Source organism: Schistocerca piceifrons, chromosome 4, assembly GCF_021461385.2.
Source record: "Schistocerca piceifrons isolate TAMUIC-IGC-003096 chromosome 4, iqSchPice1.1, whole genome shotgun sequence".
Taxonomy (NCBI): domain Eukaryota; kingdom Metazoa; phylum Arthropoda; class Insecta; order Orthoptera; family Acrididae; genus Schistocerca; species Schistocerca piceifrons.
In genome coordinates, this window is record NC_060141.1 from 336,550,619 (window position 1) to 336,622,707 (window position 72,089).

The following is a 72,089-nucleotide window of genomic DNA, read 5'->3' on the forward strand; positions in this document are numbered from 1 at the left end:
AACGGTCAGCTGGCCAGCGGCGCCCAAGACGACGGCTCAAAAGCTCCGGGGGGGCTCCCGTGCTCGGCGACTGAAATATGGACGAGTGTCGGCAACGCCCACCCACGACGGCCGCCGCGCTGTCGCTAATGACGCACACGTCGCGGTCAGTGTACACAGCTGGGCGTCGCTCTCTCTGTCTCCTAACGACGGGCGACACACCTAGACGGACGGCCGCGACGCTGCCGGCCTCGTTCCGACTGGAGCATCCGTTAATTGTTTTAATAAAGGAAACGAGTGGCTGTCGGAGCGTGTTTGTCCCCGGCGGTGGTCATTTCCCGTCCTGCCGGCATATAATCACGGCAGAGATTAATTACCAGCCCGAGCAACGGCTCGGCAGCAAATTGCGGCGGCAGCCGGCGCCGTCCCATCCCGTCGCGTAACGCGGTGAGTCCAGGGGAGGGCAATTAAAAGCGCTACGGCGCCGTTTAAATTTCGATCGCCCCGCGACGTGGGAGACGCTTCGGTAATTAAATGTAAACGGTTTAGAAGCAGGACGTGCTGTCGTTTAATAACGTTCATTTGAAAGAATTCCTTCGCCTCGGCTCTCGTATTTTTGCGGCCACTTATCCGGTCTAGTACTCTCATTACACAAAATTCCCGTAGATGCTGTACGTCTAATGAATACGTTCTCCTGTTTATGACACCCAATTACCGGAAAAAAACGGGTTTCAACCGCTCTTCACAGAGGCACCGTCGTACAGCAGCCTGAGATATGTTCCTGGTTACCTGTAAAAGCTCCAAGTGTAATTATGAAGTTCCCCTCTTTATGACACCACTTCGTTTCGTGCTGTGGAAAAAGAAAGAATTAATCAGACTTCCTTGCCTTTCGCTACCTGGTGGTAATAGCCAAGTGGCAAGCCGAGGCCCCTGTTCCTACTGCAAGGCGTCTGTCTTCGAGGTGGAGCAAAGTGGAAGGAATGGTGGATAATTTTAAACTTCAGTTTGGTGTATGGGTCATTACAGATGGAGAACTAAAACATCTGGACGTGGAAGAGGGAAAAAACCTGTCGCATGTCTTTTTCAGAGAAACAATGCACTATACTCACGAAAGGAAGGAACGTTAGGGTTTAACGTTATAGCGACGGCGAGGTCATTAGAAAAGGAGAAGAAGCCTTCAGAAGTGAAGGACAGGGAGGAAAAAGGGCAGTTTTCTTCTCCAAGGGATCATCCCGGCATGTCCGTAAAGAGATTTAGGGGAACCACGAGAAATGTAAAACTGTTTGGTCACACGAGTATTTCAACCACTGTGCTCCCGAATGAGAGTCCGCTGTATCTTCAAAGTGTCACACCACTTGCTGTTTGTAAAAGGGGCAACCAAATGAAAACGAGACGGCTGGAGAAAAGTAATTAAACAGTTAACTATATCAAAAGTAATTCCCATATATGTTAATATACACTGAGGTGACAAAAACCATGAAATACAAGGGTGAGGCAACTGAAAACCTTAACATTGTAATAACAAATCGAAATTTCGCGCCGTTATCCTGTAAGTTGGTGAGCGTGCTACAAACAGCGTGCAGAACGGCCTGTAGGTGGCAGCGTAGTGCCGATGCACACATACCGTCGCAGTATCAGTATAAAGATGGCCGCCCCACTTGCGACTTGCACCAGGGAAGAACAACATTCGGTTATTCGGTTTTTGCGTAGTGAAGGTGTGAAACATACTGAAATTCATAGACGAATGAAGGTTCAGTACGGTGATGCATGTTTGTCACAGCAGCGAGTCTACGACTGGAGTAGGAAGTTCGCAAATGGTGTGACTTCAGTGGATGATGCTCCTTGTCCAGGTCAGGCACAATGAGTTCTGACTCCACAGAACATTGCAGCAGTTGAAGCCGTAGTGAAGGAAATCCGCCGAGTGACACTGAATGACATTGCAGCATGTTTACAGATTAGTCATGGGGTAAGCACACCACATTGTGCATGATGTGCTCTAGTTTCACAAAGTGTCTGCAAGATGGGTGCCACGGCAGCTGACTCCTGAAATGAGAGAACGACGTGTTGATGCTTGTGAAGGACTTCTTCGGCGCTTTGAACTAGAAGATGATGGCTTCCTTGCAAAAATCGTTACTGGGGACGAAACCTGGGTTCACTTCCACCAACCGGAAACGAAAAGAGCGAGCAGGGAATGGCACCATTCCTCATCACCAAAGCTAAAGCAGTTTCGACCAGAATCATCAGCAGGGAAGGTTATGCTGACTCTTTTGAGACGAAAAAGGCGTCATGCCTAAAGGGACCACTGTCACCTGTGCATCATACACAGATCTCCTAAAAAATCATCTGCGGCCTGCAATCAAATCAACGCGACGTGGATTGCTGTCCTCATCCACCATACTCACCAGACCTTGCCCCAAGTGATTTCCATACGTTTGGACCACTCACAGACCCAGTGGGAGGAAAGAAGTTGCGTTCTGATGAAGGGGTTGCGCGGACTATCAAAAGTTTTTTTTTCTAAAGGAATTTATGCACTTTGTAAGCGCTGTTGAAAAGTGATACAGCTTTGTATCACTTCTGCTCAATAAATAATATTTAAAAAATATTTAAGGTTTTCAGAAATGGCTCTGAGCACTATGGGACTTAACTGCTGAGGTCATCAGTCCCCTAGAACTTAGAACTACTTAAACCTAACTAACCTAAGGACATCACACACATTCATGCCCGAGGCAGGATTCGAGCCTGAGACAGTAGCGGTCGGGCGGCTCCAGACTCTAGCGCATAGAACCGCTCGGCCACTCCGGCCGGCTTTAAGGTTTTCATTTGAGTCGCCCTCGCACCTCGTAATATTGTTTCGGACCTTCATTTGACTGGCATAGTACATCAACTGGAAATACTGAGCCAAGGTGTCTCTATAGCGGTCTATATCTGCGAAAGTGTTCTCGATGCAGTGTTCTCTGACTTATCGATTATATCCTATATGTGTTCGATCGGATTCATTTTGGGAGGCCAAATCTTTGCTCGAATTTTTCCTAATGTTCTTAGAACCAAACGCAAACAGTTGTGGCCCAATGACATGACATCGCTGTTTGGGAACACGTAGTCCATGAATGGCAGCAAATTGTTTCCAAATAGCCGAGCATAATCATTTGCAGTCGATGATCGGTTTATTTGGAGTAGAAGGCCCAGGCCATTCCATATAAACAGAGTCCACACTATTGTGGAGTCAGTATCAGCTTGCTCAGTGCCTTGTTGACGACATGGGTTCACGGCTTCGTGGTGTCGGTGCCTCAGTCAAGCTCTATCATCAACTCTTACCAACTGTTATTGGGACTTACCTGACCAGACAGCGGTTTTCCAGTCGCCTAGGATCCAACCGATGTGGTCACGAACGCAGGAGAGGCGCTACAGGTGACATAGTCCTGTTGGCAAAGGCACTCACGTCGGTCGTTTCCTGCGTTAGCCCATTAACACCAAATTTCTCCTCACTGTCCTAACGGATACGTTCACCGTACGTCCATCACTGTTTGGTGTTGTTATTTCACACAGTGTTGCTTGTCTGTTAGCAGTAGCAGTTCTGCGTAAATGCCGCTAATCTCGATCGTTACGTGACGGCTGTCGGCCACTGCGTCGTCCGTGATGAGAGGTAACGCCTGAAATGTGGTATTCTCGGTACACTCTTGGCACTGTAGGTATCCGAAATGGAGTATCCCACGCATCTAGCTCCAACTACGATGCCGCGTTCAAAGTCTGTTCATTCCCATTACTACCATTCCTAGATGAATAACCTAGGAACAAATGAAAGCCCCGACAATAGACTGCCCTTTTACATCTTGTGCACTCGCTACTACCGCCATCCATCTACAAGGTGACAATTATTGAACTATATGCAAAAAACGTAAAATAGTTACAAACTACGGCGCGCACACACTTTGTTCAACATGAAAACGCTACTTCAGATTTTCTGATTTAGGTTATGACACGTTCGATATGCTTGTCATCATTGGCGATGATGTGGCGCAGACGAATAGCGACATTCTGAATGACCCGCTGCAATGTCGGAACATCGATGCTGTCAATGACCTCCTGAATGGCTGTTTTCAGTTCAGCAATGGTTCCGGGGTTATAGCTGTACACCTTGTCTTTAATATAGCCCCACAAGAAGGCATGTGTTCAGATCCGGAGAATATGGCGGCCAATCGAGGCCACAATGCGGTCCCCAAAGTGCTCCTCTAGGACATGAAACAGTCTCCTGCTTCGAAGGGATCGAGCTCCGTCTTCCATGAACCACATTTGTACAAATCAGGGTCACTTTGGATAATGGGGATGAAATCATCTTCCAAAACCTTCACGTAGCATGCGGTAGTTACCGTGTCATCAAGGAATATCGTACCGATTATTCCGTGACTGAAAACTGCACACCACACAGCCACCCGTTGAGGGTGAAGAGACTTCTCGATCGCGAAATGCGGATTCTGTCCCCCAAATACACCAATTTTGCTTATTGACGAACCCACCCAAATTAAAGTGGACCTCTTCACCAAACCAAACCATATTCACATAAAAGTCCTGTTCTTCAATTCTGTGGACAACAGTATTGGGAAAACACAACCGCTGTTCAGTTGCCCTGGTGCTTAATGGCTGATGGGTTTGAATTTTGTATGGGAAGAGACGAAGGCCTTTAACAACAATTTGTCGCAGTGTCTACCGATTGATTCCCACCAGTCGTGCAGCTCGTCTATCGATTCCTGGGGCTGGTTTGAAAGACAGTGCGTGTGTTCTCGTTGTTTTCAGGCGTTTTCACCCTTTGTGGACGACCGACATTGCCAACACCGTCATCACGAACACTATCCTTTCTCTCAAACATGCAAATCAAATTTTTTACTGTTAGCACACGTGGAACGGTTGTCTTCAGTTTGAACTCGATCACAAACTTCGGAGATGGGGATGAAATGATGATGACAAGACAACAACCAGTCCCTGAGTGGAGAAAATATCCTGCCCCAGCCGGGAATCGAATCCGGGCCGCTTGGCGTGGCATTCCGCCGCGCTGACCACTTTTTCTTTTCTTTTTTTGGGTTAGTGGACCGATGGGGGCTCGGGGAGCAAATGGGCCTGGCCACAGTGTCCCCCTCTCACCACCGAGCCTGTGGTGCTTAGGGAAGTGGGAGAGACAGGAATCAGCAGAAGTGGAAGGCGTTGTTGTTATTTATTTATTTGCATTGTGTTTTTGTAATATTCACTATTATCATGAAATTATGTGGAACACATCGGCGATAGAGGAAAATATATATATATATATATATATATATATATATATATATATATATATATATATATATATATATAAATTCTGGGTAAGGAAAAAGAAAAGAAAAAGGAAAAGCAAAAAGAAATAAAATCCGCACAATTTGCGACGCGTTCTCCCATCCGCGGAGGTCAGAAGTTGAATCGAACCACTCAGCTAACGGCTCGGACGTCTGAGCCGCAGTTAGGCTATTACTGCTCACATAGCGCGCCTTCACAAGAGCTATACGCTCAGGCACGCTGTACCTTGACATTTCCACGTGCATATGGCCCACAACAACAAGGCGCGTGCGCATACGCATACTAATTGCCCATCACGCCCCGCGGCCAACAGTGTAGCGCAAACCGTTCAGAAGTTATGACGATTTTATTTCATATATTTGAATAATTGTCACCCTGTAGGCATATCGCTGTCATATAATTTTTGTCACCTCAGTGCATTTATGCCACTGTGAGACAAAACGGTCAGTGCTCTCATGGAAATATGTTTGCGGCTGCCTACGGTATAATCGCTTGGTGAGAGATCGAGGCAGTATTTAGGATGTAGGCCTGCCTGCATCTTGCCAAGGTTGTTTCGACTACGCTACAGAAGTTTCGGTGGGAAGCCTTTACATGCCCTCCGCATAGTCCCGTTCTCTTGCAACGTGATTTACATATTTTTGGAGTCCTGGAGAAAGACATTCGTATCCGTCGATTTACTTCGGACGAAGAGGTGCACGCCTGGGTATGATCATGTTTCCGTAGGCAACTACAAACATTTATCCATAAAGGAACTGATTGGCATCTTTCAGAGTGGGATAAATTTATTAACTAGTATGGTAATTGCTTTTGAAATAATGAACGGTTTAATTACTTTCTTCCATCTGCATCGTTTTTATTTGATTACCCCTTATAATATAGCTGCATCAGTGATATACGAAAATCTAGATAAATGTAAATGTATATCATGATAGTGACGAGTAAGAATTGCTGTTTGCAGTTTGCAGCCACATGTGAAGTTTAATTCCGTGAAATTACTTTTGATCAAAGCCGTCTCGAGTCTATCCAGGTAGCGTCCCCTGCTGAAGTTCCGAAACTGCACTCCACTTCCTCATGTAAAATTACCTTTCTGTACTTTTTTCTTGGGAGAATTAGCAATTTTGTAATTTTATACCTTATGTATTACCTACAAAAAGTTAATCTATTATTATTATAACGATAAAAGGCTAATGTCCATTGGTTTTAGTAAGATGATTAATAGAGAACAGCTTCATTTATTCCTCGTAAGTTATCAATATTACATAATTACTCATTAGAAATAACAGAAAAAAGGCTGTAATGCATAGCCGATAACATATCACTTTCCAGAAATTTTGTTAATGTTATTGTTTTATTTTACATTTCCTTGATTTGAACGAAGCAAATTAATTGAGTATGCCATTGATGTTCCCGTTTAGCAGCTATTCTGTCACTGAGACTGCAAAACTTTGTTGTATAATTAGATGGCATACGAGTTTAATTTGCCCAGATTGCGTTCACAAGATGATGCCACCAATGATATTATCATAGCCAGCCGCTGTGACCGAGCGGTTCTAGGGGCTTCAGTCCGGAACCGCGCGCCTACTACGGTCGCAAGTTCGAATCCTGCCTCGGGCTTGGATATGTGTGATGTCCTTAGCTAAGTGTAAGAAGTTGTAAGTCTAGGGGACTGATGACCTCCGATGTCAAGTCCCAGAGTGCTTAGATCCATTTGACATTGTCATAAACATTATCGTAACTATTTCGATGTTTCAACAAGCATCTCTCAACTCATACATTGTGAAAAAAGAAAAACCTATTTTCAACATAATCAAACCCTGCTATATTTGGTATCAAACCTGCTGTACATTTTTCAAGAAGAGGTACGGATCTATCACTGAAGACAAATGCAAACAGGAAATTAAAGTCTAATTAAATGGTGTGATACATAAGATCAGTTTCCCATTTCATTTATTCCTTTATCAAATACGCTGAAGCACTCTAGTTCTGACAGCCTCGCTCCGGCCGGCATAAATCGGCAAAAATTGGAAGCGTTTGCTCAAACATCTTACTCGCTTCAGCACCCATTAGCCGACCGTTGAGATACAACAATGTTCAGCGAAGCATCAGCAAGAACCAGTGTGGCCAAATCACCTTTTTTATACCTAATAACTCTGGTCTCTTTTTGACACCAACTAGCTGCACACGACGATTTACCTGAGGTCCGGAATTCTGGCTTTGTTCACAGCAATTTGGCTTTTTCCTGGCTTTCTTTTTTTTCTGAGGTTGGGAGAGGATTAAAGTCCATGTTGATTCAAGGATAATTATTTGCATCATAAAAACGTACTATCAGAGTGAATTCAAAGGCCAAACAAAGCAAAATAAAGCAGTGTTGACATGCATTCTGTGCTCGTCAGAATACGCATACACAAGAACAAAACATAACTTTAAAATGTAGGGCGTTCGGAAATTTCCGTTACAGACGTCTAGGACTTGTAGAGGGGACTGAGTAAATAATATTTTGAATAACATCCCTTGTCCTGCAACGTCAGCCAACGACGCTCTTAAGGTATGCATTTTAGATCCCATGTTTGTTCGACCTTTTTTCTTGTTTTCGTCCATACTTCCACCTCTTAAAGTAGTCTACCCTACAATCTTAGTAACAACAGTATCGGTACATGTATTCCACTGTCAGAGGCATCAGAACTGTTTTCCCTTGTAATTTTCGACTCGCCCTTTTCCGGTACAGAGACTCTTATCTCAGAATGATACATTTGTCCTTCTCCATCGTCCTTGAAAGTTTTTAACATCGTCGTGGAATCACCCTGTATATGCATATATTTACAGGCGCCGGTGCCTACACCTTTGAGGCCCTGTGGTGTCGCTGGTTGACGTTTCCGGGAATGGGTTCCTGTTCAAAATATTGCGTACTCATTCCCCTCTACAACTCCTAGAAGTTTGTAAGGGGATTTTTCGAACGCCCTGTGCAAACAGCTGGGAGCGTTGTGGAAAATGCTGTTGCAGCAGAGCTGACAGCAGCAAAGTATCGCAGCTTCACAGTAATGAAGGAAGCTGTTCTAAGCACAGCAGACTTTAATTTATGCAGAATGAATCAAAAGTTATACGCTGCCCAGCTGCAATAAAGAGTGTGCCAGCGACTGAATTTGGGAGAGGAACGGTGACCTCCTATTCAGTGCAATAGCTTGCTAAGGTGTCAACCTCAATAGAATGTACAGTTGATTAGGACGAAGCAATACCAATATGGGTTTCATGGATACAAATTAATGTTTAAATTAGCAAGTGAAGTGATGCACATTGTGTTATCGACAGCTACGATGCCACGGCGTGGGTGCAAGTTCTTAGGTTGGCACTACGACACCGACACCGACGATAGCGCCCTCTAGCCGGTGCTGTGCAGCTCTACGAGCTCCGCTCCAAATTCATCCCATTTGATTTCGGGGAGACGACCTAGCAACACTGTTTCTACTTCATAGGGGGCTAGCAATTACAGACTGTGTTACTTCAGGTGCTTCAATGATAGTTTGTCCAACTACTAGTTGCTGTTAGATTTGAAGGATGAACAGCTTCGCGCCTACGTGCTCATCTGTGCGCAAAGTTAAGTAAAAGAGTCATAACCTAATTGCAGTACCAAGCATTTCACCTTTACCTGCTCCTACTCACTTCCTGAATTCGGCCTACCCTTCAGTTTATAGGAGCAGACCCACGCGCCACCTTCCAAACGGGATACAAACCACATCACCCGTTTAAAACTTTTAAAAATGCAAGTCTGTTGTTTCCGTATTATCAAGGATATATAAATCAAATAATGTTATACATTAACGGTAACTGCATTACTGTAATGTCCAGTAGTTTCCAAAATTTGAAAAGAAATACAAATTCATAGCAGTCTGTTACACAGCGTAAGTACTGCAAAAATAAAACTGCACATACTATACCTTACATTATTTAAGCTTCTTTATGTATTCTTTTTATAGACACATTTAGCTTGCTTCCTTTTGGAGAGACGGCAACATCGTCAAGAACTCCGTAGTTGAACACGATGGAGTTGTTTAGGCAGCGGCTGTGTGAACCAATCGTACTATTGCCACATAAACAGCGTTCCTGCATTTGAAGCTGGCTGCCAAACGATTCTACTGCTGCCAGCACAGGCTGCGCGTATGGACCACGAACATAAGATACGATACATTAAGGCTCATACTGAAGGATATAGATAATCGTTTTTCTCTCGCTCTGTTTGCGAGTGAAACAGGAAAGGAAATGACAAGTAGTGGTACAGGGTATCCTTCACCACGCTCTGTACGGTGGATTGCGGAGTATCTAAGTAGATGTAGATGTATCGATAGACACCTGTTGGATAGTAAATGTTTCTTTGTGATGCTACTCGGATGAAACTGCACTTTGATACCTGCGTGCGTTTACAGTCACATGGAAAGGCTTTTTTCTCGAAGGTAGAAAATAGGAACTCGTCGGGCAGGAGAACGCACGCAGCACTTTCGGTTAATTCTTAAACCATCTAAACCATCTTTCCTTTTTGTTCTTTTTCTAGTCAGTTCTCGCACCCCTGCGGTATTGGTGGGGCCTATCTCTTCATTCATTTGGTGCGACCCTCCCGTTGGAAGCTCTTTCGCGCTACGTTGGATAGAAAACTAGGACGTATTTGCCGACATAAATCTACTGAGCTCACTGCTAAAAAAAGGACTAGAGACCAGTTATCAAACAGTTTACACTACATACCGGATTTAGACCGTTCTAAAGACCGTAGTTTCCAAGGATGAATTTCCGTGTTTAGGAACTTTCCAGAGACAACAAAACACGAATTCCGCTTACAGGCTACAGTTGACAAATGAAAACGATAACAGAAATGCGAATCCAGTACACGCTAAACTCCAGGAAACGACTCTCCCCCCCCCCCCCCTGCCCGTTTGCCAAGTTGCTTAATTTGCTGTTACAGAATGTCAGTCCAATTAAATCAGTACTAACACTCAGGGAGAAATTATAGGCAACAGAAGGAATAAATAACTAATAGAATGAAGAAAAATTACTGTAACCGTTAACTAGAAAATTTTCTACTGTCGATAACGACACAGAAATAACACTACATACACTGCCCCTTTAAAGTTCTTACATCTGTCACTAATCTTAGCCAGTAGTCAGCTCTTAGAAGCAAAGCGAACGGAAGAATCAGCCGGACGGAGAATACATCTTAGCATGGACGTAAACTTCAGAGGGAAACCGACTATTCTCATGAGTAACTGCTCTCTTAAAATGATATAAGAACTACGAAAAAAGCTTTACGACCTTTTGAGGAAGTTACACCATTAACTGTTCACGACCCATTAGTTTGCGCGACTGCTGGCGTAATAATCAAGGCCATAGAGGTCGACGAAGTATATGGTTACGATTCTTTAAGCTGGTAACGGTTTCGGAAGAAATATCTGCCAGCACACAAATAATGAAGGAGCGATTATGCGGATTCGTTTCCGCTCCATTTAGATGGTGTTGTCAGCATCAAGGTCGATGCAGGAGCTGGTAGACCCTCAACACATTCATAAAGAATCGTGCAGTTCTGCCTTTCTTCTGAAATTATATATAATCTTGAGTCTTTCTCGTAATCGTCTAGAAGTTTAGATGTGTATGTGCTCCCTCGATGTTGTTAGTTATGGTTCAAATGGCTCTGAGTACTATGGGACTTAACATCTGCGGTCATCAGTCCCATAGAACTTACAACTACTTAAACCTAACTATCCTAAGGACATCACACACATCCATGCATGAGGCAGTATTCCAACCTAGAGCGCCTAGAACCGCTCGGCCACCTCGGCCGGCGATGCTGTTAGTAATAAGAAAATTTCCAGCTATGTAACTACATCAATAACAATAACGCACAACATTTTGGTCATCTGTAACAGTTGATAGCCATTATATAATTAAGACATGGTCCAATAAAGATTTATTGAAGCATGCAAACTGTCTCATAAATGCTCAGATATGAAATCATTCTGGGTGTGAAATTAACATCTCATCCACGGGCCCAATACCAGTCATCTCAAATTACAATCGTTTATCATAGATGTTAACTATAATGCAACATAGCATTTCTCTTTCTCTATTCACTCTGATACTGTACGTTTAAAAGGTAAATCTAATTATTATAAATTAAGTATTAAATCATTCGGACCTTAAAGTGCTGCTCAATAGTCTGTTATTACCCCACTTAACTGGGTTTCGAAAACACTATTATTTCGAAATCATGTAATTAAACTGGAACCACCCCTCTTTGTCTGCCCAACAACATGAACACCCGTAGGATTTCATAAAATGTATAAGTCATCCAAGGAAAGTTCCTGAGACGTGACAGCTCTTTGAAAGGGCTACTTTATTCACGTATGATAACGTCTCATTACTTTCTTGAGTCACACGTTATGTTACTGATGAAACAATTGTTTTATCATTAGAATGGAAGAGCGTAAATTTTTATCGGCAGACAGTGTATGCTAAAAAGGAGAATGCGTCTGAGGGATGCAAAGCTTCGTAAAAATGGTCACAAAACGTTCTAAATGCTTCGTTGATGTGGGTAATGCATGATTTTTGGCAGGTTAAGTAATTTATTTGTGTTATAACGACGGTAAAAGTAATATTTGACGGAAGCTTCGGCCTTCAGTTGTAGCATATAGTAAGTCAACTCCTCAATCAAGGCCTAAGGAAAACCCTTAAAATACACATCCTTCCACATAATAATAAAGGCTTCGTGGCAATTCACTAGATAAGTAATTTGGTTGTGTTACATTTACAGCTGGCAACATGCAGCATACTGCAGATATGGAAACATCGTACTGCTGTGAAGTAGTTTCCTTTACAGCCGAGAAAACTGAAGTCAAAGTTATTCGTTTGTAGAATGTACCAGTGTAAAAGTATAGTTTCACTACAGTCAGGCAGCGAGGGATTTGTTGCCGTTGAGAAGGTCGGGTCGGATTACTTATTTGAAATTTATTTTCTTCGATTTCAGTGTCATAATGAAGAAATTCAAATCCAGGTTTTGGCTTAATTCAAAGTATCTATGCACACGATTCGTTCTGCTGTCTTTCATACATAAAGGTGTTTTGGACGTACAGTGACAGAAACTGACCTACTCCTGCAGACTGCAGTGTCTCCAACTCATTGTCTTCTTAAATAACATTGTGTTTCAGTTCAGTTTCGCAGCACGTAACGTGAATTTGTGACAGCACATATTCTTTGATTTGTTTAATAACGCCCACATAAATAATACCTTTTCTCGGTTTAGTATCTCTAACTAAATCTATTCCAGTATTCAATTTTTTGTATATGCCAAATTATTCTAACATTGTTTGTAATATGGGAATGCTCATAGTTCATGACATACTAGCTTCTATGAGACAGCTTTAGCAGACTTTTCCATCTTACTTATCTGTGTCTATATCTATACTCCGAAAGCCAAATTATGGTGTGTGGCGGGGGGAGGGTTCATTTGCATATGGTGGTCGAGAAAGATGATTGTCAGTAAAGCTCGGTAGAACATCTGATTTCTCTAATTTTCTCTTCGAGATCATTTCGCAAGAAGTTTGTGGAAGTAAGTAATATGTTGTACGACTCTTCATGGAACATAAGCTCCCGAAATTTTAACAGTAACCCTCTCCATGATACACAACTCCTCTCACGCCGCGTTTACCAACAAAGTTTGTTGAACATCTGCTTCGTGAAATCAGTAAAGGTCTTTAATTTAATTAATACAAAAATAATTAATGTCGTCAAATTATTATAATTATAATATTAATTACATTCCGAACATTCATCGTTGGAAAACTATGATGGCAGGAAAAATTTCTGCACTTATAATGCAAGCGAATGACGTTCATTAGCGACTTATTTTCTTGTTTATATCAACCACAGATTAGATTAGATTAGATTAATACTTGTTCCATAGATCATGAATACGACACTTCGTAATGATGTGGAACGTGTCAGGTTAATAAAAGATGCATGTACAGGATATTACATTACACAAAATATTGCATGAAACTTATGTTTAATTTATACCTAAAAATTCAGCCAATGAGTAGAAGGAGTTGTCATCTAAAAATTCTTTTAATTTATTTTTAAATGTTAGTTGGCTATCTGTCAGGCTTTTGATGCTATTTGGTAGGTGACCAAAGACTTTTGTGGCAGCATAATTTACCCCTTTCTCTGCCAAAGTCAGATTTAATCCTGCATAGTGAAGATCACCCTTTCTCCCAGTGTTATAGCTATGCACACTATTATTACTTTTGAGCTGGGTTGGATTATTAACAACAAATTTCATAAGTGAATATATATACTGTGAGGTTACTGTGAGGATCCTTAGCTCCTTAAATAGATGTCTGCAGGATAAACGTGGGTGGACTCCAGCAATTATTCTGATTACACGTTTTTGAGCAATGAATACTTTTCTACTCAACGATGAATTACCCCAGAATATGATACCATACGAAAGCAGTGAATGAAAGTAGGCATAAGAAGCTAATTTACTGAGATTCTTATCACCAAAATTTGCAATAACCCTAATAGAATACGTAGCTGAAATCAGATGTTTCAGCAGACCATGAATGTGTTGCTTCCAGTTTAACCTCTCATCAATGGACACACCTAAAAATTTTGAAAATTCTACCTTAGGTACAGAGTTCTGTTCAAAGTCTATATTTATTACTGGGGTTGTGCCATTTACAGTGCAGAATTGTATATACTGTGTTTTATCAAAATTGCTGAGAACCACTTAATAATTTTGTGAAAAACATCATTTACAATTACATCACTTAGTTCTTGGATTTTGGATGTTATTACTATACATGTATCATCAGCAAAAAGAACTAACTTTGCATCTTCATCGATGTGGAATGGTAAGTCATTAACATATATCAAGAACAGTAAAGGACCTAAGACCGAACCCTGTGGAACCCCGTACTTGATAGCCTCCCAGTTTGAGGAATCAGCTGTTGTTTTAACATTACACGAGCCACTTATTTCAACTTCCTGCATTCTTCCAGTTAAGTACGAATTAAACCATTTGTGCACTGCCCCCTCAAACCATAATAATTTTGCTTATTTAAAAAATTCCATGATTTACACAATCAAAGGCCTTTGAGAGATCACAAAAAATACCAATGGGTGATGTCCGGTTATTCAGAGCATTTAATATTTGATTAATTTCTGTTGAAAAGCCTTTCTGAAAACCAAACTGACATTTTTTTGGTACTTTATTTTTACAAATATGGGAGGCTACTCTTGAATACATTACTTTCTCAAAAATTTTTGATAGCGTTGTCAGAAGAGAGATTGGGTGGCAGTTTTTGACATCTGACGTATCCCCATTTTTATGCAATGGTTTTACAATGGCATATTTCATCCTATCGGGGAAGACACCCCGCTCCAAAGAGCTATTACATACGTGGCTGAGAATCCTACTTATCTATGAGGAACAAGCTTTAAGTACCTAGCTGGAAATGCCATCAATTCCGTAAGAGCTTTTACTTTTCAGTGAGTTTATTATTTTTCTGATTTCAGAGGGAGAGGTTGGTGGAATTACAGTTGTTTCAAACTGCACAGGTATGGCCTCTTCTATTAGTAGCCTTGCCTCTTCTAGTGAAGATCTAGATCCTATTTTCTCCACAACATTTAAAAAATGATTATTGAAAATATTTTCAATTTCTGATTGTTTATTAGTACACTTGTCATTCAGTTTTGTGGCACCAAAGTCTTCCTATGCTCTTGGTTGCCCTGTGTCCCTTTCAATAATATTCCGAATTGCTTTAATTTTATTATCAGAGTTACTGATCTCAGACATGATACAAACGCTTTTGGACTTTTTAATAACTTTTCTTAGTATCGCACAATAGTTTTTCTAACATTGAACAATTTCGGGGTTAGTACTCCCTCTTGCTGTTAGATACAGTTCTCTTTTATGGTTGCAAGATATTCTTATTCCTTTAGTTAGCCAAGGTTTTTTTATATGTTTTCTTGGAATTATGTTTAACTATTTTCTTGGGAAAACAACTTTCAAATACTCTTAAAAATGTATCGTGAAATAAGTTATATTTCAAGTTTGCATCGGGTTCCTTATACACTTCATCCCAGTCTAGCTGCTGTAGGCTTTTCCTAAAGTTTGCAATATTTATATTGTTAATTGAACGCAGTGCTTTGAAAGTCTGATTTGATATACTGCATGGAGCTATGTCATGTACTGTAACTAGCTGTGAACCATGATCTGAAAGACCATTCTCAACAGGATAAGCATTTATGTCCTTAAACTTATCTTGGTCTATAAAAAAGTTATCTATCAATGTACTGCTCTTCTTTGTTATCCGAGTAGGAAAATCAATGACAGAGCTCAAATTGAAAGAACTGAGTAATACTAAAAGGTCATTCTTCCTATTACACTCTTTCAGGGAATCAACATTGAAATCCCCACAAATGATAATGTGCTTACCCCTGTCTGACAGATAGCACAACAAAGCATCCATGTTTTCTGGAAATAGCTGGCAATTCCCTGAGGGGGACCTATACACTGTTACAATTATGAATGTGCCGTCATTTGGTTTAAGTTCAGTGGCACTTGCTTCCATATGTTGCTCTACACAAAAAAACTTATTTTCTAAATTTTTTACACTGTGGAAGCTTTTGACATATATGGCAACTCCTCCTCTCATCATATTATCTCTACTTACATGTGCAGCTAATTTGTACCCATTGATGCTAACCTTTTGCATATCAGTGACAATATGATGCTCAGACAGGCATAGTACATCAATTACATTCTCAGTTTCTGTATCTTCTAAACAAAGCAGAATCTCATCAATTTTATTCTTCAATCCCCCAATATTTTGATGAAATATACTAACATTATTTTTCACTTTACTTTTGTGAGCATCTTGAACTTTTTTAACATCTTTAGTACTTGCCTGGCTGAGTTTCCCACTGGACATTGATCTTACACTAAAAAAGAGTTTCCAGAATGAGATGTAGTTCCTCCCCCCTTTAAATTTCCTGCTATCAGCCTAGCCAGTATACCCTGCCCTTTCTTGTTGAGGTGTAGGCCATGTATAGTACAGTCCCACCTACAGAGTGAATCAACAGGAACCACACGAATGTGTGACCCTACACCAGATCCAAGTAGCCGTTCCAACTCCAAATTAACCCTTCTGACAGAAGAGCTCAAATGAGGTCGGTCGTGGTGCTCCAGAACCGACACAAACCCAACACTGGTATGACTCCATGTGAAACGTCCCCTTTGAACAATTATACAAGACTGTGCTTAAAGTGACACACAATATTTTTTAGCGCAAAGCAATCTGACTTTCAATAATCCCTACAAAAGAATGGCCCTGTCTAATATAACCTATACGTTTCCCAAATCACTTACCTCACAAAAATCTTGGTTACTCGAACTACTGTAACACAGCAAGCGCCACTACTGCCAGCTAAATAAAAGATTCAAACTACGGAAGGCACTAACTACTGACAGGCATAGTCAGCAAATGAAAGATTTTAATAGAGAACAAACAATGTATTTACCTTAATAGTCATAATATATATAGCAGTTCATGACAAATTACAAAACTCCGCCATCTCTCTCCCCACATCCACCACTGCTGGCGGCTCACCTCCAACTGTGCAATGCTATGCGCTGTTCACAGCCAGCTGCCTAATACTACAATGGCGAGTATTACAACAATGCAAAGCAGCCACAGCCTGCACACAGCACAGCCAGTGATTTTCATACAGAGGTGGCGTTACCAATAAAAAAAACCTAAACAGCCTACTTACATAGCCCCCATGCTTCCCAAAAAAAAATTTACAAATTGGTTTGGGCAGTGGCCAATACAGATTTGATAAAATTTTTCATAATTACAATAACAAAGAAATCAAATGCACACACTTATTGATACAATGTTGGTCAAAAGCTCAAATTTTCTCACAGTCCATAAAGACAGTCCTGATCGTTCATCACGGTAAAATAGTAGTGTTTTTCTCAAAGTCTGAGCAGTAGAAGAAAATGCACACGGAAGTAGTGGATTTCCATGCAGTCTTGAAGAAGTACTGTTGTCCTTCCAACGGAAAGACAGTGCTGACTCTCGACATGCAGACAAGTAATGGGTCACAACAGAGCAAACCCACAGCAGAGTCATTCGAAGTTTTGAAGAATATTGGTAGGTAGGTCATCACAGAGCAGACCCACTGTAGTCCTGGTAGAGATTACGGTATTGGTGGGCCACCAGAGGTGCAGACCCACTGCAGTCCTTGTAGAAATAATGGTAATGGTGGGCCATCAAAGATGCAGACCCACTGCAGTCCTTGTAGAGATAATGGTAACGGTGGGCCATCAAAGATGCAGACCCACTGCAGTCCTTGTAGAGACGCCAGCAGCCATCTGTTGCGACTGTGCAGGTGCACAATCACCATCGAAGAGTCTTGCGGACAATATAGCAAGTCCATAAACCACCACTTGTGCACTCACAAAGTTTTTGAAATTGTCCTTAGAACCAGCAATGCTGTTATCCAGTCCCTTGCTGAATTATTAACACACGTGCAAACACTAACAGTCCAAACTTCTCACATACTGTGCATATATTATGGCCAACAGAAATGTGTGCAGTCAAATGATACTTAATTTGAAGAACTGGTAACAATTACAATTTGATAATATAAAAATACAATAACAAAGGTACAAAATACATAATTAAAGAACGTAACAATACAGAGAACATTTGTAGTACAGGATTTACAAAAGAATCGAAATAACATATACGTCAGTGTTCCAGGAATTATGACATGAGTACATACATAAAAGATCAGAATAACTTTCGAAACACCAACTTCACACATGAACATTAAGACAGAACAGAATAAATAATTTATAAACATCTTTACAAAGAAAATAACATAGTATTTGAAAAATTCTACAACATAAATCTTATTAGCTAAACACATAAAGACAGGAAAAAGACAAATACACAAGGGTACATAAACATATAGCGGAATAATACAAAAGGAAAGGACAGGGTTTGTTGTACTGCAGTATTTTGCAAACAAAACTTTCTTTACTTCTTGGAGATCTCCCTTCCTTCATCATTATTCCCAAAAAGTCCTATCTATACCTCTTTTCTGTATTCTAACCATATTTCTTTCAAAATAATTATGGCTCATTGTACAATACTCATTTTGGCCCAAATCGTTTTCATATAACTTCTCAATGCATTCTTTCCCTATTCTCCGTAGTTAGGTTCTTATATAGTCTACCCCCTCTTAAGCTAACTTAAATCTACTGAGCTCAGATGCTAAACTAAGGAACGAGGCAGTGCAGCAGCACAAAACAACAATTAACACAAACAGCAATGATAAAAAATACAAAAGGCAAAGGAAGCAGCATAAATTACAACTAATATAATGCAATGAGCAGCAAACAAGAAAAATAAATCAGTAGTAAACTGGCTTAACAGAGTAATGCAAAGTGAAATTTAGTAGCACTATGCCTGGCAAACAGCAGCAGCAAATGATATAACTAGTACCTAAACATGACAAAGCTCAAGCAGAAAAAATAGTACACTAAAGACAACAATGCAGACAAGGGAAATGTATATTCACATCTTAATGTCTATGTAATTAAAGTGGTGCACCACTAGAAGTTATTCTACCAAAAAAATTACCAAGTAGTTGAAAAGAAAATTCTGTATGCAATTCCTGTGAAGGGAAATGTCTTTTTATGCTCCTTCTTTTTTTTTGATTAGATCATAAAATTATTTACTGGATCTGTAGGCATAAAATGTTTATATTAGTACATCTATTAAATGTTATTTTAACCAATGCTACAGTGCAGCTAAAAACTAGATATTAAAGAAAATGAAAATATGTACAAGGAAGGCATGAAAAATCATTCATTAGCCATATGGCATTTCATAAGGTAGTGAAAAATCTCTCAACTATAAAGACAGTAGTCATAATCAGGTGTATAGACATAAAATATTTCTCGTCATATCATGAGGCATTTCAGTAAATCATAAATTAAGAGGTCCACAGTGTAATCATATGTTTTCAAGTTTGAACGTGTCGTATTTGGGATGCTTTCTACAAAGGAATGTCAATAGCGAGGATAAGGGCCTCCTTTTTTTTTTTTTTTTTTTCTACCTCTGCCTCTGAAAGGCACTCACTAATGACTTGTTCTCCCGGTGTCTGACACAGCTGGGTGCCCACGACGCATTACGTGCAGCTGGTCACTTAACTTTCTTACGGAAATATTTACGACAGCAGTTTCCGCTACAGTGACAGTCTCATATACAAAATTTCACGGGTCGAGAATTTGCGTTGCAAATGTGTAGAAACAAAATCTTATCAATATAACAGTGTCATCTACCTCAAACATACTTTAAAATAATGCTCCCTTACCAAAGACATCATTCAAAGCTCTCATAGTATCACAATGGTTCCAAAAAAATATGAACAGTTCACAAAGTACAGCAAAATACAAGTTCATAAGTGTGAAGTTACCCAACTGTGTCATTGCATAAACATGTGTCACTGATGTAGTAAAAAAATGTTTATCTCTCAGTTAAATGATCAGATAGCTGTATAATTTGTGTGTTAGAGAAATATGGTACCGATGTGTAAAGTTGTATAAGCAAACACCATATTAGCTAGGGCTCCTTGCGCTTGCCAAACACATGGTACACAAAGTAGGCATGTACCCCCCTGAGGATTAATGTAATTATACCCTCAGGTGTTACAGATTACAGCAAAGGAATGAAATGTATCACGGAAAACTTTCTTTGTAATTAAAAAATTTTGAAAAATAAATGGTTTAAGTACAAAATTGATCACTCAAATGCGTGTCCTGTAGTGCTAAATGTGCATCTTGCTGTAAGATAATTCTGTGGAAGTGTCGTAGTTATCGTCCTCTGTAAGCAAAGTTCTGCTGAAGTCAATGTACTTACGTCATCATAAACGAAAGTGAAATTCTTTGCGAATAGATATCGTAGTTATTATGTTTATTGGCGTGATGAAGAAAGAACTGTACAGTAATGTATTGTTGTGCCACGAAAAAGGCTGTCTCATTGTTGCTATACCACAAAAGTTAACACTAAAACATGTTTTACTTTCCAGAAGAATTCAGAAAAACTGTGCAGATATAAAACAGATACACCGCAAAAGCAACAAGGTAAATTGTGTCACACATTAGTAGCGTCGTGATAAAATCGTGTAGCTGTCACATAAACTAACCACTGTGTCATCTGGTATCTCACTGAAAGTACTTTAAATCCAGAATATATTTTCAAGTAAACCAAAATGTTGCATTAAAATCTCATTAGCAGTACTGGTAAATGTTTTAAGTATGTGAGCCTTATAGTCGTTACGTAATCGTGCAACTAACAAGCAGGAATGTACAAATAACAACATTGTGTCGTCTGTTCACTATAACAATGCATTCATAATTTCTGTTGAAATAAGTTCTCTTGGTTCTTGAGTGGATATTTAACTTCAAACATTGTTGCATATTAACAGATTCTTAAGTCTGACAAAGCATACTAGAAATGTGAAGCGAAAAGTTTTATACCAAAGACTAAGTTAAAAAGCAGATTATCTCTCAATAAATGGTTTTACATGTGAAATGTGGTGTAAACCTTTACTCTTCCTAGTGCGCAGAGTTTCAACTTCAACGCAATTATCATGTATACATCGGTAAAGAATGCTAAAATTTTTCTCAAGACTAGCGTCTTATGTTATTTTTCTCGGAGCCAGCGGGCGCACGTGGCTGCCTGCTGTGCGAGTCATTGTCTGTCTCTTTGTTGGCGCGCGTCGTTATTGGGATTTGGAGACCTAACTTCTACCAATTCACTCTGACGAGAAGGCCCTGCCCTGTTTAAATCCCGCCAGTTCTGATGCAATTCAGGTCTGTCGTTACGATCATATCGTCTGTCGTCATGTCGGTAGATTCCATATTTTCTTTCTTGTCGGTCACGTGGTGGAGAATTTCTCCCTGAGTCGTAACTGCGTGCTGGACCGTTGCGTCTAAAGTTATTCTGTCTGCCTTGATAATAATTATTTTGGTTCCCATATTGTCTGTTTCTCTGATTGTCTCTGTGATAGTCATTACCGCGGAGAGGTGATCTTTCCCTGTAATTATTACTACTCTGCCAACGGTTGTCGTATGGGTAGTGTCTATTTTGGTCATGATTTGCGTTGTAAGAATAGACCTGTCGTGTCCAGTTATTGTTTCTGTCGTCACGGAATTGTGACGGATGTGACCTGTAGTGATTGTTTTCCTGTTTTCGCATCCCGCGACTGTCTGTGTCAATTTCTAATTCTTGTAAGAGTCCCTGAAAAGCTTCAATGTCGTCTTTGCAACGTCCTGCCAAAATAATATGTCGTAAATGTTCAGGTAATTTGATTAAGCAAATGCGGATGAGTTCTGAAGGGCTGTATGGGTTTGAAAGATATTGATTCTTATGCTACATGTCTTCAAAATATTTGACAAGACTGGAAAATTCAGATTGTTCAAAGTGTTTCATCATCATGATGCTATGTTTTACTCGGTCTTGTGTAGCTTGAGACCAATATGCTGAGAGGAAGGCATGGTAAAACTCTCCTTCACTGTGGCAATCGTGAATGACCAATCGCATTCTTACAGCTGGTTCATTCTCTAAGTAGCCACACATAAATTCTAATCTGTGCTCTAATGACAAGTTGGGAGGAAAACAATGAGAGAATTGATGGAGCCACGCTTGTGGATGAATGTCGTTGCCAGAATTCTTAAATGTTTTGAATTTACGTGTAGTAATGAACAGCTTATAGTCAAAGTCATCATCTCGGCGAGTCGCATATCGGTCATTGTTACGTCGTTTCGGCGGTTCCATTTCAAAATTCGGTGCACCTTGCCAATTTCTTTCATAATTTCCGAAATGCGCTGTGTTATTATTTTGTGGCTGTTCCGTATTTGTATGTCCCTCTTCCCGTATTGGGGCGCGAGTGTCCTCTGAAATACGTAATTCTTGTATTACCTGTGTCAGCTGATCTTGTACTTCCCGGATTTCTCTTTGGTGTTGCATATTAATTTGATTCTGATTTTGTTTGAATTTCCTAATTTGTTTGCACTTTTCTGTGTCATTCAGATTATCATCTACCTTCGTAGATAAATTAGTGAGCTGATCCGAAAGTTCGGCTTCTTTCTCCGATAGTGAACACATTTCCTCAGTGTGTTTTTCTGAACCAAGTTTCAGGCTGTCCATTTGTGTTGAAATCGAATCTACTGTGTCCTTTAAGTTTACTTGAGTTTTTGCAAGTTGCTAAACCGAATCGGTAGATGCAACTGAGTCAATTTTAGCTTGCAAGGTGTCGTGATTTTCATGAACAATAGTTTGCAGTTCTTTTATGGCTGCTTCGTGATTCTGTAATGCATTTTCATGACGCTAAAAAATAGGTTGGAAATGCTCACAAATCTGTGTTTTTACGTCATTACAGACTTTTTGACATTTCGATTCGATGTTATGTAACTCAGTAGTTAAATCTTCACGTGTTTGTTCAAGCGTGGTGTCTAACTTTTGAAGATTTTGTTCCATTGTGTCTAACTGTTGAAGATTTTGTTCCATTGTGTCTAACTGTTGCTGTGTTTGTCTCTGATTTTGTTTCATTTGCTGCATTAATTGCAATAATAATGTGTTAGTGTCTGGAATCGGTTCCTCTATGCTTTTCGGCATTGCATTTGCACCGGCAACATTTACATTTTGACAAGCGGAAAATGTGTCTTGACTCACTTGAGAAAACGGTGAGGACGCAAAACCTGAATCTACAGTATTTGCAAAATTGTGTCCTGGCATTTCGGATTCCTGAGGCGAGCTGTTGCCGAGCGATCGATCGATAATGCTTCCCTGTTCACTACCTGTTTCACTGTCTACGCCATTGTTTGCAGCCCGCTCCATTTCCCTATGCACAGTTACCAAATTACTACTTTGAACGTCTGTTAATTCATTACACAGTGGTGCTGGCAAGCTACGCTCGTCGTCACTATTATTTCTCAGTTTACTTTGGAGCCTAGTGTTACGTTTTTCACACGCCATTATTGTCACAATATTTCACACGATAACACAGAAAAGCACAATTTGAAGAGCAAAAATAAGAGAACACATTAACATAGCACTGAAAATAATATGTAGTTAATTGCAAGCGCAGCTGCGAAACACTTGGAGCAAATCTACATGCATGCCACAACTGTTTTACTGTACAACAATGAAAGACTGCAACTACAAAGGAGATTCTCTCTACAATTATGCGCTAGCAATAAACAAAAGCCACACTAATTACACAAACTACAAGAAAAAATAAGAAGATTCTAGTGAGGTATCCTGGCAGGGTCGCCATATGAAACGTCCCCTTTGAACAATTATACAAGACTGTGCTTAAAGTGACACACAATATTGTTTAGCGCAACACAATCTGACTCTCAATAATCCCTACAAAAGAATGGCCCTGTCTAATATAACCTATACGTTTCCCAAATCACTTACCTCACAAAAATCTTGGTTACTAGAACTACTGCAATACAGCAAGCGCCACTACTGCCAGCTAAATAAAAGATTCAAACTATGGAAGGCACTAACTACTGATAGGCATAGTTAGCAAATGAAAGATTTTAATAGAGAACAAACAATGTATTTACCTTAATAGTCATAATATATATAGCAGTTCATGACAAATTACAAACCTCCGCCATCTCTCTCCCCACATCCACCACTGCTGGCGGCTCACCTCCAACTGCGCAACGCTACGCGCTGTTCACAGCCAGCTGCCTAACACTACAATGGCGAGTATTACAACAATGCAAAGCAGCCACAGACTGCACACAGCACAGCCAGTGATTTTCCTACAGAGGTGGCGTTACCAATAAAAAAACCTAAACAGCCTACTTACACATGTTGATGCAATCTTTGCCAGGTGATACATAAACTCCAGTGAAAGACTCTGCAAGAGAGACACTCAGTAGCTCAGTACGGGCTTTTGTTAAAGTTTCGAGAACATACCTTCACCGAGGAGCCAAGCATTATATTGCTCCCTCCTACGTATATCTCGCGAAGAGACCATGAGGATAAAATCAGAGAGATTAGAGCCCACACAGAGGCACACCGACAATCCTTCTTTCCACGAACAATACGAGACTGGAATAGAAGGGAGAACCGATAAAGGTACTCAAGGTACCCTCCGCCACACACCGTCAGGTGGCTTGCGGAGGATGGATGTAGATGTAGTAAAGAAAGCTATGGTAATGTTTTGTAATTGCTGAAGATGGAGAAAAACACGGTTGCTGCTGCTTTGCACAACATGATCACGTTTATACTTAATTTCTTCTTTATACATATTGTAACCTCTCCACCATAATTTAAAAGAAACAATATTATCTATGAATGCTAATGGACATTGCGCTAAGTGTAACCTCTCCACTGAAATTTTAAAGACAGAAATAATAAATGAATAGGAGCCAAGAATAACCCCCCTGCAATGAAATGTACTGACAAAGGCAACAAAAATGTGAAATTCGCAATCTGACTCTAGTGTAAGCTCCCACAAAAATAATAAAAAACAATTCAGTGCTAATGAAATTCAATTAAACCGAAATATCAGTCTTTGGCCCTGTGTAAAACAATCAGAATTAAAGTCTTACCTCATTGTAACTGGTAGTCAAATTTCTGCTCTTATTTTTGCGCACGGCTTGGAGGAACTGCATTGCAAATAATAATATTCCTTTTTTTTTTATTTTACTGAAATTTTTCTTTAACGAAAGTGGAATGAAAGGGGAAGTGCAATTAAATAAATTTTGTTTTGTAAAAACTGCTTTTGAAATCAAAATTATTATTGGGGCACTTGTTGGAAATTAATTACAATTAATAAACTTTACATTATCTGTTGATTACCTTACTTAACAATATACCTCATTTATCCTCTTGACCAGAATGCCATGTCGACGCTTGCCGACTGCTCACACACACAACTCCACTCGACTGCTATTACCGACCGACCGCTCTGCATGACGACTACTAGCGTACTGCTCTACATGACGACTACTACTGCACTGCACTGCATGACTACTACTAGCCAACAGCTCGCAACACTCGCGCGGTCAAGCGCATACTCTCTGGTCAGAGACGCTGCAATGCCTCGCCATCGCTGCTACGTTACATACGTGTTTTGTAACCCTCCACTGGGGGGGCAAAAATTTGGCAGTGATGGTAAGTCATTTGGACTTGCCAAGCGCGGCAAAATTTTTTTTTTTTTTTAATTGACAAACTTCTACAATTTACTGAATATTTAGATGTAGTACATGAATTAAATGTTGTGCACACGCACTAAGTACAAAATATATCAGACAAAGACAAAATGTAAGTACAAAACATAGTAACAAATCAGAAAAATATATATACAAATTATTTGACAGATAATAAAGTGCACAGGCACTGAAAAAATTCTTTAGCATATTCAGAACAAATAAAGAGACTGGCAAAAAATATTATGTTGACAAGTGACATGAGTGCACATGCACTGCAGTTGAGAACATATCAGTAAATGATGAAACGTATATACAATGAGTAACAAATGACATAAGTGCATACGCATTGAAGTATTGAATATACAGAATGAGTACAAATCATATTGAAAAATGAGAAAAGTGCACAGGCACTGAAGTTCAGTAGAAAACATATTAACACCTAACATATGTGCACATGCACTGTAGTTCAGAACATATCATCAAAATAAAAAATGTATATACAATATAAAAGACAAGAGTGTACGTATACTGTACTTCAGAACAAATCGAAAAAAAATGTCTTTAGCATTTTCGCAATAAATAATCATAATGGTAAAAAATCATGTCGACCAGTGACATAAGTGTACTCGCACTGGAGTTCAGCGAATCGAAAAAAAATGTATAACCCACGAACATAAATGATATTACCAAAAAATGATTTTCACTATGTGACAAGAATTAAGATAGGAAAGGGAAGGATTGCATCATGGTTGTAGCACTTTAGATTGCACACAGCTGTTCTGAAAGTCCATATCTTTCCACAGGAGTACAACACCAAGTGACACAATTTGAAGTTCTTTTCCCATCAGAATTTATCAGTGTAGCCAAGACACTGAACTGTCGTAGTAATGTTCCATGTTTTCATTTTGGCAGTACATTAGGTACACCAAACAGTGGGACCATAATAACGTCTTCATCACTCACGGTGGTGGACAGCATGTCGTGTCAACAGCACGCTCTTACAAGGCACACCAACGTAGAATTAGTGCAAAACCAAAGATAGTGCTCCATGATCACTAGGATAAACAGGACAAATGGACATTGCAGTAATTCAGGGTAGTTAGCTTATGAGGAGAAGGACATTATGTCACATAATATTGACAATTAGAGTCTTCATTAGTAGTTTGTGGCATTCATAGCCCAGTTATTGAACATTTCTGTACCAAGTATGTAGTATTACAGAAAAATGTTCATTAATTGTTTTACACAGAATCAGTAGCCTTCTTTCCTTAGTTACAAAGCATTATTAAATAATCGCATTCTTTTCCAGTTACAAAGTATAGCATAGTTAATTAATCATTTGTCATTCCAATAGTATTAATCATTAGCCTTTTCCTAATTACAAAGCATTATGAAACAGTCACATTCTTTCCCAATTATAAAGTATGGCGTAGTTAATTAATTATTGTCATTCCAATAGTAATAATCATTAGCCTTTTCCTAATTACAAAGCATTATTAAACAGTCACATTCATTTCCAATTATAAAGTATGGCATAGTTAATTAATTATTTGTCATTCCAATATTAATAATCATTAGCCTTTTCCCAATTACAAAGCATTATTAAACAGTCACATTCCTTTCCGATTGCAAAGTATGGCATAGTTAATTAAGCATTTGTCATTTCAATATAGTAAGAATCATTAGCTTTCTCCTAATTACAAAGCATTATTAAACAGTCACATTCTTTTCCAGTTACAAAGTATCAACATTGAAAACAAGAGCTAATTAATGGCATAATTAATAACAATTCGTTGAGTGACATTAATTATTGGCACTCAGTGGCCAGCAAGTATTGAATAGAATAAAACATAGTTCATCATTCAGTATCATTCAGATCATTATGAAGTCATTATTAAAAATCAGTTAATTACAGTCATAGCATTAATAATCATGGGCATTATAAGTAGTCTCATTACAATAAACAGTGGCAGTTATTAGCTAGTGACAAAGCATTATTTTAAATATATTATTAATATTAATATATTATTAATATTAATATATTAATCATTAAGAAGTCATTACTGAAGTGACATACTATTCAGAGCTGATCAGCATTACTCAGAACTTTCTCAAACTGGTATCACTATTTGGGACTGGTAATACATCTTTTTTTTTTTTGTTAGCAATGCATTGCGTTGGGATCGATAATTAATTGCTGAGGCATAACACTATTTGCTTTTGACCTATTGCTGCAAATGAGGATAGTAACGTCATTCGTCATGAGTCAGCTGTAGCAAGGTTATGTAACAAGGCAGTATATGTGATCACATTTATAAACGATACACAAATGGGTAAAAAATAAAAATGCAAGTACTAGAACAGGTATAATAAGTAACAGGTTTAGTAAGTATCATGAAAAACTTCTCCTGAAAAAATATACAAAATGGATTATCGACCTGAAAGAAGAAACGCACACTATGCTGAAAAGTAGTGAACTTCGAATTAACAGGTAGTGAAATGTGTATAAAATGTGTTCCATAGCTGTCCTTTCCAAAACTTTCCGTCATCCTACTATGCAATGTAACACGTGCTGTCAAAACAAACTGCAACAAATACTTAAATAACTACATAGCATAAATACATAACTTCAACATTATCCTCGTCTGTAAAGAAAAAACTTCATTATCCATCACTTCATTATCCACATTACCATAACTTCATTATTATCATCACCTATAAAGAAAAACTTCATTATTCATAATAGCATATTCTTCATCATTATTCATCAGTATTCATTATCATCTGCAAAAAAATCACTTCATTACTCATTATACAACTATTCCTTATCTCTAGCATATTTCATCACTAAAACTAAGATGTGTAGTTTTGTCTGACAGCCTGCATCAATCACCTTGTATTCTGAAAGAAAAAATTAGTTAAGACTGCTATTCTACGATGAGTATAGTATATTCTTGTTAATGCTTGTTAATCCTGATCCATTTACTCTTCCTCATAAAGTTATTGCATCTCCTTTCGTTTATTCCGTAGGTGAAATTCCATTTCTGTTGAATTTATTTCTTACACGCATCATTTCTTTCTGAAATTGATGACAGAGATTAATGTCTTGCATTTAAATCATATACCCACTAAATAATGACTGGTTAATGGTGACACAATTAAGCATACAGCATAACATGACAGAAAACGTAATATGTCAAAGACATTGACAGTGTTCAGATGGAAAAATGTACACAGAATAATACAATGCAGCAGCAAAAAATGTAAAACAGTCACGATGTTGAGATGTCATAAGGCAAAAAATGTCAAAGTCGACTGGTGTGTTATATCTTAACTATTTCACAGTGCATATAAACAAAACTGGAATACAATCATATACACAAAAAAATGGAAAATGTGCACGGTCTGATGTGTAACGACAAGAAAAGCGACCTGCTAACCTTACCTTGCCGGGCACTTGCCAAGAAGAAATACGATAATCATCAGTAATTAGTCAGGTGAAATAATTCCATTAGTAAACGACATCATAGTGTGTTGAATCATAAAGTGTCTTCATTCAATAAACGGTTTAATGTTCGAGATATGGTGGTTGCCTTTCGATTTTCTGGTTCCCAAAGTTTCGACGTGTACAACATTGGGGTGAGGGATGCTGCGAATCCGATATGGACCTGCGTATAGAAGTTCAAATTTACTGCACTTACCTTTTAATTTGCTGGATAAATAGTGTGTACGTATTAATATCTTCTGTCCAACGTGAAAGTCGCGGCGTGTACAAACCTGTTTTTGCTGTCTTCTCCGGCGCTCTGCGGCACGTTTGATGTTGTTCAGCGCAATGTCAATTATTTCGTGGTGTCTTAGTCGCCGACATTTGGGGAATTTTACTAATTCTTTAATTTTGTTTGGTGGTTCAACGTTTTTCAGTATAACAGACGGAGATAGCATAGTGGATTCATTTGGAATGGAATTAATTACATCTTGGAACGAGAGTATGTGTGTATCCCAATCAATATGTCTTTTGTGGCAGTATATTCGGCACAGCTTACCAATTTCTTTCATTAATCTTTCACAGGGGTTCGAAGAAGCGTGGTACTTGGATATATAGATCGGAGAAATGTTTCTGGCTCGTAACATGCGTGTCCATACGCTACTACGAAATTGAGATCCATTGTCAGAAATTACTTTCATTACATGCCCTACATGAGATAGAAAATGTTTTACAAATGCTTTCGAAACAGTTTTGGCAGTAGCTTTGCGTAATGGAGTGAAGGTAACAAATTTTGAAGTGAGCTCAACAGCGACAAAAATGTAGCAAAAACCTCTGTTAGTTCTCGGAATCGGACCAAAAATATCTACTGCGGCCATGTGTCTTAATTTAACAGGTATAATGGGATATAATGGAGGAATATGTGAAGTGGTGTCTGATTTAGCTTTCTGGCAAATTTTACAAGATGCTAAAACTCGTCGTATACGTTTCTCCATGTTGGTAAAATAACAGTTCTGTCTCAGTATAAGAAAACATTTTCGTGCTCCGTAATGTGCGTAACTTAAATGAGTGTACCAAATTAATTTGTTAACCAGTTCGCCAGGAATGCATAATAACCAATTGTTGCTGTCAGGATGAGAGCGGCGAAACAGAATGTCATTGCGTACAGTGTAATGGTTTCTAATCGTAACATTATTCCTATCTTGCCAAATGTGTTCAATTTCTTTCCACACATTTTCTTTATTTTGCTCCTTTGCTATGTCCTGTAATGACGATGAAATAAAGTTTTCAAATGCAACTTGCTGAATGTACATGACACTGAAATTTGTTTTGCAGAAGTTGGTTGCTACGTCTTGCTGATTGTTGCTGAGAGAACGCGATAGTGCGTCTGCTATAACATTTTGTGTACCGGGAATGTGAACTATTGTAAAATTAAATTCCTGTAAATAAAGTTTCCATCTGCTTAATCTGTCGTGAGTAAATTTAGCTGAAAGCAAAAATTGTATCGCTCTGTGGTCTGTGTAAACGGTGGTATGTCTGCCATAAAGAAAGTGCCGAAATCTCGTAAAAGCCCATACAACACATAATGTTTCCAATTCTGTAACGGAGTAATTTCGTTCAGCAGGTGACAGAATGCGGCTTGCAAATGCGATGTTTTTAATTACTGTTGAGCCATCTTCTTCAATTTCCTGGAAAATGTGTACGCCTAAAGCGGTATTGGAACTGTCGGTGGCAATGGAAAAATTTCTAGTAAGATCTGGGTGCGATAAAAGTGGAGCATTCAACAAAGCATGTTTCAAATAACATTCTCGTGAACAAAATTCTGCGTGTCAAAAGTAATGTTTGCGTTACTGTAATAAACAATCTGTGCTCTATCTGGTTAAAATTTATCGTACGTGTTATTATTTACGGGAGAATGTTGTGGCATATCCACTATATGAACTGTTCTTTTATTTCTTACTGACGTATTACACTATGGATGACACCTATTGTCTGTTTCATTCATAAGAATATGCTGTTGCTGATCATTTTGTTGCTGGTAGGACCGACTGTTATTAAACGTACGCTGATAATTGTGCTCATCGTTTTTTTTACGTCTGTCATGATAGTAATGTCTATACGGCGCATTGCGATACGAGTTGAAATAGTGTGTTGTCTGTACGTGGTTATTTCTTTGCTGCCATGCGTTACTATTTGTTGGGGCTGGGACTATACGTGCACGCGGCGAAACATTAACGTTTGGTTGACCTTGTAGACTGCATTGTTGGTTAGGTATGCTAAGCGGCTGACTTTCATGCTATTGTGGTGAAAAACATCTATTGTTACAAAAATGTGGTTCCGATTGCTGATAATTTTACACATACTGATGATTACGATTTTATCTGTTATTAAAATTACGGCGGTAGTTGTCATTACGGGAGTGCCTACTGAAAATTGTCACATTCGGTAAAATATTTGTCATATCCGGTTTTCATTACTCGTTTCTTAATACTAGGTAGAGCAATAGTTAAAGAGCAATTTTGATAGATATAAAGGATAGTAGAAGAAAAGGCAGCAGTGCAGAAAACTAAAGATGAAACAGCACTACTACAGCTCGGGGCCCTATTCTCGCTACGGCACATATTCATTAAAGCGTAATGAATCCCCTGAGGTCATTTACGCACTGCAAATAAATTTCAGCTTTTGTGTTGCACGCAATAGCGGTAAAAATCCAAAAGTAAATTGTTGTAAGCACGTTAATTCAAGTTTCCTCATTACACGCAATGCTGATGAAAATGCAATAGCAAATTGTCGCATCAGGTTCAAAGCTAGCTTCTGCATACAGACAATAGTGGTGAAAGTACAAAAACAAATTGTCGTATACAGCTCAAAGCGTGTACTTGCGTTCTGTCATTATTAAATTCTTTACATTTTCTTACAAATACAAATTGCTTATTATCAACGCTCTCGTCACTGAATTTGAGAACACGTTCAGGTTTGTGTGAAAGTCTGTTTGTCTGTGTCATTTCGGATTTCCAGTTGCATAGCTTTTCAGATTTTAAGTCGCGTGGCTTTTCGGATTTTACGTCTCGTAGTCTCTGTAAATTGCTCACATTATACGCGCTGCGTAAGTCTGACAAATGTTCGCAAAGTGGCGTCTGCTGTGATGTGTTATTAACTGAAATGTTTTTCATCTCTGTTACTTCTTGTTGTAAATTTGACAACTTCCTACGTAACGTGTTGTTAGATGAATCGATCTCATTAATTGTCTGCTGTAAATTTTGAAATTCAGGTGTTTGGTTAAATGAAATCGGTGCAGTATCGTCTGATTTATTGTCATTAGCACTTTCGATAGCATCAATACGACTGGCCAATTCATCATATTTTTCAGTCAGTATTTTTGCCTGATCATCGGTTTTAGTGTCGGACGCATTAATCTGTTTTTGCAATTTACGCGTAGTTTCGCTCAGTTTTTTAACATCAGCTTTGATGACATCGCAATCCTGTGTTAGATCTAATTGTTCGAATCTGTCTGTCACTGTTTGAATATTTACTGTGTGTGTATCTGTTTTTGATTTAAGATCAGAAATTTCATCCCGTAATTCCGCGTTCAACTGTTCTATGGTATTAATTTTGTCGGACACTGTAGTAATATTATTGTCTACATACGTCTTCGCTTTCGCGAACATTTTACGTTTGTCTTCTTGTCTTTGTGCAGTGATTGTTTCCATAACCTGACGTTTGACTTTATTTTGATCCTGAATAAGTTTGCGGAAACGCGTATCACTGTTTTGTATGTGAAGATTAAAGCGTTCGTCAATCTGAGTGTTCTGCTGTTCGAATTTCGCGTCTATCTTTGCGTCCACTGTGCGCGAAAGTTCTACCGTCATTACTTTAAACTCGTCCCGTAGTTGTGTAGCTTTTTCAGAGCACTGTTTGGCGACTCCGCTAATTTCGTCTCTGAGTGTTTCTGTTGCGGCTGTTTGCATTTCCCTTAATTCTTGCGCAACAGACTTAATTTCTTCGCTATTTTTTTTGTGAACAAGCCTCAATCTCCACGCGCAACTGTTCCTTAGTGTCATGGCACTGCGCGGCAACGGCTCTAATTTGTTCACTAAGCTGTCTGGAATTGTTGTCTAATTTTTCATTAAGCTGTTTGTTCTGTTCCCTAAGTTGTTTGAGATCTTCGGCATTATTGTCAAGTTTTTCGTTCTGTTGTTTGACCTGTTCATTAAGTTGTCTAAAATTTTCGTTCTGTTCACTAAATTGTTGTTTGAGATTTTCGTTATCTTGTTTGCTATCTACACTCTGTTGTTTGACCTGTTCGCTAAGTTGTTTGAGATTTTCGTCATTTTTATTAAATTTTTCATTAAACTGTTTGAAATTTTGCCGCAAAAATGCCATAATTGGATCCGATTCAAAATTAGCATTTCTATTCTCTGTGCTATTCAATGGTCGATCTGGAATTGTCTCGTTTTGCGTGACCATTTGGTCATTCTGTAATTTACAAAAAGGATTGCCAGTTAAACATTCACTGTCAGACCCTATTTCGGAATTAAATAAATCCGTCGTACTTTCACTACACTGACCATTTTCATTCGAAAAATTTGTTTGTATGTTACTTAAATTTTCCAAACCGGTTGTGTTAAGCTGGGTAGCGCTCATTACAATGGAGCGTCCCGCGTCATCAATTGTCGTCAAATCAACACAAGACACAATCGAGTTCGTTTGTTCATCATTAAGACAAAAGTCATCATTAGTGGTTGGAATACACTGATTGTTAGTGAACGCAGGATTGTCATCATTACACTGCGTGTCACAATTACTATCAGTTAAGTTGCTTAAGTCGGTAATTTCGTTCACAATACCTCGCGATACACTATTCACAGTCTTTCGCGGCATTTTTACAATAGTCACAATTTTTCACAAAATAAATAAGCACAATGCAAAAGCAACACACAAATACAACAGAGCAACGAATTGCCGTTGACCTGTAGAAAGAAAGTCACAAGTTAATAAAAGCGTTGCGCCAAATCCTAATTATATCTAAGCAAATAAGAGCAGATATCTGACTGTTGTTCAAAAGACTCTCAACGAAATTCGATCCTGGACTGGGTGTCGCCAAGTGTAACCTCTCCACCATAATTTAAAAGAAACAATATTATCTATGAATGCTAATGGACATTGCGCTAAGTGTAACCTCTCCACTGAAATTTTAAAGACAGAAATAATAAATGAATAGGAGCCAAGAATAACCCCCCTGCAATGAAATGTACTGACAAAGGCAAAAAAAATGTGAAATTCGCAATCTGACTCTAGTGTAAGCTCCCACAAAAATAATAAAAAACAATTCAGTGCTAATGAAATTCAATTAAACCGAAATATCGGTCTTTGGCCCTGTGTAAAACAATCAGAATTAAAGTCTTACCTCATTGTAACTGGTAGTCAAATTTCTGCTCTTATTTTTGCGCACGGCTTGGAGGAACTGCATTGCAAATAATAATATTCCTTTTTTTTTTTATTTTACTGAAATTTTTCTTTAACGAAAGTGGAATGAAAGGGGAAGTGCAATTAAATAAATTTTGTTTTGTAAAAACTGCTTTTGAAATCAAAATTATTATTGGGGCACTTGTTGGAAATTAATTACAATTAATAAACTTTACATTATCTGTTGATTACCTTACTTAACAATATACCTCATTTATCCTCTTGACCAGAATGCCATGTCGACGCTTGCCGACTGCTCACACACACAACTCCACTCGACTGCTATTACCGACCGACCGCTCTGCATGACGACTACTAGCGTACTGCTCTACATGACGACTACTACTGCACTGCACTGCACGACTACTACTAGCCAACAGCTCGCAACACTCGCGCGGTCAAGCGCATACTCTCTGGTCAGAGACGCTGCAATGCCTCGCCATCGCTGCTACGTTACAATATACAGAGCACAACACAACCATATTTTTATTTGATTTCTTCTTTGTATTTATACAGGAAGTACTGCCTACGAGTCGCAAGAGCAGTTTCTCTGGTGTTTCGGCAGATACTTGTAACTTCGATTTTTCCAGTGTGTATCTCGAGTCAGCCCAGACAAATACTGTTCATCATGTCTTTTAGGCAACGTCCAGTGTCGACGCAAAACGTCGTTTTGTTTCCCATTAGAAACAAACTCAGCTTTAAAAACGAAATTTCATGTGTTCATTCGAAAGAGCGGTCTCTGATTAGTGTAGGGCCATATTCGTTTTATCGCTATGCATTAACAGGGACAGTAAAACACGAAGAATAACCAGTAAAACAGCAGCAACAGCGCCTGCCTGGTACGTGCTGACTGCCACCGCCATGCAGCAGCAATGCTCATTCGCTGCTGGAGTACCCGTTATACTTCGTGTTTTACTGTCCCTGTTAATATCGCACTAGACTAATTTGGGACCGCTCTATTCAACTGAACACGCAAAATTCCGCTTTAAAAACAAATTTGTTTGTGACGGTGAGCAAACTGACGCTTTCCTTCCACACTGGACGACACATGAAAGACATGATGAGCGATATTTGTTTGGACTGACTGACTCCAGTTACATACTGCAAAAACGAAATGGCAAATATCTGCCGAAACACCAGAGAAAATACGCCTGACGGCTCTTAGGAGGGTCACTCGGTATATACATGTACAGTGTGAAGAAGAACTTCACAGACAAATGTTCAGAGGTATATAGTATGGATCAAAAGAAGAAAAAATGACTAGTAAACGTGAGCTCTAAGATGCATAGTTCAAGAGCTGTGAGCACTTGCTCATCTTCGCTACTCTGAAACACATCTGTTCCACTGAGCGGGCTGCCATCCCGCCACAGACACCTCACTGAAAGGATCCCTAGTGTAAGTGGGTTGCTTCTCTGTTGGGCAGCGATGTGTAGCGCTTTGCATTGGATCTCTGTCTGCGCTTTCTTTGTAAGAGACTCTGTGGCTGGTTGAACTCGTTATTGGAAGTTAATTGCCAGTAGTGTTGGGCAGTTGAAAGTTAGCCGCCAGCAGTGATGGAGGTACTGTTGGACAGTTGGAGGTGAACAGCCAGCAGTGATGGATGTTAAATGTGAGAAGTTAGTATTGATGGAGGGTAGAGGTCTGAAGTGTTAGCGTAGGCTAACGATCTGGAAGTATCCGACTTGGAGATTGAAAATTATTCACGATTATATATCTGTATACTGGATGTCAATGACGACTTATATTCGTTTCTGAATTGGGTGTCACATTATTGAGGTAAAAAATACATTATTTGGATTGCAACAAATCCTTTCCGTTGCTAACAACATGCCTATTAGTAGTTAGAAGCTTTAGTAGTTAGAATCTTTTATTTAGCTGGCAGTAGTGACGCTCGCTGTATTGCAGTAGTTCGCGTAATGAAGATTTTTGTGAGGTAAGTGCTTAATGAAATGTATGGGTTATTGTCAGGATTGCTTCTTATTCAGGGCCATCTTTTGTATTAATTATCTGAAGTCAGGCTGTAATTTTTTTGAGCAGTCAGATTGCGTTGCACTAGAATATTGTGGGTGAGTTTTGGCATGACATGAAAAAGTAAAGAGAAAGGAGGCTCAGTACGTTCAGTTTTACTCAGCTGTTTCAGAACCAAATAACGTAGAAGTTTCTCCTTCTCAGTCATTCAGCAGTTTAAGTACAGACTCATTTAAAGAAAGCAGGTTCACTAGCAGATTTCAAGCCGTCGTAAAGGCGCAGGATGGACATACCATATATCAATGTCCGGATACTTTTGATCAGGTAGTGTTGTTAACGTTCAGGAGTGGACAAAGATAGGGGATCACCAAAAACACAACACATTACCAGGCCTAATACGGCGTAGTAAAACCGTTGGCATTCAAATCATCTTCCAGTCTTCTCGGAAAGAATAAATCAGGTCCTGTATGGTTTTCAAGGGCGTCTTACACCATTCTCCCTGCATCCTGCAGCATATTGACATGTTCAAATAATTAAGATCGAGAGCGCTAGCGAATACGCACTGTTGTCTCCATAGTAGACTGCAAAGGGTCAATAATGTTGAGGGCGGTGAATTGGGTGGCGAGGGGGATATTTGGGGTGGGTGGGTGGGGGGTGGGGGAATCCCATAGCTCATCCTTGTGCTCACAAAACCACTTCTGAACGACGAGAGCTATTTGAACTGGCGCCCTGACCTCTTGGCACACACTATTACCATTATAGAGCAAACATTGCACGACAGTTGGAGCTGATTAACCGAAATGGTCACATGATTCCTTGGCAGTAATGCGACCTTGCAGAGTAACCATGGGGCTCGCGAAATACCACGACATGGCTACCCAAATCACCACCGAATCCCCGCTATATTTCAGTGTTGATACGTAATTTCGGCCAGAAGTGGTAATAAGTATATACCAAGACTCATCCGACCAAATGACTTCCTTACATTGACCACAGTCTTTTTCTGTGGCTTCGGCACTTCGTTTTCCTGTTACGGGCTTTTGCATCACTGATTAGAGATTTTGTAATACCATTTCGCCCTGAAATTCCCTGCTTACGAAGCTTCCTTCATGTTGTTTCGATGCTTACATGATTCGCGAGTGCGACTTTGAATGCTGCAGTGACTGTTGTGACTGTCGACCTCTCTCATTTTTCTTCACAATTGTCTTCAATAACCGTCCGTCTCGAACACTCACCACTAACTTTCGTCTGCGTTGTGACTTCGCGAATGTCATTTTACAGCTTTCGCTGTATGCGGTATAAATGTTCGCTACAGTACCTCTTGAAACAACAAACACTTCGGCTCCATTGGGTATGGAAGCACCCACTGTACTAGCACCAACAATATGCCCACGTTCAAATTCATGGAGATTCGGCTTAATGCACTCTAAATAACACAGAATGCTGTTCTGACCACGGTTGACACACGCAACGTGTCGACGACATTGCATAGGTGCCGTTCGTGGTCAACTACAACAGCACAGACTGCACGCTTGGCTCATCTGTATTTATGGTCAAGCATGCATTTCTCGCCGTGTTTCCGTAGTTTTATCTAAGCCGTGTACCATGCGCGCAGCATTCTGCGTTCTGGGTGAAGAGATCCGGAAGTGGAGTGAAGAGCAAATAAGTAAGCTTGGGCATGAAATCATGTATCTGTTAAAAAGCACAGTGATTGAGAAATCACAGTAACAACTTGATAGAATTTGGTGGCGATTTCAGTCACAACTCGAAGTCGTAAGTAGCAGCAAAAGGTGCATGTAACATTCAGTGCCGTGTGCCATCATTTGGCCGAACTTCGTACTACTGTCTTTCGTTACGACACGCTATCGAGTCCAACTGCGATTTCATTGACAAAGCGCAGCTAAGTGTCGCAGGTAGCAACTCGAGAGTGCAGTTACCGTACGATGCCGTGTGCGATCTGTTAACCGACGTTCTTGTTTCGTTCTAACAACCTTCTCTCTCACGATGTGGATGTGTAGCGTACTTACGGACGAAGAGATGAACCAAGAGGATCTGAGAAAAATTTTATACTCGGTTGAGAATGTGAATGCCGAATAACGGATGTACTAATAGATAGACCTATACCTTCGCGTGGAATTTTCGTGACACATTAATACACAGTTTTCATCATAAAAACTAAAAGAGCATGGTAATTATTCAAAGCATATTTGATAACGGACATGGCTCCTCTGAGTATTTTGATTCGTATTATTGTTGTTGTTGTCTTCAGTCCTGAGACTGGTTTGATGCAGCTCTCCATGCTACTCTATCCTGTGCAAGCTTCTTCATCTCCCAGTACTTACTGCGACCTACATCCTTCTGAATCTGCTTAGTGTATTCATCTCTTGGTCTCCGTCTACGATTTTTACCCTCCACGCTGCCCTCCAATGCTAAATTTGTGATCCCTTGATGCCTCAGAACATATCCTACCAACCGATCCCTTCTTCTTGTCAAGTTGTGCCACAAACTCCTCGTCTCCCCAATTCTATTCAATACTTCCTTATTAGTTATGTGATCTACCCATCTAATCTTCAACATTCTTCTGTAGCACCACATTTCGAAAGCTTCTATTCTCTTCTTGTCTAAACTATTTATCGTCCATGTTTCACTTCCATACATGGCTACAATCCATACAAATACTTTCAGAAATGACTTCCTGACACTTAAATCTATACTCGATGTTAACAAATTTCTCTTCTTCAGAAACGCTTTCCTTGCCACTGCCAGTCTACATTTTAAATCCTCTCTACTTCGACCATCATCAGTTATTTTACTCCCTAAATAGCAAAACTCCTTTACTACTTTAAGTGTCTCATTTCCTAATCTAATTCCTCAGCATCACCCGATTTAATTTGACTGCATTCCATTATCCTCGTTTTGCTTTTGTTGATGTTCATCTTATATCCTCCTTTCAAGACACTGTCCATTCCGTTCAACTGCTGTTGCAAGTTCTTTGCTGTCTCTGACAGAATTACAATGTCATCGGCGAACCTCAAAGTTTTTACTTCTTCTCCATGAACTTTAATACATACTTCGAATTTTTCTTTTGTTTCCTTTACTGCTTGCTCAATATACAGATTGAATAACATCGGGGAGAGGCTACAACCCTGTCTCACTCCTTTCCCAACCACTGCTTCCCTTTCATGTCTCTCGACTCTTATAACTGCCATCTGGTTTCTGTACAAATTGTAAATAGCCTTTCGCTCCCTGTATTTTACCCCTGCCACCTTTAGAATTTGAAAGAGAGTATTCCAGTCAACATTGTCAAAAGCTTTCTCTAAGTCTACAAATGCTAGAAACGTAGGTTTGCCTTTCCTTAATCTTTCTTCTAAGATAAGTCGTAAGGTCAGTATTGCCTCACGTGTTCCAATATTTCTACGGAATCCACACTGATCTTCCCCGAGGTCCGCTTCTACCAGTTTTTCCATTCGTCTGTAAAGAATTCGCGTTGTATTTTGCAGCTGTGACTTATTAAACTGATAGTTCGGTAATTTTCACATCTGTCAACACCTGCCTTCTTTGGGATTGGAATTATTATATTCTTCTTGAAGTCTGAGGGTATTTCACCTGTCTCATACATCTTGCTCACCAGATGGTAGAGTTTTGTCGTGACTGGCTCTCCCAAGGATATCAGTAGTTCTAATGGAATGTTGTCCACTCCCGGGGCCTTGTTTCGACTCAGGTCTTTCAGTGCTCTGTCAAACTCTTCACGCAGTATCTTATCTCCCATTTCATCTTCATCTACATCCTCTTCCATTTCCATAATATTGTCCTCAAGTACATCGCCCTTGTATAAACCTTCTATATACTCCTTCCACCTTTCTGCCTTCCCTTCTTTGCTTAGAACTGGGTTTCCATCTGAGCTCTTAATATTCATACAAGTGGTTCTCTTATCTCCAAAGGTCTCTTTAATTTTCCTGTAGGCAGTATCTATCTTACCCCTAGCGAGACAAACCTCTACATCCTTACATTTGTCCTCTATCCATCCCTGCTTAGCCATTTTGCACTTCCTGTCGATCCCATTTTTGAGACGTTTGCATTCCTTTTTGCCTGCTTCATTTACTGCATTTTTATATTATCTCCTTTCATCAATTAAATTCAATATTTCTTCTGTTACCCAAGGATTTCTACTAGCCCTCGTCTTTTTACCTACTTGATCGTCTGCTGCCTTCATTACTTCATGTCTCAGAGCTACCCATTCTTCTTCTACTGTATTTCTTTCCCCCGTTCCTGTCAATTGTTCCCTTATGTTCTCCCTGAAACTCTGTACTACCTCTGGTTCTTTCAGTTTATCCAGGTCCCATCTCCTTAAATTCTCACCTTTTTGCAGTTTCTTCAGTTTTAATCTATAGTTCATAACCAATAGATTGTGGTCAGAGTTCACATCTGCCCCTGGAAATGTGTTACAATTTAAAACCTGGTTCCTAAATCTCTGTCTTACCATGATATAATCTATCTGATACCTTCTAGTATCTCCAGGATTCTTCCATGTATACAACCTTCTTTTATGATTCTTGAACCAAGTGTTAGCTATGATTAAGTTATGCCCTGTGCAAAATTCTACCTGACGGCTTCCTCTTTCATTTCTCTCCCCCAATCCATATTCACGCACTATGTTTCCTTCTCTCCCTTTTCCTGCTCTCGAATTCCAGTCACCCATGACTATTAAATTTCCGTCTCCCTTCACTACCTGAATAATTTCTTTTATCTCATCATACATTTCATCAGTTTCTTCATCATCTGCAGAGCTAGTTGGCATATAAACTTGTACTACTGTAGTACGAGGTGCATTCAAGTTCTAAGGCCTCCGATTTTATGTCTAATTAACTACTCACCCGAAATCGTTGAAACTGGCGTTACGCCCTGCAGACGTACACATTTTTCACAACGCTGACGCCATGATTCCATGGCAGCGGCGAAGGCTTCTTTAGGAGTCTGTTTTGACCACTGGAAAATCGCTGAGGCAATAGCAGCACGGCTGGTGAATGTGCGGCCACGGAGAGTGTCTTTCATTTTTTGGAAAAAGCCAAAAGTCACTAGGAGCCAGGTCAGGTGAGTAGGGAGCATGAGGAATCACTTCAAAGTTGTTATCATGAAGAAACTGCTGCGTAACGTTAGCTCGATGTGCGGGTGCGTTGTCTTCGTGAAACAGCTCACGCGCAGCCCTTCCCGGACGTTTTTGTTGCAGTGCAGGAAGAAATTTGTTCTTCAAAACATTTTCTTAGGATGCACCTGTTACCGTAGTGCCCTTTGGAAAGCAATGGGTAGGGATTACGCCCTCGCTGTCCCAGAACATGGACACCATCATTGTTTCAGCACTGGCGGTTACCCGAAATTTTTTTGGTGGCGGTGAATCTGTGTGCTTCCATTGAGCTGACTGGCGCTTTGTTTCTGGATTGAAAAATGCCATCCACGTCTCATCCATTGTCACAACCGACGAAAAGAAAGTCCCATTCATGCTGTCGTTGCGCGTCAACACTGCTTGGCAACATGCCACACGGGCAGCCATGTGGTCGTCCGTCAGCATTCGTGGCACCCACCTGGATGACACTTTTCGCATTTTCAAGTCGTCAGGCAGGATTGTGTACACAGAATCCACAGAAATGCCAACTCTCGAGACGATCTGTTCAACAGTCATTCGGCGATCCCCCAAAACAATTCTCTCCACTTTCTCGATCATGTCGTCAAACCGGCTTGTGCGAGCCCGAGGTTCTTTCGGTTTGTGTCACATGATGTTCTGCCTTCATTAAACTGTCGCACTCACGAACGCACTTTCGACACATCCATAACTCCATCACCACATTCTCCTTCAACTGTCAATGAATTTCAATTGGTTTCACACCATGCAAATTGAGAAAACGAATGATTGAATGCTGTTCAAGTAAGGAAAAGGTTGCCATTTTAAGTATTTAAAACAGTTCTCATTCTCGCCGCCGGTGGTAAAATTCCATCTGCTGTACGGTGCTGCCATCTCTGGGATGTATTGACAATGAACGCGGCCTCATTTTAAAACAATGCACATGTTTCTATCTCTTTCCAGTTCGGAGAAAAAAAAATTGGAGGCCTTGGAACTTGAATGCACCTCATAGGCATGGGCTTCGTGTCTATCTTGGCCACAATAATGCATTCACTATGCTGTTGGTAGTAGCTTACCCACACTCCTATTTTTTTATTCATTATTAAACATACTTCTGCATTACCCCTATTTGATTTTGTATTTATAACCCCGTATTCACCTGACCAAAAGTCTTGTTCCTCCTGCCACCGAACTTCAATAATTCCCACTATATCTAACTTCAACCTATCCATTTCCCTTTTTAAACTTTCTAACGTACCTGCCCGATTAAAGGATCTGACATTCCACGCTCTGATCCGTAGAACGCCAGTTTTCTTTCTCCTGATGACGACGTGCTCTTGAGTAGTACCCGCCCGGAGATCCGAATGGGGGACTATTTTACCTCCGGAATATTTTACCCAAGAGGACGCCATCATCATTTAACCATACAGTAAAACTGCATGCCCTGGGAAAAATTACGGCCGTAGTTTCCCCTTGCTTTCAGCCGTTCGCAGTACCAGCACAGCAAGGCCGTTTTGGTTCATGTTGCAAGGCCAGGTCAGTCAATCATCCAGACTGTTGCCCCTGCAACTACTGAAAAGGCTGCTGCCCCTCTTCAGGAACCACATATTTGTCTAGCCTCTCAACAGATACCCATCCTTTGTTTTTGCACCTACGGTACGGCCATCTGTATCGCTGAGGCACGCAAGCCTCCCCACCAACGGCGATGTCCATGGTTCATGGGGGTAGGATGCGTATTATATCGAACATAAATACATAAAGTAGTTTAAACGGAATATGGGTTCTACTGTGTAATTTTTACCTAATGTCAATCGACTGCACTCACAAGGCGGATTTATTTTCCCCGGCAGCACAATACGCAATTAACATTTTCTGTGATTTTTCAAATATTGCGTTAAAACTATACCCACTGTCAATTTTTAACTAAAAGAACAGTACCTTCTACTGTTTCCACTTGCACATCGTCAACCTTAAAACGCGCAACGTACGCGCCTAACCTAGACCTTGGGCTACGCTACGGTTCAATTTATCATCACAGCCAACATTTCAAGGCGGAAGGGATCAATAACACACTCAAGCAAATCTTCATCAATAACTACACGGTAGAAAATCTTTGGGCATGAGGTGGCTTCAACAAGGGGAGAACTGGAATTTTCATTATTCGGTAACAGTATACTTCACGTTTATTTATCATCTCTTTCAAATCACGTGATGATTTCAAAGGCACACTCTTCCATTAATCATTTAGCACATTTATGTTATGACTCTTGTAAGCTGCGAGTTCTACAAGACTCGTCTTAATTTTTCAGGATTATCTCTTCTAGAAGTAGATGGGCACGAAGAGCAGCCAGTAATCAATGTGGGAACTGCGTCTGAAAAATCAAGAGAATTATTAAACCTTTGTACTAGCCATATAATTGATACTAATATTTCCGGTAGTGAACTCATCTGAGGTTTCACACTTTGCGTTAACTATCGCATTAAGTTTATTAACTAACTTATAAACTAACCTTACGACTTACGAATACGGTGTAAAGACACTGGGACATGTTCTCTAGTCCTGTTGTCAATGATATTTTGAATGATCTCTGTATCGAATGACTGAAATTGTCTTTCAGATATTACAAACATAACAACGTGATTAGAATCTGTACTCTAAAGTCTTTCCCATCAGGTCACCGAAGTTAAGCGCCGTCGGGCTGGGCTAGCACTTGGAGGGGTGACCACCCGAGCTGCCGAGCGGGCGCTGTTGGAAATCCTTGTGAGGTAAACTGAGGATCTACTTGATTGAGAAGTAGCGTCTCCGGTCTCGGAAACTGACATACGGCTGGGAGAGCGGTGTGCTGACCACATGCCCCTCCATATATGCATCCAGTGACGACTGTGGGCTGAGGACGACACGGAGGCCTATCGGTACCGTTAAGCCTTCATGGTCTGTTCGAGGGGAGTTTAGTTTTAGTTAGTTTTATTCTAAACTCGACTCTGTGGCAATTTATGTTACGATGTTTAACATCACACTACTTGTATTTTCGCACTTGTTCCATAAATACAAAATTAACATGTAAAACATGCTCACTATTGATCGTTCTGTTGAGACGAAATGTCCCCTATGGACAAGAGTAACTTTCATATAACGTGTAAAAACTGAGGAAGAATCGTTGCAAATACTAATAATACTACTCGTATCTCACGTAATTTTTTCAGTTTGGTTACAAAAATATTAACCTTAGGTTCTAACAAGTAATCGCCTTTACAATCGAGAAGATACACTGAGGTGACAAGTGATGGGATAGCGATATGCGCAGTGGCTACATGGCAATCTCGCATACACAAGGTGTAAAACGTCATCGCATTGGTGGAGCTGTCATATCAGTTCAGGTGATTCATGTGAAAAGGTCTCCTGCTTGACTATGGCCTCACGATGAGAATTAACAGACTTGTAACGGGGAATGGTAGCTGGAACTAGACGCATGGGACGCTACAGTTAGGAACTATTCGGCGATCTATACCGTCAAGAGTGTGCTGAGAATACCACATATCAGGCATTACCTCTCACCACGGATAACGCAGTGGTCGACTGCCTTCACTTTACAACCGAGAGCAGCGGCGTTTGCGCAGGTGCGTCAGTGCTAACAGACAAGCATAGTGCGTGAAATAACCGCAGAATTAAATGTTGGACGTAGGACGAACCTATCCGTTAGGACAGTGCCGCGAAATTTGGCGTTAACGGGCTATGACAGCAGACGATCGATGTGTCTTTGCTAACAGCACGATATCGCATGCAGCGCCTCTTCTGGGCTCGTGACCATATCGATTGGACTCTAGACGACTGAAAAACCGTAGCCTGCTCAGATGAGCCTCACTTTCAATTAGAAAGAGCTCATTGTAGAGTTCTAGTGTGGCGCAGACCCCTAAGCCATGGACCCAAGTTGTCAACAAGGCACTGAGCAAGATTTGCAGTGGCTCCATAATAATGTGGCCCGTATTTACATGGAATGGACTGGGTCCTCTGGTCCAAATGAATCGATCATTTACTGCAAGTGGTTATGTTTGACTGCTTCGAGACCATCTGCAACCACTCATGGACTTCATGTCCCCAATCAGCGATTGAATTTTTATGTAGACAATGCACCAGAGTTGTTCGCGATGGGCCTGAAGAACATTCTGACCATTTCACTCGAATGATTAGACAACTCATTTCCCCGACACATGAAACCCATTCATCATTTATGGGACATAGTCGAGACATCAGTTGATGTACGAAAGCCGGCACCGGAAATGAACTACTGGCCATTAAAATTGCTACACCAAGAAGAAATGCAGCTGATAAACGGGTATTCATTGGACAAATATATTATAGTAGAACGGACAGGTGACCACATTTTCACGCAATTTGGGTCCATAGATCCTGAGAAATCAGCACCCAGAACAACCACCTCTGGCTGTAATAACGGCCTTGATACGCCTGGGCATTGAGTCAGACAGAGCTTGGATGATGTGTACAGGTACAGCTGGCCATGCAGCTTCAACACGATACCACAGTTTATCAAGAGTAGTTGGCGTGTTATGACGAGCCAGTTGTTCGGCCACCACTGACCAGACGTTTTCAATTGGTGAGAGGTCTGGGGAATGTGCTGGCCAGGGCAGCAGTCGAACATTTTGTGTATCCAGAAAGGCCCGTACAGGACCGCAACATGCGGTCGTGCATTGTCCTGCTGAAACGTAGGGTTTCGCAGGGAAGTGGTAGAGCCACGGGTCGTAACACATCTGAAATGTAGCGTCCACTGTTCAAAGTGCCGTTAATGCGAACAAGAGGTGACCGAGACGTGTAAACCAATGGCACCCCATGCCATCACGCTGGGTGATACGCCAGTATGGCGATGACGAATACACGCTTCCAATGTGCGTTCAGCGCGATGTCGCCAAACACGGATGCAACCATCATGATGCTGTAAACAGAACCTGGATTCATTCGAAAAAATGACCTTTTGCCATTCGTGCATCCAGGTTCGTCGTTGAGTACACCATCGCAGGCGCTCCTGTCTGTGATGAAGCGTCGAGGGTAACCGCAGCCATGGTCTCCGAGCTGATAGTCCATGCTGCTGCAAACGTCGTCGAACTGTTGGTGCAGATGGTTGTTGTCTCGCAAACGTCCCCATCTGTTGACTCAGGGATCGATACGTGGCTGCACGATCCATTACAGCCATGCGGGTAAGATGCCTGTCATCTCGACTGCTAGTGATACGAGGCCGTTGGGATCCAGCGCGGCGTTTCGTATTACCCTACTGAACCCATCGATTCCGTATTCTGCTAACAGTCATTGCATCTCGACCAACGCGAGCAGCAATGTCGCGATACGATAAACCGCAATCGCGATAGGCTTTATTAAAGTCGGAAACGTGATGGAACGCATTTCTTCTCCTTACACGAGGCATCACAACAACGTTTCACCAGTCAACGCCGGTCAAGTGCTGTTTGTATATGAGAAATCGGTTGGAAACTTTCATTATGTGAGCACGTTGTAGGTGTCGCCACCGGCGGCAACCTTGTGTGAATGCTCTGAAAATCTAATCATTTGCATATCACAGCATCTTATTCCTGTCGGTTAAATTTCGCGTCTGTAGCACGTCATCTTCGTGGTGTAGCGATTTTAATGGCCAGTAGTGTACTTCGGCAGTTATGGACGGCTATGAGGAAGCGTGGCTCAATTTTTAGAATTCAGACTTGCAACGACGTGTTGATTCCATGCCACGACCAGGTGCTGCGCTACACAAAGCAAAAAGTCGACCGGCCGGCCGCGGTGGTCTCGCGGTTCTAGGCGCGCAGTCCAGACCCGCGTGACTGCTACGGTCGCAGGTTCGACTCTTGCCTCGGGCATGGATGTGTGTGATGTCCTTAGGTTAGTTAGGTTTAAGTAGTTCTAAGTTCTAGGGGACTGATGACCACAGCTGTTAAGTCCCATAGTGCTCAGAGCCATTTGAACCATTTGAAAAAGTCGACCGAGACGATATTAGGAGGTTGCCGAGGACCTGTATCACCTTAGTGCAGTATTTATTTTTTTATTTTTTTTCCGGCAGTGTGTAAAGTCGGTTGCTTGTTGGGTGGAGAGACCCGGAAATGGAGTGAAGGGCAAGTGAGTGGGCAACCGAGGCTGCAGAGCCGAGGGGCAGCTACGGGGTCATATTTCGTCACGGCGGGTGAGGAAGAGGCGCTGTGGATGTTTCGCGCACTCGCCAGCAGCAGCAGCGGCGCGGGCCTTTGTAGGGCGCCCTCGGTCTGGCTCGGCTGTCAGGACGGGACGGCTGCGCGGGTGGGCGCAGGCGCGCCGGAGCGCTTGTAATTAGGCCCTGCCGACAATGCGGTCGCAGTAAATCATGTGGCTGCGTCGTCATGCCGCTTAATGGCATTAGCCGGGCCCGGACGCTGAATTAAGATTGATTGCGAGCCTGCATGAATATCAAAGGCGGCCGCCTGTCCGTCTTCGTCCGCGCGCCGTCCCGCGTCCCTTCCACTGGCCGCCGGCCGCCGCCTTGTAAGGGCCGGGGCCGCCGCCGCCGCCGGTGACAGCGCGCCGTCAATTTGCGCGCAGGGCACGCCCACCGCCGCCGAGTGTGTGCCTGCTTTACAACGCTAGCGGGGCTGCTACTTACTGGGCCTGCTCCGCCCGTTACACCGCCGGACGAAAAAAGTCCGGTACGTCATGAAGACATCAGCATAAACGCATCTAATGTTTTCCTACACGTGACTAATGAAGACGTTAGTAAGTGGTCGTGCTTCAAAGTAATTTCCCTCTACCGCTGCTGCGTGAACTGTAATGTGGCGTCTGCCACATCGAGGTACTGCATCAGATGTGCGACAGATGTGTTTACGTGCAAGTCTTTTTCGGACCGAGTACTTAATTCATTGTTATTACTTGGACTGCTTCAAGAAAAACTGCAGCCAGGTACATCGTGTATAACTTTACTTAAAGCACTACTCCTTTCGGCCTTCACTCATCTTAAACTAGCGTAATATCCTTTTTTCTTTATTGTTATTTCAATCCCCACGAAGTGGCGGGCTAGTAGTGGATGAAACCACTCCTCAATCAAAAGCTTAACTGAAAACATGATTTAAAATACATAAATACAGACAACAATAAATGATGATCTAAAAAAAATAATGAAGAAGTGCAAGTACGACTCGTGCTGTGAAGGTTCTGCAAAACTTAATTATGTACTATGTATACAGGTAGTTCATCTACACATTCTGGTGATTGAGTTTGCGAGTATCAAAATATGTAACACAAGTGGCCATATCGTTCCATTTCATTGACTCATAAGTCTACATTTTGACACCGCCAAGGGGCCGTAGTACTTGACATAAATTACCACTTGATAGCTGCACCCGTCCCTTAGGAAAGAGGGTCTTAACAGACGAAAAGGCAGACAGACGCACAGCTAATGGCAAAAAAATATATATATATTTTTATGTGAAGTAATTAGAAATAAGAATTTTCGAGTTTTTTCCTTTAGTTGTGGTATGGAACCTTGCGTCCTGCCGAATTTCATGATTCTACGTCACCAGGAAGTATACGCTTTGATAAGACAGTTTGCGAGTATCAAAGTATGTGACGCAGATTGCCGTGTCCGTTGGTTGCACTGATTTAATCCATATTTTTTTTTTTTTTTTACACCGACAAGGAACCGTGGATCTTAGCGTTTGACATGAATTTCAGCTTGATTCTTCTATCCATTCCAGAGAAAAAGGGGTGTTAGCAGACGGACAATCGGACAACAAAGCGATCCTAAGACGGTTCCGTTTGTACCAACTGTGGTACAGAACCTCAGAAACATATTGTTGGATAATATTTACATTTTTATATAAAAACAAATAAAAATAAATGGAGCTTTTGACATAAATTTCAACTTTATTCTTCTTCCGATCTCGAAAAAGGGGAGTTAATAGACGGACAGATAGAAGGACAACAAAGCGATCCTCTAACGGTTCCGGTTCTATCAGTTGAGGTACGGAACCATAAAAACACGTTAGTGGATATTATTTACGATTTTTACACACAAACGAATGACAGTGAATAAAGATTTTCTTCAAAAACGTTTATGTACAATATTGGTGCTTTTTTAAAAATTTATAAATCATTTATATTGCAGTTAAAATATAATCATTGATGATAATACGAATGATGCTATGCTGTAATGGTGATGCTTGAAAATGATCATGGTCGTGACGGAGGTGAAATGTTGAGTATAACTACGGGGACGTGTCGAACCGCAAGTAGCGACTGTAAGTCCACGTGGAAGAAGGGGAGGGAGAAAAATGGAAGGATGATGTGAAGTGGGTCGTTGTGACTAGGTTTGGTAAGAGGGTTAGATTTCGAGACGGATTTCGTCGTTGGGGAATGGAAATTGGGTGAACTTCAGGCGGCAGAGAATGGTTAAGGCATGAAGGAACATGGAAGGTATGAAACTTCCTGGCAGATTAAAACTGTGTGCCGGACCGAGACTCGAACACGGGACCTTTGCCTTTCGCGGGCAAGTGTTCTACCATCTGAGCTACCAAAGCACGACTCACGCCCCGTCCTCACAGCTTCAGGTCCCGAGTTCGAGTCTCGGTCCGGCACACAGTTTTAACTTGCCAGGAAGTTTCATATCAGCGCACATTCCGCTGCAGAGTGAAAATCTCGTTCTGGACATGGAAGATATTTTAGTTACAATCTGTGTAATTACATGGACGTGTCAACGAACGTTTCAATACATATATAAAAATATGACTATGTACAGGCATTTTTTCAATTGTTGTCACAGATAGCGTGTTTATACATAACGCAAATTACAGGAAGACTTAAAATAAAGAGTTTTATAGACATGCAACGCTGTTGTGCATAACTAGTTGCATTTGCACTTCTAATGCTGCAAGTGATCTGCAGATTGTAGTTAAGTTACCGAAACTGGTCATCACTTTGTAAAAAAAAATTCGTGTTAAGTACGACTGAGACAGTAAAGAAAATTTTTAAAAAATGGTTCAAATGGCTCTAAGCACTATGGGACTTAACATCTGAGGTCATCAGTCCCCTAGATTTAGAACTACTTAAACCTAACTAACCTCAGGACACCACACACATCCATGCCCGAGTCAGGATTCGAACCTGCGACCGCAGCAGCAGCGTGGATCCGGACTGAAGCCCCTAGAACCGCTCGGCCACAACGGCCCTAATTTTTTAAAGCTTCGAAAGGTTTTGTAGAAAGTTTAGAAAATGTTTATAATTTTACGTCTGATTATCTGCTTGCGATATCTTTCTCCTATTCTAAAAACGTCAGGTACCTGTTGATTCCAGTCGTCTTTTCTCAGACAGTTTTTATTGCCTCCTCGACGAACATATTAAATAAGTAAGGTTGGGTACAGGGAAAAACTGTCTTCTTCCCCTTTTAATATTTGCTTCTTTCTTTCTACCATGAATATCCAGCACTTTGTCTTTTGTATATGCTCTAAACTAATCGCGTGCCGTCCAGTAAACTGCTGCTTTGCACGTTGCTTTAAATAATAACTTTTACTGAACCATATCAAATGCTTTTTTCTAGGTCACTAAATGGTGTATAATTTTTTTTCTGTTTACTTCTAGGCCGGCCGCTGCGACCGAGCAGCTCTAGGTGCTTCAGTGCAGAACTGCGTTGCTCCTAAGATCGCAGGTTCGAATCCTGCCTCGAGCATGGATGTGTGTGATGTGCTTAGGTTAGTTAGGTTTATATAATTCTAAGTCTAGGGGCTGATGACCTCAGATGTTAAGTCCTATAGTGCTTAAAGCCATCTGATTTTTTGTTTACTTCTAATCTTTCCAAAATTTGACATAGTGCGAAAGATATTGGTTCTCTTGTTCCTGTCACTGTTCTGAAGCCAAGCCGACCAATGATTAAGTTCCAGTCTACTTTCTTTTCAGCCATCTTTTTAACTATTGACAGAGGTATTTTTGATGCATGTGGCGGAAAGTCTAGTGTTTGAATTTTTTCCACATACATATGATCTAAAGGCCCCTGCCACGTATTTCATTCTGTATTTCAGGGCTAATGTAAGGATTAGATATTTCGATATGGTTTTCACTAATAGATAGACTGATTCAAAAGGAAGGGTTATCTATGTAATTTTCTCTCTCTCCTCTACGTCAGGCAAGTCGTCCGGCCTTGGATAATACTTAGTGCTCCCAGTATGGAGCCAGAGCGTGTCTCTTGTGCATTTATAACTACAATATATTAATCGAATGCATTTTGTATCTCGACGCTGCCCTGAGCAAAATAACAGTTCCTTTAGCTCCCTCTATTCTCGATCTGTCTGTTTGAGAGGTGGCATGAGCCCCCTCTCATATTTCTATCTTAATCTGAGTAATTCGGTCTTCCTCACTAATTGCATGCGGTGAAAAGTCGCTATTCCTTCACACACGGACTTCCCACGCAGTGTCTGCAGACCTGGGTGGTCCAGTGACAGGCGGGCACTGCTGATCTTGGAAGGGTTAAGCCGACGGGTGTGAGGGAGTCGAGTGAATGCTTTCCAGACGCCGACATTGTCATAAGAGTGGCGGAGACACGCCCGCTGGGGCCTGAAGGAGCGGCTGGGCTAGAGATTCCGTTACTTCGCAGATACTTAGCGAAAACATTTTCTGGCGGGCTACCAGCTAGGTGTGGGAATGACTTGTGTTCCCAAGCAGTCTTGGCGGGTAAATTCCCGCGTTTTCTGCAAAATCGTAACTGTGATTGGCTTGCTCAGGGCATAGCTCCGTGATGTAGCAAAATCGGCGCAGAAATTGGCGCCAAGAATCTCCATTGGTGGAATGGTAGTGCTTCGGCAATAGAGTGGAATTTTCCGCCGGTTTTCGAGTTGCTGATTGGAACACTTAACCACGGCCACTGTCGTGAGGGCAGGAATTTCTGTGTTCTGTTTGTACGGGTGCTCTTGTGGGAGTCGGCTCTCGCCTTTCGGTCGGAGTAGGTTACAAGACTGAGCTCTCGCTGCTCTGGACAGCCTGCTTTCCGTTCGCTGTCTAATATACTTTTATTTAATTGTAACTGTTTGACGAAGTTACTGAAGTTTCGACTTCAACGTAACTTTCTGAGTACAGTTGGCAATTGAGCGTTCTGCGTACAAGAGGCCAATGTTGTCTGTCTTGAGCAGTTTTGGCTAAAATTGACTGTATCGGAGTTACTGTGTGACTTCACTTGTTAAAATCAATCACTGTACCATCAGTGATTGTGTGCCGAGCCTTCTTCGTCTCCCTCAGAGGCGCATTTGTATTGATAGGAAGTCTTTAGTCTGGAACAACCAGACCAGGATAATTTGTTTTGGGCTATACTCGCGTCATTATCGTCACCACGACGGGAAGTCGAAGCAACCAGCCATAGCCTCTGGTACGCCAGATCGTGTTCTTGCAGTTAAGAAGACAGCTTGGTAATGTATGCCCGCAGCACCGGCAGATTAGGGATTTTCCTAGGTGATAATCAGCTCAGCATAGGGTGCCTGTTCGTATTTTTCTAACTTTGTTCTGTCTTGGGTGTCCATTGTCTGAGTTCTCACTATTGTAGCAGCAATTAATGTTGGGTTGGCTGTGTGTTTCTCTTAAGATTTGAGTTGCAAGGAATTGGCTCCACATACCACTTTGTCATAAATGTCAAAATCTAGTTTAGGGACAACTTCACCTCCACAGCATTTGTTTGAGTATCCGATTTGAGCCAATTTGATGTATTGTAAATGTTTCATGTGCTTTGTTTATTATTTTGAATTTAGTCATAATAAATAATGTTGTTATTTTGGACAGAACTTTCATTCTGTTAATCGGTAGAGCAGCCCTTTCATTTCTCACTACGTCAATGAAACTTTCTTTTATTTAACTTATTTATCAAATTAAATTATTGCAGGTGCCAAACTCTTTTCTACTCCACTTGCAGCGTCGATTACAGTCAGTTCGCGTTTCTTTTTAAACCATGTGCAACAGCAAAAGTCGGAGTTAGAATAGGGGGGGGGGCCTTAGAGCATCATTTATATATGAAGATTCTAGAAGAATTTAGTGTCAAATACACTGCTAGCCCCGGCACCTCGCTTGTTAATGTTTAACTGATATGTGAACTAAATTGTATGCCATAATTTTATTTTCATCTATATGTTGCTTAACGAATGGTTATTTCGCACAAAGCAAAAAATACAGGCGATCAAAACATTATTCCGACAAGCCTCTTGGTATAAATAAAGGTATGCAAAAAGTGGTTGGTCAGTCTGTTTCTTCAAGTAAGTGAATCCACAGCTATGGTGCTCGACCACCATTAATATCAATAAGTTAAAGACCGTTCTTACCAGAAGTAGAAATTCCATGAGTGAAGTTCTGGATATCCATGTGTATGATACACTGAGATGGAACCAGAATATGGATAAGTAAACGCAAAACTGTAGTTGTGCCTGCTTTGTACTTCGAAATGTCTCTGGATTTGTTGCGAAATGTCTCTGGATTTGTTGATGCGCCACCATGATTCTGAACACACTTCGCGAACTTTCCCTGAATACTACTGACCTATGGTATGAACTTCTGGGGCATCGCAGCTAAGGTGGAACAGTGTGTCAATCATTTTTTTTTTTTTTCCTGCAGAAACGTGAAGTACAATATTGTGTAGTGTTGAGAACTAAACATCCTGCCGGAGTTTCTTTAGTGACTTAGGATTCTTAGGTTTTAATGTCAATGCAAGTACTCCGCAGTGGTAGTTAATAAGAGAACTGAATTTCGGATGAACTCAGTAATTTACAACTACAGTATTAAAAGTGGAAATAATTTCCGTACAGATTGCGAATTCCTCTCTAGAGTTCAAAATGGAGTTCTATATCCTGGAGCAAAAGTCTGCTACAAATACAGCGTGGCGTGAGATTTAGGTGGAGTGGTGTGTACAGAAGAGTATAAGTACAGTTTCCATAACTCAACAGGAAACAATTGCATCTTCTGGCTGGAAGTTAATTATATTTGTACTTGATAGCATTCAATCAAAAAAATATAACTTCCTGGTTAACGTACTCAAAATAGGCTGTATCCATTCGCTGAATTCAACTTCACTATTTCCTGTAAATGGGTCATACTGTCTCATTTTTTGTCTACATCTGGGTGTATACCTCTTTCTCAAAGAACAGCGACTCTATCCTCTGACTCATTTATTTGATTATTTTAGTAGCACATAATTTACTGGATAATTATAAAAAATTGAAATCCGTGAATACAATACATTGCTTCGTAATTAAGGAACCGAGGAGCAATTTTTCCAAAGGTGTCACTTGCTCCAAAGATATATGATGAGTCGAATTAAGTAAGCATCGTATTTATGAGTAATGACGGTGTCTTCAGTGAATGAGAAATTAGTTGCTGAACCAGCCATTTTATTTATGTTTCGATTAGCTCTATGTATTTATAGGGCACTCCTTGATCTCCAAGTAGATTTATACTAAACAATGTTAACGCGATGTCTGTTTCGTGCTGTTCTCTGTTTCACACATCGATATATTTAGTAAGTAAAGGAAATAAAACCTTGTAAAGAAAAGCTTTCAGCTAATCTTCCGTATTTACTGTGTTGCTGTGCACAGGTTACAGGCGCATTGTCAATGATTAAACCAATTAGAAACGAAATTTCTGAATGTCAGACTGGTGAAATCCGCGTCGGTGAGGTATTAAGCAGTGACTTATCGGCCTTCGTTAGAAAGCAGCGCCAAAATCAATGCTGCGGGAAACTATACTGAAGCAACCATTACACGCTGAAGCTCAAACTTGACGATGTCCACCACGATCAACAACTTTGATGAGTGAAGTGTACCTATGAGCTCACGTTAATGACGGAGCTCCTGTTGGTATTGAGCTTAGCGCCGCCAACGCCAAAGCTCTGACAACAGTATCTTTACCCAGAGGCATCACGTCGTTTACTTTATCAGCTGTGCGCGTCGTGTACCTCCAAAACCGCGCGACTGCTACGGACGCAGGTTCGAATCCTGCCTCGGGCATTGATGTGTGTGATGTCCTTAGGTTAGTTAGGTTTAAGTAGTTCTAAGTTCTAGGGGACTGATGACCCCAGATGTTAAGTCCCATAGTGCTCAGAGCCATTTTTTTGTACCACCAAGCGGGCATTTGCGGCTACACTGTCCATCCTAAAGTCTCTGCGTGCCTTACAGAGTATTTTCAGGCGCAACTCATCAACAGTCGTTCATCTGTCACAGTAAGTCAAAGGAGACTATTATATGCCTTCGAAGGATGAGTAAATGGTGTTAATCATAGCTCAGTACATTCGAATGTAGACCTATTTAGGTCAATTTTTAGCAAAAATATCAAAGTGCAAAGTAATAATTTCAGAATAACATTAAATATAGTCATAGATAAGGCAGGTCAAAGAAGTCTTCTGGTATGGGTTGGTCTCTAAACCTGTACTATATGGACCTCACAGACATCTACCGCCTTAGTCTCACTAATGTTATTGAATATTAACAGTAATCTCAGATTTTCGCAGATAAGTGAGCTATCTGTAATGAAGTACTGTCTGAAAAAAGATGCAGGAACATTGAGTCAGGTCTTAACGTTTCAAAATGTTGTAAATATTGGCCGCTTGCTTTAAATGTGAAGAAATGTGTTACTGCGTACTTCACGAAACGAAGAAACAGCAATGCCCTACGACTACAATATCAATGTGTCAAAATTTTAGTCAGTCAATATACATCACTGTAGCTATTTTTAGGAATATGGAATATAATTATCGTATATACTCAGTCGCCGATAGAGTAAGTAACAGACTTCGGTTCAGTCGTAGGCAAATGCAAACCGCCGCCTACCTAACAGACTGCTCACAAGGCACTCGTGGGACACATCATAGAATAAGTACTGCTCCAGTGTGCGGGACCCGTACCAAACCTGACGAACAGGAGATACTGAAAGTATACAAAGAAGAGCAGAATGAATGGTCACAGGTTTGTTTAACCTATGGCAGAGCAACACGGAGATACTGAAAAGTCAGCACGCTCAGACGCTGTAAGACAGAAGGCAACCATTCCGTGAAAGCCTGCTTACAAGGTTTCAAGAACCAGCTTTAAGTGATGGACCTATAAACATACTACTAATACCGCTTCCATACGGATCACGAAGAGAAGATAAACATCATCAGAGTGAATAGAGAGGCGTTTCACCCGTCACTCTTCTCGACATCCATGCGTGAACGGAACTGTTAAAAGTTGAAATAAACGGTAGGATGCAGGTACGCTCTTCTATGCAATTCGCCATTCCTTTACAGATGAACTAGTTGGGGTAACTTTGCAATTCTGCGACTGTAGAGATCACGTAGGTTTGAGGTGAACAACTCGTCGAGCCCTGTCCGGAGCGCATTTTCATCCGGAAAGGAAGGGTGTTTGACAGAGAGAGGAAAAGTTGAAAATCTGTGGGCGCAAGATCAAGTGAATAAAGTAGGTGTGGAATGGCTTCCCAACCCAATTTCCGTATAGCGTTTTTGTCAGCCTAGCAGAATTAGGAGGGGGGGAGGGCGTCATGTCATGGAGTAGCACTATTTCACGCAGTGTTCCTGGACGTTATTCTTGGACTGCGTCTGCAAGACGTCTCAGTTGTAGACAATAAATCTCACTAGTGATGGTTATACGTCGAGGAAGCAATTCTTAGTACACCACGCCGTCGCCGTTCCGCCAGATGCATAGCCTGATATTTTCTGAATGCTCGCAGATCCTTTTTCATGGACTTACTGCCTTGTTTGAGCTCAAACATTTCTTTCTTTTCCTTACGTTAGCACAAAGACAGAAGTTTTCGGTACCAGTAACGCAGAGACGCACATATGGCCACCCGCTGACTTTTGTGATTTTGTCTTAGAGCATGCGGTACCTGTACACCCGATGTTTGAACCTGCATGTTAATGTTGCACGATGGCGGGCTGACCACATTTCATCACATTTACCAGTTCTCGAGTACAGTGATGCGGATCATTGTGGATTAAAGCGTTTAAACGATCTTCAACAAACCCCGCAGATCTCCTTGAAGTGGAGAGTCACTGATGTCATAACGATCCTCCTTGAAACGTGAAAACCATTTCTTGTCGTGTTCTGTTCAATGGCATTACCGCCATAGACGGCGAAAATGTTTCTGGCTGCCTCTGATGCTGTCACCCCTCTGTTGAACTCTACAGATTATTTCGGAAATGTTCCGATTTCTCCACATGGCACTCCATTTTCGAGTGTCCACAGCCTCGCTCCGTATCTCCAAAAGACAATGTGTCAACTCAAATAGCAACAGTGAACTACAAAAAGAATGACACTCGATAAATAAACCCATAGTAACCGGAATATTAACATCCAAAACAAAAACGATGCGAGATTATGTACCATCCCAATGAAACAGCCATCGACGTTTCCGTCTTGCTAGAATACTGCCGTCATTGGAACACTGTTGGTAACACATATATGGAATTAGATGGCGATGGAGGTTCCAATTCTTGCGTGTCTCTATTGCCAGTATATGATGATGACTCAGTTTTACTAATTTACAGATTATTTACGAAATAAATGTAAGGGAAACCGGATGGGTGGATAGTGCACGCTGATAGACCAATTTCAAGAGAATTTCAGTGATACAGAGGAAAGACATTTGGAAGGGCGGGTTTACCCAGGTGCTTACCAAAATGAAAAGAGCAAAAGATGTTTTGCTTTATTAGCAGACCGCTGAATGCGTTGGCTTGATTGTTCAGTTCCTTTTAAAATACTGCTGTTAATATTTCACAAGTAATAAGTTGGCTTAAGTGGCATTTGGATATGAGGAGATGGCATAAACTGTCGGATGGTTTAAGTAACATCTTCCATTGCTGTTGACAATAGCCGCATTTAAACCTTTCATATGCTCCTTGTTAAAGTATAATGTTAATTAAACGTTCCTCATTTGAACAGCAAATCAGAATGCTTTTGTTTTACATGAAGTGCATTGGCGACCTTATTTTCTAATGTCCTTGCACTTTACAGAATAACAGTTCTCCTCTCTTACATGGTTGCCCTTAACAGTAGACCTACTGTGGCAGCCAATAACAAACATATCCTTCATAGAGAATCTTCTAGGTCGTCACGTCGCGTCAGGTTCCTCTTCAATTTCATCTTACACAATCGACATTTCGACACCTCTTCTGGGATCTCAGGATCTGCTGGTGGTTCTAGTTAGCTGACGACCCGAGCAGTGAGGGCGAAACCTTGTCTATATAGTAAGAGACTGAAGAGTAGCCTGACGCTGCCTAACAAGTTAGAAGATTCTTCCTTCACTGACAATGGACATACAAATATCCTCCACAACCTGGTGACTGCAGTGTGTGAGCTAAAGGAAAGAATAAAGCTGAATTTAGAAAAGAAGTAGATGAATGCGAATTGACTACGAGCTTAAGGCAACGCCTACCATGGTAGATATCTTGGTAGAAACATCCATTCTTTAGTGTGAGCAGGATAAAGTAAAGTCCCTTTACGAGAATTATTAGTCCTTGGCCGTTGTGTCGAACTAACTTCTACAGGTACTGTGATAAACGTATAAGACGGTGTTATCCCCCAAATTAAATGGTGTGTGAAACTGTCGAAGGGGTTCAGTGATTGATAACTTGAAGGCAGGGCAAATATGAAGACAACTATTCTGCAAAAACGGTTTAATCGTTAATCTGACACTAGACCCGATCTATTCTCTTGTATCATAAACTGATTCAAAGTAGACAAGGCCAGTGCTACGAACTCGCTCAGCTGATGGTAGCAAGCAGTAGCAAGCGAACACCTCGGCTGCAAGTAACTCGAGGTCAAACAGAGTACCAAAAAATAAAGCATGAATGTTCTTAAAAAAACAACTCATACAGTCAAAGTTTAAAAAATCAAAAGACTGACGTGCAGAGGATTTCACAAAAGGATACTATCTGCCGATCCAGCCGCCGTATCGGGTTTATGTTTCCTGTAACGGACCAACAGCCTTTCGCACGTGGCATGTTTAATGCGCCACTAGACTCGCAGCATCCGAAAATGGAACTATCTCCTACACATGTAATATCGCTTCTGCCCTTCGGGGAAGACCGAAATAGGGCCAGAAGAATGGCTGTGCAGGTCAGGGTACCGTGAATCTACACAATGGTGGCCATCCTAGCAGAGAAAGTAAAGCAGCAACTCGTTTATCTTTAAGTGGCACTTTGTGTGCAGTTTTGGAAGCTATTTCGTATGATGTAAACCAAAAAAATAAAAGGTGAAATGTTACTCATCTATGGAGAATATAAGCAGAACAAAAACTGCAACAACAGTTTTTTTTTTTATTTTCAATACCGGTACTAGTAGTGCAGTATTGAAGTTCTTTTAGACGTTATATTGTGTACAGTGGAGGCAGTCCTCATTATTCACACAAACCTTCAAAATGAAGACGGCTAGACGAATGACCGGTGTGCATTTTCCTTGCGTTTCCATTTGTTTAGTGTCAACTCCAGCAAGTGGACGACTTATGTTTCACTGGGTGTCTGCACCGTTTACTACTACAGAAATATTAAGGTCAGTTTTGTGTTACGTTTTTAATAAATTCATGTTTACAGGAATGGTACGCTGGAGAGATTGTAGGTTACAGAATAAAGAATATGAAGCGTTTTTAAGGGGGACCTATGTCAGGTTGCAGTGTTTTGAAAAAATCTCATCAAGTCCAAAGTTTTCAAGGCAATGTAACTAAATTTGACACAGTTGTTGAGGAATGTTACGTGGATACACACATATATTTTCATGCTTATTGGAGTTATATGTTTTTAATTATAAAAAATTGAACTTTTTTCAGCAAGGTGAGTACAAATGTTCCTTTCTTGAAAAACGAATACAATGTACTTTTGTACAATGGTTGATATACCATTATTACAGATACTTGTGGAACAGAATATTGATGTCTTCTTTTGTTATATTTTTAGTTCTCCAAATTTCTGTCAAAAACGTAACAAATCTTAGGGCTTGCCTCTTACGTAAATGCCTTACTATTGCAATAAATGAAACTTTCTTGGACAGAATGTTTCACTGTAGTATTGACTAACTGCATGCCGAAGTTAGGTACTATAATGTCAGTGGTTTATGAGGAAAAGATACATAAAGTTTCCAAGATGTAAGTTCAGGGAAATATGAATGAAAGATTTGACTGTGGTTGTATTAGGCTTTACCTTACCTGGATGAACTAGTGCGAACTATATGCGTTCTCCTCTTCATCTTATAGCAGTCTTTTCTTTGCTTGTTCTCTTAGGTTAACCTTATTTTCAAATTGAGTAACAATAGTCTCTGCTGCATCAATTCTCCTGCTATCGATTTTCTTCAATGTCGACAGTGTGAGAGCCCCTGGATCAAATACTAGCCTCCTTATAGTCCGTAATCTGGCAATATTGGTACAGTTAAAAGCTAAGCAAGCATAATACGCAGTAACTTCATCAGCAACTGTGGTTTCCCTATCAGAGAGTTGTAACTTTCATTAGGATTTTGATATTTTCCATATACACACTTTTCTAAAAGTTCTGGGTCTGCTTAAAACCGAAATATTCCCCACATTGCGACTGCATAATACTGGAAGGAAACACCACAGCAATAAACAATATGAGTTAATAACAACAAAGGGGCGTAGTCCCATGCAAGCCTTTCTTAATTACGATTTTTATCACTCTTATTATTGGAGTTGGAAGGTGATATTCAGGAATTGAACAAAGACCCAATAAAAAAGTTTCACAATTTTGTTCACTTTCACATAATTCTTCTTAAAAACGAGTTACTGCTAGTACTAGAGCAACAAGGACATGGCCTCAAACTGCTTTGTTGTCACATATACTCAAGATGAAGATAATAGTCATAGATATGGGAATGGTGCCCTGACGTCATGACAGGAAATTAAAATTTTGCTGGGAAAATAGGTGAATTGGGCTACCTGCAATAACCTAACCCCCTCCCATCCCTGCTCCCCCATCCTTCTCTCCCACCCCCTCCCCCATCTGGAAATTGACGTGAAAGGGAATCAGTCTGTACTGGGCTGCCAGATAGGATGAACTTAAGTCTTTATTCTGTATGCATTCTTTATTTAAACAATTTGAGTTGTCATATACAATCGGTCCATCTAGTGCGTTCACCATGAGGTTCAGAGTCCTACTGACCTAGTTCACAACACTGCCACCAGAGGGCGCTGTCAGCCCTCCCCCTCTCCCCTCCCATGACTTAATACAAGGTGGAGATTTGGGGGAAAATGGCAGGAGAAGGACTCAGTATATGTCTGGCTGCTGGACTGGAAGGAAGGGCTTAATTGTATACTGTGTTTAATGGATGAGATGTCTGTGTTGGAGAAGGAGGAGTTTAATAGGTATATTAGTACGCGAAGGAGCTTGCCCCCCTTCTTGCAGCGGTGTACTGTAGGTCTCTAGAAGAGCGCAGCATTCCAAATGATTGGAAAAGGGCACAGGTCATCCCGTTTTCAAGAAGGGACGTCGAGCACATGTACAGAACTATAGACCTTTATCTCTAACGTCTATCAGTTGTGGGATTTTGGAACACGTATCACGTTCGAGTATAATGACTTTTCTGGAGACTAGAAATCTATTCTGTAGGAATCAGCATGGGTTTCGAAAAAGACGATCGTGTGGAACCCAGCTCGCGCTATTCGTCCACGAGACTCAGAGGGCCATAGACACGGGTTCACAGGTAGATGCCATGTTTCTTGACTTCCGCAAGACGTTTGATACAGTTCCCACAGTCGTTTAATGAACAAAGTAAGAGCATATGGACTATCAGCCCAATTGTGTGATTGGATTGAAGGGTTCCTAGATAACAGAACACAGCATATCATTCTCAATGGAGAGAAGTCTTCCGAAGTAAGAGTGATTTCAGGTGTGCCGCAGGGGAGTGTCGTAGGACCATTGCTATTCACAATATATGTAAATGACATTGTGGATAACATCGGAAGTTCACTGTCGCTTTTTGCAGATAATGCTGTAGTATATCGAGAGGTTGTAACAGTGGAAAATTGTACTGAAATGCAGGAGGATCTGCAACGAATTGACGCATGGTGCAGGGAATGGCAATTGTATCTCAATGTAGACAAGTGTAATGTGCTGCGAATACTTAGAAAGAAAGATCCTTTATCATTTAGCTACAATATAGCAGGTCAGCAAGTGGAAGCAGTTAATTCCATAAATTATCTGGAAGTATGCATTAGGAGTGATTTAAAATGCAATGACCATATAAAATTAATCGTCGGTAAAACAGATGCCAGACTGAGATTCATTGGGAGAATCCTAAGGAAATGCAGTCCGAAAACAAAGGAAGTAGGTTACAGTAAACTTGTTCGCCCACTTCTTGAATACTGCTTACCGGTGTGGGATCCGTACCAGGTAGGGTTGATGGAAGAGATAGAGAAGATCCAACGGAGAGCAGAGCGCTTTGTTACAGGATCATTTAGCAATCGCGAAGGCGTTAAGGAGAGACGCTCAGTAGCTTGGTACGGGCTTTTGCTGAAGTTTCGGGAACGCACCTTCACCTAGGAGTCAAACAGTATATTGCTCCCTCCTACGTATATCTCGCGAAGAGACCATGAGGATAAAATTAGAGACATTATGGCCCACAGGGAGGCATACCGACAGTCTTTCTTTCCATGAACAATACGAGACTGGAATAGAAGGGAGAACTGACAGAGGCACTCAAGATATCCTCCGCCACACGCCGTCAGGTGACTTGCGGAGTATGGAAGAAGATGTTGAAATTAGCTGTAACCATGCATCTTATGATTGTGTCGACAGCAATGATATTTGCTGAAGACGAATACGCTTCATAAAGTAATGAAGATGCAGCAGGATGGGGTTAATTTACTCTTTACAACTCTTGCTGATAAATGCATGTGATGAAGTTGTAGACGATTCGACGAAAGTGCAGTCAGTATTCTGAAGTGCAAGGGACAAGACGTTCACTCTGGTGCGCCCACTCCCTCCCCAAGAGGCCACAAGCTGGCCCATGGCAAGGCGGGAGTGGTCGCGTTGGAAATACCGGTAGCTTTCCTCCTTCCTACCCTCAAGACACGGACACCCTTTGTCGTTGAACACGAGCTGCTTTAGGAGTTATCACATCTTGAGTTTAAGTAATGGACAAAATATTGTCACATTCATTATTTTAAGATGTCACAGGAACGAAATGTACCACTGCACAAAGAGAAAGAGAAAGAGAGAGAGAGAGAGAGAGCTTGACAGATGACGCGAGAATATTTAAATAATTATTTTTTTTAGTCCGAGGAATGTCACCACCGCCACACTTCGACACAGACTCATTAGATCGTGGGACACTTGAGAAACTGTCCTTGAGACACTTCGCGAGGTTTTGTGGGAAATACACCTGTCTTTGAGCACGAGCTACTTCATGAGTTGCGCAGTCCAATTTAATATGTCTCTAAATACACTTTCAAGAAGATCGCTGCATGATAGTTTGCGTCAGTTTTGCAGTGTATAACACCACACTTGAACACAGACTTCAAAAATATCGCGGTACACTTGTGAAGCCTCTCAGTCTTCTATTATTACTCTGGAATATTTGCGTGCATAAACAAATTAGGTAAAGCATTGAATGCCTCAAAACATTTGCAAATATTGCTTTAAATACTTCGTTTCAGGTACACTCATACACAAAACGCTGCTCTGTCTTCCCAGGTGTACGTGGAACGGAAATACATTATGGCAAAGTACACACGAAAAAACACATCGCTAAAATAACTGAACGCAAATAGACCAAGTCGAAACTCTTAAGACTATCCTGCAACACGTAAAAACATATTGTTAAATACCCTATCAGAGTTGTTTGCTATGCGAAGCACGGTCGTAACTGGAGACCCGCAAAGAGTTGCCGCTTCCGTCAGCAGCCGCATCTCGCCACAGAGTGAAGTGCCAACCGAACGCGAGGTTTTCTGGCGGCATCCTCAAGCGCACGAAAACAGTAGCCGGCCACTGAGCAGCACCAATTCGTCCTGCGAGTTCAGACCAACATTCATCTGCAGATGGGATAGAATGCCGCATTCCTATTGGTTCCCTTGATAAAATGGTGGATGAAGTGGTTAGAGGTTATATAAACCCTCGTCATTGTGCAGCCGCTCTCATTCTGCCTTCGTTAGTTCTCCTGTGTGGTTGACTGTGTCCTTTTACATTAAAAGATGAAATGACGAGCCAGCGAGAGCATCGCCAGCGGTAGCAGCAAACGTTTTAGCCAGGATAGTATACCGTGTAAATTAATTGTTCTGATCATTCAGTGAAAACGATTTTAGTACCTATCGCAGCACATGTTTAGGTCTTAGTCGCAGAGGCAAATCTCTGTTTTACCGAGCTTTTGAAAGGCTCGTTTCTGTAACTTTAGTATGTAACGAATTTTTATTCTGTAGCTGGTATTACAGACCTACTTTTTTTCTTTCTAGTCGTAGCCTTCATCCCTGAGATGTCGGCTGATCTAAATCGGCAGCTGGAGTCTGAGAGACACTGCAGCAACAGCCTCCAGCAATGTTAACCAAGTCGGTGCAGCAAGAACGTAAGTGCATTTGGTTTTTACTTATTAATTTTTTTAACGTGCGGCTGTTAGAGGAAATATTTTTTTTGTTCACGTAATTTATTGTGGTACTATTGATGAGAGCTGAGGAATGTATATACATTTATTTTTCGTAACAAGGTCCTCCAGTTGTGTGAAATATATTCTTTGCTTTTCTAGGTGTTTCTCTAGATGAGGAAGGAGACATAAGGGTATGTGTCGAGGTCGAGAGCCAAGAACGACTGATTCAGCCATGTAAATAGCAGAGTACGAGTTTCAAATTCAGTGTGTTTCATACGCAAGTAATTTCAGTGAACTAGAGAATACATTTCCTATTTATATTTCGGTGAGTTAACGAGAAACGATTTTCAGCACGATTTTTTCTGTGTGTATCTCTAATATTTGCAAGAAATAATTACGTTCAATATCTTATTGTTGTAGGTGGCGTTAGTGAGCAAGATATATGGCCCCAAGGCGAGGGGGAAATACCAGAGTGGGTACATGAGTTGACGGCTGCTGCAAAGAAAGCTGAAAGGCAGCGCTATCTTGCCCTGTCGAGGGAGGATGAGGAAATACTGAGTTGGGTGGGAGAGCTACTGGAACACCTAACTGCTCAATCCTTGAACCAAGAATGAAAAATGTAATTATAATACAACCATCGTCGTTAAAACATATCATTAATGTTACTCTGAAATGTTACTTGTTTACACATATATGTTTTTTTTTAAATCTTGAGCGTTGTACTTAATTTTTTTCGTTATTGTATGTTACAGAGTCACAACAGTCGCCACCAGCAGCACAACAGCTAGCTGGGCACGAGAGCCTAGAGCGGTGGTTGCGGGAGCGAGAATGAAACGCGCTCCCGAGCGGCATGCACTGCCGTGTAAAGTACCACTGGCGGCTGAATGGCAGGAGGAAGCGTCAGCTGCGGCCGCTGCAGCGCCTCCCCTGCACCACCACAGTGCTGACGGTGGTGACGACCCCGGCATGCAGCAACAGCAGCAGCAGCATCGCCGGATACCGTCGCCACAACCAGGGTGTTCCCATTGGCGCTCACTGCCGCCACTTCATCCTACTCGGGCTCCGTGTGGTCGCCCTCGCCGGTAACGGAAGGTATCTATGTCCCTCGGCGCATGTCCCAGTGCACCTTGCCGAATCCATCGTCGACAGGATGGACATAATCACCCTGTAGTGCCACTAGTAGTAGTATTAGGAATAGAGAACATCCTGTGGGTAGCGGCAGTTCCCTCTCCCGTCCTTTTAGTGACACAATACCGCAGATAGAATACTCGGTGACTGCAGACTCCTCTGAGGAGGCGAATCTCGTTCACACGGAGCGAGAATCCGGCAGGAGGGTACCGTGACCCAGTCGGGTTTCTAGGAGCAAACATTCCTGTCGTGGAAGCGAAGCTCCTAAAAGTAGTCAACGATCCGCAGTATCCCATTATGAAATGCAGTGTGGTGATCTGCATCGAAATATCGCAGGCTCTGAAGTTATCTCTGGCACTGAAGAGACAAGTCTTCATTATCTTTGGGGAGGGGGTGGCGTGATAACAGTGAGCACGTCAACCGTCGAGTGGTTTCATAAATCTACCTAGAATGCTATAATGGGCTGTTTTTCCGAGATGGAAGTGAAAGGGTCAGCTAAAGCGCTCAGCCGATTACTACACCTGGATATCCATACACATGTTTATGATCCGGTAAATTGAGGGTCTAGCTATTGCAACCTCTCTAAAGATATAGCTAATAAGCAGGCATCCATTAATGTCGAAATTAGATCAGGATTGTTTTGCGTGGTCACTCCTGGGTTGCAAGAGAAATTACGATTGTAGGGATCATCCTGAGCATCCCATTACATGTATGTGATAACATTCCTGGGTGTTATATCTTTGATGGTATCGAGTTAGCCGTCAAAATCCACGACATATATATATTTGAGACGCAGAATACCGGCGTATCAGTTCACGTTTATGACCTGAAAAGACAAGCAAGTCAGATAAGCAGAAAGCATATAGACGTCGGCCTCCTCCTTTTATCAAAATGTGCCAATGAGCGTGAGTTGCATGCAAACCTGCTATTCTTCTCCGAAGGTGAAAAGTATCATTATGTTTGGATCAAAGACATCTCCCGACTCCTATCACTCAACTGAATAACGACAGGTGTAAAAATCATATTCGCTTAAAGTGCCTGAAATATTTTTCTCCAGACCAATTATTAGCGGTGCATAAAGTAGATTGCGCTTCGAAAGACCCGGTACCTGTTATTATGGGTATTGAGGAAAACAAATTCATAAAGTTTAAAAATTCTCACCACTAGGAGCGATGGCTATTTGTAGTGTACGCCTACACTGAATGCCTCATCGTTCCTGTGGCCCGCTGTGAAGGTGACCCGATGACCTCACATCCCACTTTTACAGAATATAGCATACCATATGCAGTAGCCTACCAAATTGTATCGTCCTATGATTCGAGACTTAACTGCTACAAATCTTACGTCAGCGATAATCCAGCGGTTTAGCTGCTCACTGAGCTCGAAAAAGTTTCATGGGCGGCTGATAATCTTTACAGCGACAGCGTTCCCATGACCAAATCGAAGGAGTATAAAGATTTGTATAATAACGCAGTTTACAGTCATATTTGTGAGCTGCCGTTAGATAGAAAAGAGGAAACTCCTTATAGGGACCACTGTCATCTTACAGGAAAGTTCCGTGGTGCAGCTCACAGTACGTGTAATTTGATGTACCAGCTACCAAGGTACCTACCCATTCTCTTCCATAATTTAAGTGTGTATGGCCCTCACCTTCGAGTTAAGCATTTGGCTGATTTTGGCTGGGAGAAAAATTAGGTGTTCTACCTGAGAGAGTCGAGGAATAAATTTCATTCTCCAAGCAAACGAAGCAAGAATTACGCTCTGCTTCCTTGACATGCTACGTTTTATGCAGGCGCAACTCCAGAAACTCGGCGAAACTCTTCCTTGGAGGGATATGCATATCACTCGAGCTGCATTTCCCCACGAGGAAAAGTTTCACCTTGTGACTAGGAAGGGGGTTTTGTCATGCGAGTAGCTGGATAATATGGCGAAACTCAACGAAACCCGACTACGCGACACAACTCCATTTCCAGCAACCTAACAGACAATGTCATAATGAATGCCGAATATGAGCAAGCCGTGAATGTCTGGCTGGAATTCAACGTCTCCGCTTTAGGAGAGTACACACAGCTGTACATGCACACAGACGTGCGGTTGCTTGTGGACGTTTTCGAGGAATTCCAGAGACTACGCATGACCACGTATTCTCTCAGTCCTACCTTTTATTGCGTGGCGCCTGGGTTGTTTTGGGATGGAATGCTCAAGAAAACGAAGTGCAGAATCGAATTATTGACTGATGCTGACATGCTTGTTTTCTTTAAGCATCGGATCCGTGGGGCATACTAAGGGATATAACCTACGGATGTGTGACAGTTTCGACGCATCCTTTGATTCGAATTACATAATGTACTTGGATATAAATAACTTATACAGGCACGCCATTCAACAATCACTGCCGATTGGTGAGTTTCGATGGGTGCCCGAAGACGAATGCTAGGTATTGGGTGGAAAAATTATGAGGCGGTGGGGGGAGGGGGAATATGGCAGCTGATTCTGATGTAGCATATGTGGTGGAGGCAGAACTCACGTACCCCATTAGTTTGCGTGATGCGCACGCCGATTTGCCACTGTGTCCAGAGAAACTAGTTCCACTAGGAGGCTCACCTCAAAACTGATGATAACGCTGAGGAATAAGTGGAGATACATTATCCAATTTCGTAACCTCCAGTAGTGTCTCAGTTTGGGGTGAAGCTTGTTAGAATCACCTGGTCTATCTCCTTCATGCTGTCACCTTGGTTGAAGGAGTATAATGATTTGAATATGAGACAGAGTTCCTCCTTGACGTGTGACAATGAGAAAGGTTTTTATAAATTAATGAATAATTCAATTTTCGGTAAAAAATGGAGAATTTGAGGAAATGACGTAAAATTTTGATTAGAGCCGAATGAAATGGGCGTTATTGCGTAAGAAAATGCATTGTCAGGCCAAATTTCAAGTGGGTCATCATATTCAAGGAGAACTTTATTGCTGTGGAGATGTCGCAGACTGCAGTAGAATTTACGAAACCTATTTATATGGGGATGTCCATATTAGACCTATCCAAACTCCAAATGAACCGCTTTCGTTATAAGTTTGCGAAAACTCATTTCGCAGATCCCAAATTACTTTATATGGGTACAGATACTTCATCTATTGGGTGAGCAACTGCGATCCATATGAATTAATGAGGTACCACGGTAATGAATTCAACGCGTCTTCATACACGGCCGATAATTTTTATGGTATTGTTCCACAAAGCAAGAAGTTTATCGGCCTAATGAAAGACGAGACGAATTGATTGCCAACTGTGGAGTTTGTAGATCTGCGAACAAAAATGTATGCGTATCGCACATTGGACTGTGCCACTCCTGTCTGCAGCAAACGCTCCAACACATCAGTAAGATTTTTCCCAGTTTTTGTTTTAACTTGTAATGCCCAGACAAATTTGTAGTATGCATCAATAGCCATTAAGAGATATTTGAAATAATTATTCTCATGTGAATATTCCCTCATATCTACAAGATCGGCCTGCCATAAGTCATCTTTAATCATAACATGCCTACAAGGATGTGTCTAGCGAGCTAGTTTGTGCAGTCCTCGAACTACTGTTTCCATACTTATTCGATGATACTTCTCTCTATAAGCTCGGTGATTACTGGAACAGCCTCATTCGAATGAGCTGTATTACCTGAAGCAGCTGATACCACTGGCGGACGTAGTCGATCTATTAGCTAGTTGGGGTCGTCATAATTTAATACCGTGGAATTCGATGCCGAATGTCAATACCATCGCCGCTGCTACTGTTGTTGTTATTGCTTTCGCCATAAGTATTGGTTTCATAACGGGTTTATAGTTCTTATTACTCTGGCTTTTTGCGATCTTATGTTCATCAGTCAAATGCACCATAACACGGTGCATTTCCGTATCATTTACTGAATAATTTACGGTTCTTTTCGTGGATCTTAGGAAAATAAGATTCATTAACCCAAGTGTTCTATCAATCCACCTGTCATCAATCTGTATTGCGTCATCAGTTAGATTAATACGTTGTGTGACGTGACTGATAACGAATTCGTTAATGGCAAAACCATCGTTACCGTGTGGTTTTGTTTCTGCTGAGAGCTGCCTGAGAGATTTAGTAGTCGGTTTAAATGTCTCTCTTAGTGTTTGCTGCCGATCCATGTGCCCTAACCTCCGTAATTCTTCCCAAACGGCCTTCGGGGCCTGAGTGACTTTCTACTCCATTGATATCTCGGTGTATCAGACATCTCCGCAGCGTGAGAGTTTATATATCCGCTCTTGTTCTTCCTCTTATTATGTGCCTGCTCCCCCTTCTCAACAACAGGGACCCCTAAATTTAGTTCACCCTGAGTAGCCTCCACCTGTATTTCTATACCTCTTTCTTTAGTTCACAGCTCCAGATATACACATGCTTGGAAAAACTGCACCACTTTTTTCCAGCGTAAATCGGTTCCTCATTAACGCATTAGCACATGTACCAAGTTTAGCTGCCATACGGTAGTTATAGCCTACACTGGACCCATGCCTGTAGCGGAACATTAATTGTAAGCAGCGATGAGGAAGTACTGGCAAGCGTCTTGTTTAATCACAAAAGAAATGTGTCTAGTTGACGAGTGGAAAACTTCATATCCTGGACGTCTAGAATATCTAAATTTTAGACTTTTTCAGTGTACCTCCGATCACGGGTTTTTTCGCTAAATTGGCTATATGCTCGTAAGATCATGGTACACAGCTTCTCATTTACACGGTTCCGTGAATGTCTGAATCGTTCAACCAAACTCTAACATTCAACTCGTTTGGTAAAATAAAAATATGTTATCAACGAAGGTAGTATTTCACTTGCAAAGGCGAAACTCGGCTGTGGCTAGGGGAACAGTACGATAAGTTCGCGGTGAAGTCTCATCTTTGCGTGACTGGAATGTTCGTCGTATAACATGCGTTTTATAGGAACTTAAATAGCAGGCCCAATGTCTTTTCCGTATGAGTGAAGCCTGTCTTTATTGTCTTTCACTGAATTTTAGATACAGGAAGCTAGGCGCAGCCTGCCCTACCGCTTACCAGGATATGGGGTCGCCTACGTGACCCCAAATTGTAGCGTTGGGTGCTGCGGTGCCCCGAGGGCTGGGTGGGCCTATTAGCGCTGCCCTGCTGCTGGAGGTCGCCATAAATACTGGCCGCCGCGGCCACACAGAGCCTCCCAGAGCCTACCACATGCACCGCCGGCAACCGTGCGGTTACAGGTAACTTACCCTACAGATACTGTACTTCCCTGAATCTGCACGCGTTCTTATGCTGTCAGTAGCTCATTAATCGCATGTAAAGCAAACAAACGGAACTGCTCATAGAGAACACAAATCTACTCAAAATTCGTTAACACTAATTGTATAGCCTCAACTTTCACGTGACTGTAAGGTGGCTGTTTCACGTACAGAAATGCCACCTGACTGAAGCACTTATTCTGAAGTGTGCTTTACTTCGCGTTTTGATTGATGTGACATCACAGATGACTGTTTATGCTTACAAAAATACATGTAACTACACGATCTGCATGAAATGCAGTGAGAGGGGAATCGAAAGAAAGTGTATTGCAACTCGGTTACTCGTATATAAAATAAGTTTATCGAGGAATGTACACTATACATTACGAGTGCGACACACACTGATTTATTTAAAGAGGATACTTTGTCAAAGTGATAATTAAATTACACAGCTGAATATTAAAAAGCAATCTCTTTATAGCCATTGACATTCTCTAACCA